The 72,089-nt window shown below is 45.2% G+C and overlaps 1 protein-coding gene across 1 annotated transcript; it reads right to left on the minus strand.

Annotated features, from left to right (window-relative positions):
- Positions 1-7,080: 7,080 nt before the first annotated feature.
- LOC147635816 (translocon at the outer membrane of chloroplasts 64-like) lies at positions 7,081-53,955 on the minus strand. The gene is made up of 13 exons (XM_086801163.1): positions 53,428-53,955; positions 52,932-53,084; positions 52,714-52,838; positions 9,768-9,893; positions 9,485-9,667; positions 9,231-9,393; positions 8,928-9,096; positions 8,602-8,733; positions 8,308-8,511; positions 8,050-8,177; positions 7,912-7,963; positions 7,751-7,820; positions 7,081-7,561 (listed from the first exon to the last, which is right to left on the minus strand). Exons 1-13 carry the CDS (start codon positions 53,802-53,804, stop codon positions 7,476-7,478), a joined length of 1,968 nt encoding a protein of 655 aa, XP_086657289.1. The 5' UTR covers positions 53,805-53,955; the 3' UTR covers positions 7,081-7,475.
- Between the last annotated feature and the right edge of the window lie 18,134 nt (positions 53,956-72,089).

Below are 72,089 nucleotides of genomic sequence, written 5' to 3' on the forward strand. Positions count from 1 at the left end.
CACCACACGTGTTTCATACTTTGAATTCCCAACTTAGAATTACCGTAATACGAGTCGTGGAAACTCCTATGGTGTACTCATGAACATATCTCACCGTTGGTCTGACAATTCTTACTCCGTGAATTAGACTTTTCTCATCGTGAAGTAGCAGGTCTCCGCCGTCGTGAACTAGCAAAGTGTGGTTCACGTCATGAACTAGATGGTGTTTCACGTCATGAACTAGAATCACGTCATGAATTGTTTTGCTCTGAATTGTTTTGCTACACTTTCAAAAGGTTTTTAGCGTTTCTTTGTGTCATACGTGTCAGGATAAGGCACCCTAACTTTAATAATGCAATCCAAAAATTTATCGCGTTGATTACGGAGAGTGTTTCATGTCATAAAGTAGCAGATTACATTTCATGTCATGAACTGTTTCTTACATGTTCATGTGTTAACAGCCGCGTCAACAGAATAATGGTTTTAGTGCGATTTATCCAAAAGATTTAGAAAGGTTATACCAAGAAATTGGAATGCAATGCAAGTCCCCAACACAGCGAATGCCTCTTTGTTTTTGTAATTTTCATGATTTTTTGGAAAAAAAATATTTTGAACAAAGCGTGATCACCAATTGCTAGCTCACGCTTACAAAATTAGTGACAAAAACAGCGAAATTGAAAGAAAAACCGAGTGTAGCTTTCCTCTAGGCAATACCAAGTACACACTTCCAAACACATAATTTTCCACAACTACTCTAATTTCTTTCCTTCCACACAAACCTTATCTACACAGTTTTTCACAATGCACCTTCAAAATGCAAAGGCAATAGTGAATCTTGCATAATGGGAGCTCTAAGAGGATGGAAGAAACAATGGTGTTTCAATAACACCAAAAATGTTATGGGCTACCTCACCTCCCAAGAGAGAACTCTACCCATTCACAATCATAAGAAGCAATAGACTACAACTATCATTGGGTACTTACCAATGCTTTGAGCTCATGTCCCTTGAGGCTATCCAAGATCACTTTTGGAAGCTCCACTTCTCCAATCTCCACCTGTTGTCACCACGGAGTCGCTTACACCACAATGTAAGGCGATCTTCCTCTCACTCTCCAATTCACATGCATAGATGAGGAACATGCACTAGAGTACTCTCTCTCTCTCTCTCTCTCTCTCTCTCTCTCTCTCTCTCTCTCTCTCTCTCACACACACACACACACACAAAAGACAAAGCAAGAGCTCTCGTAGCACAAAGGGGGATTGTGTTCTTTCATTTATGAGAAATTATATTTTATACATCTGGCCCTTATTCACACTTGGGCGCCCAAAACTTACTAACTAAGGCCTTTGGTGGCCAATATCTCAAAATGTATAACTTTAATAGTGCCTTTGCATAACACTTATTAATGTGCTCAATTTTTGGAGGAACATCTTTGTTAATCCAAAATGGGATTAACACTTGGCATAGGATAACGCTTGCACTTTTAACCGATCAAAGACCCTTCTAGCATCCTCCCTATATTATTATCCCCATGGGTGATGACATTACAAAAGCATGTATTGTTAAACCCAAAACCATAGGATAACGCTTGCACTTTTAACCGATCAAAGACCCTTCTAGCATCCTCCCTATATTGTTATCCCATGGGTGGTGTTGATATTACAAAAGCATGCTTCTTTTGCCTTACATAATTAAACTTATGATTCCTCTATAGTTCATCCACCCTTGATCTTATGGAAGACTCTCCACACTATACTATTATTTGCAATACTTTTAACATGAGTTATTAGTATCCTTATAGAGAGGTTCGTGGTGTGTGTAAGTGAATGAAACCTCACTTGATCCTACTCCATAGCCATTGTGTTTTCCTTTTCATTACTTTAACCAAACTTCAAGTCACACAACTTAAACCTTGTGACAAATGAGAAATCACATGATGATTTGAATTAAGAGGATGTGCTATCTGACCACACCAAGTGCTACTTTATTGTTGTTTCTAGGATAATTGGTAGATTATTATTTTGGAACCATTTCTGATGTAAATCATGCTACACAAATGATCTATTGTGATGTGTGTCATTTGAGATAGAAGTGGTGTGGTGTGTGCAATGTAGTTCCTGAATTATTCATTTTCAAACTAGTATTTGTAAGACGTTTTAAAATATGTGCACTGCCAATGAGCACTCTCTATATATCATCTCACTCTTCCAAAATCAGTTATATGTGCAATTATATCTTTCGAAAAATTACCTACACTAGTTTCATTGAGTTATGAAGTGATTGATGGGGAGAATCTTAGAAAAAACTCTACTCCCTAATAAATAACCTCTTGTGAATGAGTATTTTTATATTAATATCCACCACTTGTTATTAAAGCCTTCCACTCGAAACCTATTGTTGAAGGTTGGAGATTTTTCGTTTGCACACAAATAAAAAATATTTCTTTCCTAAGAACAAGCCTCACACTTTATATGTATGTAGTCCATGTTTTATGCCAAGATATCTCCTCCCTTTAGGCACAAGTTTAACTACCATACATAATGCAACCTACCAAATTTAGAGGCTTTGGTTTTGCTAGAGAGAAGAAACTTGTACACTGACTATCATCTTATATATAGAAGGACATCAATCCCCATAGATGCTTACATGCCTAATTTATGTATATCACCACTTAAAACTAAGTCAAAGAGAATACATTTTCTACATCGATATACATACATATCAAGCTTCTCAACATGGTATGGCATATGCCCTCTCATCTTATATATTGAAGGACATCAATCCCCATAGATTCTTACATGCCTAATTTTATGTATTGCATCCCTTAGAAAGCTAAGTCAAAGAGAGAATATGTTTTTTGTAGCAACACATAATCATGTCATTAATCTTCTCGACATGGTATGGCATAGGCCCTTTGATGAATTTTTATTTCAAGATACTCTACTTCGAACCTCATATACATACATCTTTGAATACACATTCATGATCACCATAATAGATAAACTTTTGTTAACTAGCAGGTTTTGCTATAGTAAACCTTAGAAGCTTTGCTAGATCTCAATCAACATTCTATATTGGTTGGTCTTGAGCTGCTATGCTAGCCTTGGCTATTCTTAAACTAACTAGCCCAGTATGCTTATATGTTGGTTCAAACTAGCCTCTTGGCTATTCTGAAATTAACCAGCCAACATGCTTATCATGAACAAGAATACTAGACAACCATGCACTTGTTCTTGAACCAACTAATTGGCATATTAGATATGAAGCTACTTTTATTGGGTGAGAGGTTCTATTTTGAAGAATCATGGTGGTAAAGCATTTTTATTCTCATTTTGGGAGCTAATTTTGAACATATTGCATTTAGAATTTTGAGAAGTGATGAATAGAAAAAGCATGGATAATTTGGAGTTTTAAAAACTGTCTTTTTAATTTGTTCATCTTGATGCCCAGATAGCATCTTGAACTGGAGGTACAAGAAAGACATTTTAAGCTATTTTTGTTACTTGGCTTTTTTGTGTTGATTGTTGTTGTCTAATTTAGGGCAAAAAATGATGGAGTTCGGCCCAAAAGCAGAGAATCATGGTGTTTGTCAAGATATTAATTGAAATTTTCCAATTCTTCATGGATTGAAAAATATGCCTCTAAAAATAGGACTACTTTGTGGACCAAAAAGAAAAACAAAAGTACGCCACCTTTAATAAGCTTCGATTCATGGCTATATTATGGGCCATTTGAGGCATGAGGAATCAAGAAGAAAACAACTTATCGTGAAGTGAGAAAGACTCTTAGAAGAAGTGTGTTCTTTTTGACATTTTTGAAGATTTCTTAAGACTTATTTAAAAACATTGTATTTTTTTGAGCCTGTAAACAAGAGGTGCAATTGAGTCTCCTTGGAGATGCTAGTGATGCTAAGAGACTGAGACTACAACTAAGGTTTCTATTAAAACTGGGATTGAGAGTGAGAGAGAGTGAGAGTGAGATAATTCCTATATGGAGACATGATAGAGTCTCTTTGGAGATGTGATTCACTATCTTCAAAGACACGAGTTAAGAGACAAAATGAGAGATAAGCTCGACATGTTGTCAAGTGATTTAAGCTCTCTCAAGAGAACTTAGAATGTTTTGTTTCTCACATTTGGGAGAAACATTATCGTATTGCTTCAAATGTGGTCTAAAGCGGTTGGTTGTGATTTAAGGCTTCATGGAATTTTTGTTATCAAAAATTCAAAGTTTGTAAATTCTATTATATTTGTGGTCTTTCGTGAGTTGGAACCTCACATAAAATGAAAATGTGACCAAGGTCATGAAAACACGTTCAAGAATGAAAGAAAAATGTGTACATGTATAACATCAAGAAAGTTTTTGATATGCCTTTTGTGAAGACTTCTTGTAGATGTCCTTATTGGTAACACTCTTGGGTTTGTATGCTAGAGTTTTTACATGACCTTGACCACAACAAAATAAGGGGAGCGTGGTGGCCGACATATTGGCATATGGTTGGTTGGGTGGTTGGGCCGGATGAGTCTTTTCTAGCTTTATGAAGATTGAAATTTTTAGTAAGAACTGTGCATAAGCATGTGGTACAAAATATAGCATACTTATATTGTTGTTTGATTTCTCCTATTTGTTTCTCTGTTGTGTGATGACAATGAATGGAATCAATGCTATTTAAGTTTTTTAATATGTGTCCATGTGAGTTCTTATGCTACGTGTTATCCCTTGGGCTCAATAACAGAATTCCATGACCCACGTGGAGGCAACCCACGCATGGCAAGTGGTCATGGACCCAAGGGTAGGTGGGTTGGAGACTCACTAGTCTACGGATGCCATCCAAAATGACTACCCTCCAAAAATTTGTGTACTCTTATAAGGAAGGTTGCATTGGAAGAATCACTCTCCCATCTCTCTCTCTCTCTCTCTCGCGCAAGACACTGAGAAACATACCCAACCTCAACAAGACACCTCTCAAAGAGCCATCACAAATCTCTTCATAGTTTAGGCATCCGCATCAAAGCCCATCCCTACAAGTGTCTCCACCCCGACAACAAAGCCCACCACCCATACCACGTTTCAACTCCACACCCAAGGGGAGTTAAGTTCTCCATGGACAAGCCCAACCTATCCTAGAGGCCAATAACGCCCAAAGCACCACAACTTCCCATCTGCTGATAGAGGCAGATCCAAGAGATTCTCTACCGTTATGACATGCACCCATCCTAGAGGCCTAACATTCCTACCACTATCATATCACTTCTACCACTTGTATCATTTCTAGCCGAGGTGGGTATCGTCATTAGATGATCATGCCCTAATTCTCTCCATTGGTTTATAACATGTGCGTTAGAAGCTTTCTCTTTGCTTTTTCTTTCAAACTTCCATGGCTCAACATATCCATGTTACCATTGCATCACTTTTGGTCTCATAGACCCTTGGGGTCTTTTTGACACTTTCTTTCTTTCTAAGCATTTGGCAACAAGGGCAAAACTGTCTTGGTAGGGTGTCTAGGAAACGTGAGGATTTTAATATTGTCTTAAAGAGCAATGGGATTGTCTCACATGGCCAATGTGGCAATAGGGCGCACAATGGAAGGAGGAAGGTTGGTGCATCCAACTTAGCAATAAAGTATGGCCGTCCCCGCACGCGGTGGGGGGATATACGAACACTTTGGAAGTAGAAAAACAGAAACCTTCTGATGATTCTTATCGTCATTAAAGTGGCACCTATGATGATTACTTCTATTTATTAAAGTGAGACCTAGTGATGGTGGGAACAAATTATAAATTTGTGAATAGGGTTTACTATCCCTCAGAAAAAATAATTGCAGAACTAGTTTTGCAGTGTGAAAAAAGAACTTAACTTACACATCCAATTCCAAGAGTAGTCATTCCACCACTCAAATCAATAAAAAAATGAAAGATCAGGATGAATGACTTTCATGAGCCTTACCATTATAACGGACTTTCTGTAAGCAAAGCATGCTTGGTAACGACCCAAATCCGTTATCATCTCTTGCTTTTATCAAACTGCATCTCCACAAAGTATACCTAATTTCAAAATAACAAGGCTTGTTTTAAAATTACTTGAGCTTTTATTCTTAATCTTCTCTTAGATAATAAGATTGTTTGTCAAGGTCTCTCTACTGTTTACAGTGTGTTTACAACTGCCACTGACTTCATCCCGTGGTGAGCAATGAAAGATGATTCCTCAGTTGCTGCACATATCCGGTTGCCCACAAATCACCTTCCCATTTGGCCCATTTGGCCTTACATCTGTAGATCTCCTTCCTGTGGGCACTCCTCCCCACTATATTGACTACGAATGTCATTTCTCATGTCTCTGACCTCTGCAATTTTTACCTTCTCTTCTTGTTGTAAACTCTGGCAGCCATACAGACCTATGCTCTGATTGTGAAGTCTGGCAACCAGATAATCAAATTCTCTGGCCTCACCTCTCCCCTCCAGAGAGACGATTAATTGTAAGCCCAATAATTGAGGTAACAGGTTCAGTACATTGGAATTAGCACACATGCATATCTTGCTAACAACATGAGATTGACAAGAGAACTCAAAAGCATTAGAATTATAGACATGCAGCCAAAAACACCCCATTCAAAAGAACAATAACATTGCTGGACAGCTACAATCCTTAGTTTTTTTAGTTAAAAAAAATCTGGCACTGTTGACTTCATCGGCTGCTGAGATCACCGGCGATCATGGCTAAAGCTACTTGCATACCCTTAATACAACGCATATCAAAGTATTCATATCCAGCTATAGAAAGTTGTTTGGACTTCCACCTTCATATGTTTCACCAATGTATATTGGTTTGGACCGTACTGTTTTATTTAATAAAAATGAGGATAGCTACTTGATATAACACCTATGGCTTCCCCAAGCCCTCCTGCACTTTCCCTCCAATAGCCAGTCAAGCCTTGATGTCACCTCGTTATAAACTCGGTTAAATAAACCATCTGCTCTCATAAGCCACACATTTTCCTAATTAATACTAGAGGTCTCAACTGGCCTTAACTACCAGACCAAAACTTCAGTGATGTAAAGCTCTTCCTAGCAACTAGATGTGACATAGCAGAATAAAAGGCTTCCAAAAAGATAAATATTTGATAATATTAATAGTGCAATACACAATTATGACAGGTACTTCACCCACTTAAAAAGCTCTAAAGGCTGATTCTCATAAAATTCCACTTTAATGGGCCACAAGGATCACCTCAATCCCTCACTACAAGTAAACAAGGCTTTTCTACCAGCACAAAAACTGAACTCGTATGAGCAGAAGGTCCATTACCCAAATCAAAGGCCACAATATAGAAAGTCAATTGAAAGCTATAGTCAGCCACCTATCTAAACTAGGCAAAACCTCTGAGAAATCGCCAGAAACACTGCTCAATTTGGGACTTCCGAATCTAACTCTCTCCAAACACACCTCTAACCTTTGGGTTCTACTGGAGTTCAGAACCTACTCAAACAGAGTGAGCTACTCAAAAAGCAGCTTCTTTAACCTTTTGACACCATCCGCAGCCGTCTTGTTTGTCGGCTCTAGAACAAGGGCTTGCCTGAAATCTGCATCCACATGATTATAGACTCAACACTCAAACAACTCGTATGGGAACAGATAAGAATGCCTCTAACTGCTGTCTTTACACGAGACCTTGAAGCTTTACTCTATTTGTTTCTGTGGCACACTGGCAGGCAAAACAAGATGCCTAAATAAATAAATACAGGAGTGAAGAGTCAATATGATAGGATCACCTTCATCAGCCTCCTTATAGTAGCCAAGAAACTCCCGAGACGTAGCCCTTCTCAAGAAAGCTTTCACATTCTACATCCCCAAAACATAGACACGAAGGACAGGTGAGGTTTATCCCGCATTCAAAAGCCATTTGAAAACATGCGCAATCATTAATACAGACCTTCTTATCAAGGTCAATGGCCTTGCAACAGTCCGCCTCTGCTTGGTGGAAACTGCACCATTAAGCAAAGATTCACTATGTAACCTTTCCTGTTAAGGTAAGAGGAGACATGCAAGAGCAGAAACCGACGAAACTTACTTGTACATAGCTAGGTATGCTGCCGCTCGATTGCTGTAATAGGTCGCATTTTCTTCATCAAATCGTATGGCTTCAGAATAGCTCTCAATAGCAGCTCTGTAATCTTTCTTTTTGAATGCCACATTTCCCTGCATGGTAGTAGTTCGCAACAAGTAAGATTCTGCTAGAGCTGCAAGAGGAAGACAACACAACAAAACCAACAACAAGCCCAAAGCCTCTATTACTTGTGGTCTTTGTTGGACACCTGAAAGCCTTTACCTTCTCTTTGGCTACCTCTGCAGCATCCGGCCTCGGAGCTACTTTAGCAGCTTCATGGTTGCTACTTATGTAAGCCTCTGCTTCCTTCTGAAGGAGTGGGAAGAGTGCACTCATAGCATCAAGCAAAAAGCAATCTGCCCCATGCTTGGCAATTAAAGAGGCAGCACTCGGACAGCCATCAAATTTTCCCATGGGTATGCTCACCTAAAGATAAAAGGGCAAGAATTTCATTCGAAGATTCCTAAATGGCAGGCTCTGTTTAACCTTCACCCCCTTCAATGTCAATAAACATACCTGGCAACAACCCGACATGCTAGCGACACTTAAAAGAGTGAAAGCCCGATCCTGAAAATCTGCTTGTACAGACTCTTTTGTCCGCAGCTTTGGAGGTGCGCCTGGTGCAGTTGGTATCACTAAAATCCCATTCTGCATGTCCAATGGCAGCATGTAAGCACTAACCATATCAAAGGACCCAGGTGCCTTATTATTTTCTAGCTATAACTAATGTGACCCAATTTCATCAAACCAAAAGCATTCACACAAACGTTTTTAAAGTCAACTCATATTTCATCAAACCAAAAACCTGCGTACAAGTTCCTATCCCAGAACTAAAATCATACCAATAAAAGCTCGCTCATGGCAATCCGAACCTCATTTCTTAACTTCAAGGACTCCGATACAAGCTCTGAATTCGTTTCAAGAGCTGCCTTCACATGTTCAGAGATTCCCGGATCGGAGGCAGACTTGATACTGCGGATCCACTCCTCATGGTTCAACTTAAATTCATGTCTGAACAATTTTAAATAAACAAATGTCACATATGTTTTTTAAAACAAATAATAGCTTGCTTAAAATCGTTAAAATCAATCAGCCACATGATGATTGCTAATCTGCAACACAATCCATAGAAGATAAATACACACCCTTGAAGCAGCTGAAATGCATCCCTCACAGCTTTCAAAGCAGAAACTCCACGTTCCACTTTCCCCCTCTCCCCATCCACCCGGAAGCACACAAAGGACATCTTAAGACTGGGAATCTTCGATGCAAAGTACTCTCCGAGCTTTACTCGTGTTACTGCTTGCTCTGATTCAATAAAACCATCATCCTTGCAACATTAGATGCATACCAACAATGGAACTGGATGCAAACTAAAACATAGAGCAAGATCACATACTTCCGAAGGCTTTTTCAATGGCACTGGTAACCATCGACAGTTGCCTACTCTCAGAAGCTGAGAGAATGTCAAAACAATCATCAGCAATAAGAACACGCATTGGTTGCTTAACTTCTGAATAAGGTTGCCGAAGTAGAATATGGCCAACTTTTTGCAAAACATTTGGATCCCTAGCAAACCAACCTGAAAGACAAAAGAGGGGACAATAAAGGATACTGAGTTTGTGGTATGAATATGTTTGCCAGTAGAAGAATTGAAATTTCGATAAAGAAAGAATACACACCAACTGTATCAAGGCTTTGCGACACGGGCACCACACCAATGCATGACACAGCTCCATGCGATGGTCGAAACCCTAGGATGCCACAGTACGCTGCTGGTATTCTCACACCACCACCAGTGTCTGTGCCTGGTCAAAGAAAAAGGCACATTAATCTGCTCTTATCTCACAAACAGCTTTGCGAAGGAGATAGAGGTCACTTGAAAGAACAAATAAAATGAAAAGTCCCCTTGTTAGCATACTTAAGCATACACTAGCAAACAAAAATAACTTGTCCTCGAAAACAAGAAAGTTCAAAATATTATAAGATGCACTCTGAACTTGGGTGCCACATGGCATACTAATCAATATTATGAGCCAATTTTGGTTTAGTGATATACATTGTGCCCTGTTGTCAGTCCTGGTCAAGCCAAACACCATCTGGTGAGTATGTCCAGGCAGTCTTCCATACATGATCCCGCACCCACTTGAAGTCAAGATGTGTACAGATGTCATGGTAGCTTATTAGGCCAAGTGCCGGGCTCCAAACATCAAGGCAAACAAGTTAAGTAGCAAATCTCTTACTGTGGAAAGGGTGGACAGCAACATGAACAGCCCATAGGGCAGTTTTGGACCTAGTTTTGGGCAGCACAAGTATGTGCACACCAGCCTGGCCAAGGGCCTAAGGTTCATGCACCTTTTGTGTTAGTTGGGCAAAACTTTGTCTATAAATAGGTCCAGCCTCCGTCATTTGAGCATCTGTTTCCCACCGCAGGGGCAGGTCCTAGGCATAAGGAGAAGCATCTAGGCCAGACAACAACACTCCACTTCATAGAAAAACGGGATTCCAAAGAATACTGAGAGTGTAAGGATCAAATACATGCGAACCCTCTTGGGTATAGATAACCCACATCAAGCCCAAGATCGATGTCCGTGATAAAACTTGGCTAGCATCTCACCTCCCAGCCATAGGCTCCCGTTCAAAACCATCCCAAAGCTTGACGACCAAATTGCTAGCTTTGCCTAGACAGCAAAGATTCCTCATAATAAGCATAAAAGCGAGCCGATAAGTACTTATTCATTGTCTAGTCTTGGCTATTATTAGCACCCAGCCCTATTATTAGTTTTTATTGTCTTTAGCCACTGGTATACTTTTAATTGACCCAAGGCCAATTCATGTTAAGAAACATATTTTCACCCCCCCTCATTTTTAACTTAGTTGGGTAACTCAGAGGCTCTTTGGCTTGGTTACTCTCTAGCTCAGAGGTTACTTTTAGAGATGGTCGGGTTGATTGCCACTCCCCCAAGATACTACTTTGGCTACTCTCTGGTGGTCAAGTGTTCAACATTTGCATATCATTTTGCCTACTCACTGGTGGCTTTCAAAATTGATTTTGGTTCCGGTAGTGGTTGGTAGCTTCTTTGTTGTTCAGTGTCGACGTTGACTCGATGCTTTTTACTAATGCACATGCACTCACATACTCATTTGGTTGTGGTGTTTTTACAAAGACTTTTCTCTTCAGTTTCAAACTTCCTCTTGCGTGCTCATATCAACCACATTTTACATCCACTTTTGACTTATGGTCACTCGCATACGACTGAAATTTGGTGGCGAAAAATTACAAGGGTTACATGAAAATAATTTGTCGATGATGATGATGTCATTGCGACCCGTGTCAGTGTCGTTGCTCTTGGTGAAGCCCAATCACATGGTAGTATTTGAAAAATATTCATTAAGGCTCCCATGTGAACTGCCTCTAATAGAGGGCTCTTTTACACCTCTTTTAATGATTAAAAGTTTAACCCTTTGTTTTTTTGTTCTTTTTTTTTTTAAGATAACCTTATCTTCTTATGTGTGCTGCACCATACTCTGGTTGCTGTTGGGGTAAAGGCGTTATGCCCACCCTTATAGTGTGTACAAGCCCATAAGTTATAGTACATAGTACACTTAGTACTTTTAATGTACTAAGTGCACTATGTGTACTAGTGCAATATACATGTGTGATAGGGGAGTCACACACTCATGCTTTTCATGAGTTGACTTATCCCCACAACTCTCTCTCTCTCTCTCTCCCTTGCTTCTCTGTGTATGTCTCCCATGAATGAACTCTAAACCCTAATTCAGGTTTCTCCCCATCAACTGGTATCAGAGCCTCTGCCCTTTTGAATCTCTCTGCTGCATAGGCTGCACTGTGGCCAGATAGTGCTGCCCCATCACCCAAGTCAAGGCCATCCTGCCAGTAGCGTGGGCTGCCCATCCACTCAGGCGCAGCCAATCAAGCGAAGAAGATAGGCGAGCGAACTGAAGCGTGGAGTTCTATCTTGGTGGCGGGCGTTGAATCAAGCCGTCAACTGGCTGCTGGGCATAGAAGGCGCTAGGCGAATACGCCAGCGCTAAGTGAAGCAAAGGACGACTTGACACAAGGCGTGTAGCGTCGGCTGGTCCAAAAGCGAGCGAAGGCAGCAGCCAAAACAGGTGGCGCTCATAAGCGTGCGAATCAGTAAGCGATAGGCGAACGTCGAGCGTGGAGCACTGGCAGCGAAGGCTAGTAGGCCCCGGCGCCCGTCAACTCGCGTAGCCAACAACCGCTGGTCACCGTAGCGCTACTAAGCGAAGCTAGTCCACATAGCGAGCGAAGGCACCAGCGCTTGGCGAAGGCAGCAGTACAAAGCCCAGCGCTTCGTCTAGCGTTTCTTCTCACGCTGAAGGAAGGGCGGGTTTCATCTCCTTACTCCTTTACCCCAGGAGTCTTGAAGCTCTTCAGCAGAGGGTAAACCAGTCCCTACCTACATAGCTGCAGGATCATCAGCATCTGCATCAAGAAAGCACCAGCATTAGAAGTGCCCCCCCCCACCTGAAAAGAAGCCTGCAAGCAGCAGCATCAACAGCAAAATCGACGCTCTCCTTTCCTGCAAGAAAAATCAGAAATTTCAGAGGTATTTTTTGCCTCTAATTTTTTGCGAATTTCTTATCAATTTAATCAATTGAGCAGGTACAGGTGCTCAATTGCTCAATTTTTGAGCAAAATTGGCAAAATTGGGTGACATTGGTCACAATCAGGATCAATTTGCAGGAAATTGGTCACAATCAGGATCAATTTGCAGGAAATTGGATGTCGAAATTTGGGGCTTTTGATGTAATTGTGCAATTAAGCACTCATACATGCTGTATGATGTGAAAAATCGCACATTTGGGCAAAGTTGCAGCAAATTGCAGTGCAAATCAAGGGGCTTTTGTGCCGATTTGGTTGATTTGCATGCAGGCAATCGCATTTGATGCTGTGAATAATGTGCTGATGCCTTACAAGCACTCAATGTGCCTGTAAATCAAGGGGCTTTCATGTATTTGATGTATATGTGGCCAGGGGGAAGCATCGTGAACACTCTGGATGCCTTCATGTGCGTCAATGTACCATGCATGATCAGAATTTGATCTCAAATCAAGGGGCTTTTCAAGTTCGTATGCTTGTTGAGCTTGGCAAAGCAGCAGGCAAGACATTTATGCCTTGAATCCTCAAAAATCAGCTTGCAGTCAAGGGGCTTTTGCCCAATTTCTGTTCGGGACTGTTGTATGCAGTGTACAGGACTGTAAAAGTCTGATTTTCACTCATTTGAACAGCCAAGAGAGCATTTATTGCTATTGTACCTGCTGGTACAGATTTGGCACAGCTTTGTGCATGTTTTGGCATGGCTGTACACTGTTTTGAGTGATCAAAAGGTTCAAATTCAGCTGCTGAAATTGCCGGTACAGGTTTGGTACATCATTGGTGAGCGCTTAGTACTGCTGTACAGTACTTTGGAAGGGCAAAAGAGCACATTTGAGATGCTGTCCAAAATCTGCAACAACCAGATTTTGGTGTTTTCATCACAAAAAGTGGGAGAAAAGTTGCATTCTTGCTTCCACAGTGGGAGATAAAGCTTGGGAGAACATTTGTGAGCACTTTGTGTGCTTTGGGTGCAGTGTTTGCACATCTTTTGGTGCAGTGTTTGCACATTTGCAGGGAGTCAAGCATTACAGGTTGCATTTTGCTATGGCAACCACAGGTGAGAGCTCTTCATTGCTTCACATCAAGAAGCTTGAAGGCTCACATAATTATGATATTTGGCAAACCCAGTGCTACAATGTGTTGCTCCAGAAAAAGCAGCACAAGCCTATCAAAGAAAGGGGTGTGATGCCCGCTTCTCTTACAGCTGAAGAGTGGGAAGATATGGATGAGCTGGCAAGATCTACTATCATGTTATCTGTGTCAGACTCATTACTTTTCAGCATTCGTGAAGAGAAGACAGCTTGGGGAATGTGGCAGAGATTGCAGGACTTGTATGCCCAACAAAGTGCCTCAAGCAAAGTGTATTGGTTGAAGAAACTCATAGGTCTTCAGATGAAGGAAGGGGCATCTATGACAGCCCATCTCAATGAGTTTAATGGTATTGTCAGCCAAGTCATTAATCAAAAGTTGGCAATGGACGATGAGTTCAAAGCCACTTTTTTGTTATGCACTTTGCCAGAGAGTTGGGACACATTCAGGACAGCCACTAGCAATTCGAATGCTATGCTGTCATATGCAGATGTTGAGGGTGCTCTTCTTCAAGAAGAGATGAACAGGAAAAACAACTCTGTTGGAAAGTCAAATGCAATGAATGCACGTGGGAGATCCCAGCAAAGGGGGAAAAGCCAAGAAAGGGGAAGGAGCAAGTCTCGCTCCAAAAAGGATTTGGAATGCCATTATTGTGGCAAGAAGGGACACATCAAAAAGCAATGCTATAAATGGAAAAATGATCAAAAGGAAAAGGGAAAAGGCAAAGACAAAAAGAAGGATGAGGCCAAAGATGTAAAGCCAAAGGGCAAAAGTGGAGTCAAGATCGAAGAAATCAATGTGTCACATGCAGGTGGCAGTGAGGATGAGGTCCTCTTTACGTCTTCACTTGATGCCCATTCACTTCTTACAGGTGGTCATGGTATGCACTCATGGATCATTGATTCAGGTGCCTCCTTTCATGTCACAGGTTGCAGAGACTTGTTTGTCAGGTATACTGCTGGCAATGAAGGAGTGGTTTATTTGGGTGATAACCATGCATGCAAAATTCTTGGCAGAGGTGATGTGAGGCTTGTATTTTCAGATGGCTCACAGCTTATGCTCCATGATGTCAGGCATGTGCCTGAGATCAAGAAGAATCTGCTTTCTACTGGACAGCTTGATGATGCTGATTATGTTACCACATTTGGTAGTGGAAAGTGGAAGATTAGTAAGGGCTCACTGGTTGTTGCCAGAGGCTCTAAGGTGGACACTCTTTACTTTATGCATGCAGGTGTTTGTCACCATGCTAATGTAAATGCAACCGAGCTGCCGGAAATCTCTATGTGGCATAGCCGGTTGGGACACATGAGTGTCAAAGGAATGGAGCAATTGTCTCGTTTGGGTTACTTGCCTTCTCTAAAGTTTTCAAGTTTTCAGTTTTGTGAGCATTGTATATATGGTAGGCAACTACAGTGCCCCCACAAGAAAGCTCTTGGACAGAAAGATGCTCAGTTAGAGCTTGTGCATACAGATGTATGTGAGATGCCTCAGCTTTCTTTGGGAGGGGCAAAATATTTTGTGTCTTTCATTGATGATGCCACACGCAAGGTGTGGGTTTATCCTCTTCGTTTGAAGAGTGATACATTCTCAGTGTTTCAGAAGTTTGTTGCTCTTGTTGAGAATCAAACTGGCAAAACACTGAAGGCTTTGCGTTCCGACAATGGTGGAGAGTATACGTCCAAACAGTTTCAGGACTTTTGTGATGCTAAAGGCATCAAGAGGGAGCTCTCTACTCCTTATGATCCTCCACAAAACGGGACAGCAGAGAGGATGAACAGGACCATACAGGAGAAGGTCCGTTCTATGTTGTCACATGCTGCATTACCTCATGGTTTTTGGGCTGAAGCTGTTATGACAGCCGTTCACCTTATAAACAGGTCACCTAACACGAGGCTTGGTGGAAAAGTGCCAGAAGAAGTATGGACAGGGAAGCCTCCGTCATACAAGCACTTGAGAGTGTTTGGTTGCGTTGCGTACGTGCACATACGCAGGGAAAAGCGCACCAAACTTGATCCTAAGTCTCACAAATGCATATTCCTAGGATATGGTGACAAAGGTGAAATGGGGTATAGACTTTGGGATCCCATGAATAGAAAGATCATACGCAGCAATGATGTCATTTTTGATGAAACATGCATGTATAAGGAGCCTGCAAGGCAACAGGAGCCTAGCAGAGTCATCTTTGATGATGATGGACATCATGGACAACAACGAAGGGCTGTAAATCAGCCATTACAGCAGGAAAACCAGCCCTTAAATGGTGCTGAAAATGGTCCAAATGGACAGCCAGATATGGCAGAAGATATCCCTATGGATATACCACAGTTAGAGGATATACCGGGCATGATTTTTCAGCCTTATGGCATGGAACAGGAGCCACCAATGGGTGATATGCAGGCTGGACAGCAACCTGCAAATGATGGTCATTGGGTACGGAGGTCCACTAGACCCTCCAGAGCCCCTGACAGGTTTGTTCCAGGGGTTGACTATTTGATGCTTACTGACTGTGGAGAGCCCTCATGTTATAAAGAGGCTTTACAGAGGGCAGACAAGGCTCTATGGGAGCATGCCATGAAGTCAGAGATGGATTCTCTGCATAAAAATGGAACATGGAAGTTGGTGCCTTTGCCTGCAGGCAAGAAGGTTTTGCCATGCAAGTGGGTATACAGGCTCAAAGTTGCATCAGATGCTAAGCCAAGATACAAAGCCAGGTTAGTGGCTAAGGGCTTCAAGCAGGAATATGGTGTGGACTTTGATGAGATCTTCTCTCCAGTGGTCAAAATGACCACACTTAGAGCTGTGTTAGCTTTGGTTGCACATGATGATCTGGACTTGATTCAGATGGATGTGAAGACTGCTTTTCTTCACGGTGATCTCCATGAGGAGATATATATGCAGCAGCCAGAGGGTTATGCAGTAAGTGGAAAGGAGAAGCTTGTATGCAAGCTGAAAAAGAGTCTTTATGGGCTCAAACAGGCACCAAGGGAATGGTATCATAAATTTGATACATTCATGAAATCTCAGAAATTCAGGAGAAGTGACATAGATCACTGCTTGTACACCAAGAAAGCTTTGGATGGCAGTCTATTGATTCTCATTTTGTATGTTGATGATATGTTGATTGCCGGGAAATCTCGTAAAGAGATGGATGCCTTGAAGAAGAGGCTGCATGAGACCTTTGATATGAAGGATCTGGGTGATGCAAATCACATCTTGGGTATGCGGATACTTCGGGACAGAAATCAGCATGTGTTGTATTTGTCTCAGAAGGAATACATTGGCAAAGTCTTGCAGAGGTTCAATATGGACGGGGGGAAGAAAGCTAGTACTCCTTTGCCTCCATATGTGAAACTCAGTGCTATGGACAGCCCACAGTCAGATAGAGACAGGGCTGATATGGCCAAAATTCCGTATGCTTCAGCTTGTGGCAGTCTCATGTATGCCATGGTTGCTACTAGGCCGGACATTGCATTTGCAGTGGGAGTGGTTTCTAGATACATGGCCAACCCTGGCAAGAAGCATTGGGAAGCAGTGAAAGGTGTCATGAGATACCTGAAAGGCACACAGGATATGTGCATATGTTTTGGCAAACAGGATGCATTGGTGCATGGTTACACGGATTCGGATTATGCCGGTCATCCAGATAACCGGAAGTCTACTACCGGTTATGTGTTTACATTCACAGGAGGTGCTGTGTCATGGATATCCAGGATGCAGAAGTGCACAGCCTTATCTACTACAGAGGCCGAGTATATTGCAGCCACAGAGGCTTGCAAGGAGGCATTATGGCTATCTCGGTTAGTGGTTGATTTGGGTTATACAGGGGATATTCCATTGTTGCATTGTGACAGTCAGAGTGCCATCCAGTTGGCAAAGAACCCTGTCTTTCATGCAAAGACGAAGCATGTGGATGTGAAGTATCACTTCATCAGAGAGGTGATAGAGAACAAGCAAATTCAGCTTGTTAAGATTCATACGAATGACAACCCGGCTGATCTGTTGACGAAGAGTTTGCCTCCGGAGCGGTTTGCTCATTGCAGACACTTGATGGGCATTGGATGAGGCCATTTTCAGCCTTGATATGGTCTTGTATATTATCATGTACATGCTGATTTTTTCTTTTCCTTTACTTAAGGGCACTTTGCCTTTAAGTGGGAGGTTGTTGGGGTAAAGGCGTTATGCCCACCCTTATAGTGTGTACAAGCCCATAAGTTATAGTACATAGTACACTTAGTACTTTTAATGTACTAAGTGCACTATGTGTACTAGTGCAATATACATGTGTGATAGGGGAGTCACACACTCATGCTTTTCATGAGTTGACTTATCCCCACAACTCTCTCTCTCTCTCTCTCCCTTGCTTCTCTGTGTATGTCTCCCATGAATGAACTCTAAACCCTAATTCAGGTTTCTCCCCATCAGTTGCGCTAGAGTTTTCTTAGAGATGTGCTCTTGTACTAGCAGTGAGACGACTGCCAGCAGCTACTACGACTGCTGTTTGACGCAGCTGCTCGTTTTGTCTGCTTACGTAAACTGCTTCTCTCTTCCTCTTCGGCGTCGACCTTGTGAGCCTAGTACAATTCTTCTCTACTCGTCTGCTGCTTCTTACACTGTTGCGCTGCACTTCTTTTCTCTCGGTGTTGATGCGATGGAGGCTGCTCCTCTCATTCAATTTTGGAAGTACAGATGCGGGTTATGAGCCCTGAAAAGTCGGCGACGATGCGGGAGCATATTAACAAGCTGCAGGCTCTTCAACAGGAAGTTCTTCAGGCTGGGAAGGAGATATCGTCAGAGGACATGGCCATCACGTTAATGTCACATTTGCCCTCTTCTTACTCAGCATTTTACTCCTCTTTGATTACCAGTGGCAGGCTCAGCACCATCACGTGGGAGGAGCTTGTGCCCATGGTCCTGGACTAGGAGGAACGATTCACGAACCCTCCTCAGGGTGGAGGTTCGGAGGCCTTAACTGGCCAACGGTCGAAAGGCCGTAACTCGGGCAAAGGGAAGGCTTCCTCGGAGAAGTCTTCTGAGAAGAAGTCCGACGCTGACCGCGAGAAACTGAAGGCAGAGAGGACCTGTAATGATTGTGGCGAGAAAGGCCACTATTGGAGGCAGTGTCCCAAGCGGAAGACTGAGAAGGGTGAAGATTCCTCAATAGCAATCATGAAGACTCCGGCTTTTGTGCACCTGGAGGTGATGGACACTGATGCTTCATTTTCTTCAGGCAAGGAGGAGATTGGAGGACTCTCTGCAATGGATACTCGGGAGTGGATTCTCGATAGTGGTGCTTCCAGGCACATGACTCCTTCCCGTTCCGGTTTACAGGATCTCTGCAAGCTTTCTGGTCATATTCTTACTGGTGATACATCCACTATCCCAGTTCACAGTGAGGGCAAGATGGAGATAGTTTCCGATGGCAGAGAGGGGAAGCATTCCTCCCAGGTGTTGTATGTTCCGGCACTTGGTTTTAATCTGTTATCAGTGCATCAGGTTTGCAAGACTGGCGTACGGGTGGAGTTTGATGAGCATTTTGTTGCTCTCCGGGACAAAGCAACAAGCCAAGTGGTTTGGGAAGGTGGAGTGGAGAATGGAGTTTACAGGCTTTCAGCACTCTCTCTCCCAGGTCCTCAGGTTTGTGATGGTCGTAGTGTTTGGGACATAGGACTTCCAGTAGTTGAGGATGTTCTTTCCACGGGGACCTTTCGGAAAGCCAGGCAAGTGGCAGGTGCTTACTTGCAGAAGGAGGTGGGGTTTCTCCAAGCTTTGTGGTTCCGGATTCAGAGGGGGTGGTTGACAGGTTTCATCAGGTTTCCAGGACTTGTTTTTGCACCGTAACAGGTGTTGATCCTTGTGAGCAGTGTGATGTCTCTGAGACTCAGACGCTGTATGGTTCATTGATCTGGTTGATGGACACCAGATTGGACGGGAGCTTCTTGATGAGGCGGTTGAGCTCATGGTTGCAAATGTCTCTTTGGGAGGCAGGATTGCGTTTCCTGTGGTTTCTGCGGCATGCGAAGGATCATGGACTCTTGTACACAAGAGGGGGATTGTTGGATGAAGTCCAACTCCACGGTCAGAGTGACTCAGTTTGGGGAGGAGATCCGGACACGAGGGGATCTACTTCAGGCCCAGGAGCAGTTTTACGGAGCAGTTGGAGACAGTTATCTTTTGCCTTGTCAAGAACAGAGGCAGAGTACCGGGTTGTTTGTGATGCTGTTTGTGAGGTGGTGATGCAGAGGTTGCATGGCAGGTTTGGGCTTCCACTGGTGGAACCCATGGTCATCCAGAAGCACTTTGTTCGTGAACAGATCGTTGCTGATGACATCTTGCTGGAGTTCTGTTCGACGGAAGACAGTACGGTGGACCTCTTCACGAAGTCGCTGTCTCAGGATTTGCTCAGGCGGCACCCCAGCTCCCAGTGGTTGGTTACACAGCCAGGAGCTGAGAGGGGGTGTTAGAAGTCATCTCCTGTCTAGTTTTATACACCAGGGCCTTTGTTGTGGGTGTGCCCGCCCTTATCATTTTTCCTCACTCCCCGCATTTTTTCCCTGTTTTTTTCCATTGGCTGGGGAGGCAGCCCTGAGGCGGCTGGAGGATCAGTAGCTGGCCGACTGCCTGGACATCAGTCGTGGACCTCTGTGATGCTGGCCGACTGGATGTATGCAGTCGTGGGCTTCATCTGCTGCTGACCGACTGCTGATGCAATCGTGGAGACCTCTTCAGCAGGCCAACTGCCTATCTGGGGGCATATAAATAGGCCCCCAGCCCCCATACCATATTTGTATCATTCCGGGATCTTCTTGTGTATATCAGAGCAGAGTTACACGCCTACTTCTCTCTCTCTTGTGCTGTTTTTCTGCCTGCGTTTTTTGCTCTTGTGTTCCCAGATCTGGTCATCATCTCCGCTGCGTATTCTGACAGCGTGATGGTGCTCCTGCTCCACGCACTCTACACTCCTGTGCTCCATTCGTCGGTGTTTGTCCAACTAGTATCCCTCCCCCCAATAAATAGGGAAGGAACGCCCAAAAAGCACACGCTATCAATAGCGGACCAAAAAGCACATGTCCGCCCACAACAGTGCACTGGCAAGAGTTTGCACGGTTGGTGAGGCCTCCTTCATAATGGTCCGCACAAGCACCGAGTGCGCCTTCAAATCACAATCCTCCCAGTCTTGTAATTCCACAAGGAATTCATCCTCCTGAACTTGGGTCCAACGCCTAAAGTTTTGAACCTTGGGCTTTTTCTCAGTGCCTTGAACAATCTCCCACAAACCCTCATGAATAAACCAGACCTCCAGATTCAACTTCCAATGAGCATAGTTGGTTCCATCCAACTTGTCCTCCTTGTTCGTACAAAGGGGAGCAACAAAGTATGTTGCAAAAACCGCAAATCTCAGCACCCCAAGACTTCTCTCGAGCACTTTCCAACGGAGCAAGGCACAAGAACCAATCAACCCCGGTATTTTGCAGCACCTAGGGAGAGTCTCCCAGGCTGCCGGTTTTTTGGCTGATTACCTGCTCGCTGAAGCTCCCCGCCTCACCCTGCTCTGCGCACCCTCGCTCCCCCCCCCTCCTCGCGCCTGTTTCCTTCCGCCCCCCGCTTGCTTCCCTCTGCTCGCCGCTGCGCCCCCCCTCTCCTTCCTCGCTGCTGCGCCGCCCCCCCCCTCCTTCCTCGCTGCTGCGCCCCCCTCTTCGCCATTTCGCCTCCCCCCCCCCCCCCCCCCCCCCCCCGCTGCCGCCTGTTCGCCATCACCCCCCCCGCTGCCGCCTGTTCCCCCCCGCTGCCGCCTGTTCGCCATCCCTCCCCCGCTACCGCCTGTTGTCATCCCCCCCCCCGCTGCCGCCTGGTCGCCCCCCCGCCTCTTCGCCTGCTATCGCCGCCTCCATTCAGCAGCGCCCCGCCTCCCTCCTCCTCGCGTTGTCGCCGCCCCCCCCCTCTGGGTCTCTCCTCTTTTCGCCGCCCCCCCCTTCCCTCCTTTGTCGTGCTGCTTTTCACCCCTTGGGGGTTTTTGTTTTTTTTCCCTCTTCGTCTTCCGTCCTTCCGCCTCTTGGTGTGCAGCCCGCTTCTTGCAGGTTTTCCGCTTTCGCCTCGCCTTCGCTTGAGCTTCAGACTCTGATGGAGACTCCTCCCGCCTCGTCTCAGAGGGACTCTTCCGCAGCCCCCTCGCCCGCCACCGAGGTCCTCCCCATCAGGCTTTCTCTTTCGCCGGAAGAGGAAGCGAGCCTCACCGCAGAGGTGGAACGCCTTCAGGCTCACTCCACCATCTGCCGTATAGTCGGCACTCGCCCCAGCAGAGGGGAGATCAGGGATCTACTTCAGGCTCGCCTTCTTGCAGATGTGGGCAAGATCCTTGATGTACAGCTCTTGGGCCGGGGACATTATCAGATCGAGTTCGAGGCCGCCCAGAGCGTTGCCAAGGTCCTTGCCATGAGTCCTCTGGATATCAGGGGTGCTCGGGCTTTCTTCAGGCCTTGGCAGCATGGATTTGACCCAGCTGCGGCGGAGCAGGGAGAGCGCCTCTTCCATATTACAGTTTGTTTCCCTGGTCTCCGCCGGGAGTATCTTCCGCTCCTCTCCAGGCTCGGAGCACTGGTGGGCTCGGTTCTTGAGACGGGCCCCTCAGCAGCTTCAGTGGTGGCCAGAGCAGCTGGGCTACCTTCGGTCAGAGTGTTAGTATCTGACATCTCCTCCCTTCCTAAGGTCATTCAGCTACCTAGGATAGGGGGGGGGTGGATTGATCAGAGAGTGGAGTTCTCGGGGCTCCCGAACCAGTGCTTCATTTGCAGGCAGGTCGGTCATTTGGCCAAGGCCTGCCCTCGCAGGAGACCTCGGCCCTCACCACCGCAGCAGGCCACGGATGGCCCGCCCACAGATTCGGCTCGGCAGGCTGCCTCAGGGACACCTGCTCAGGCCACAGAGACCTCGGAGTGGCAGCCTGGACAGGGGCGCCGTCGAGGGAGACAGCCACAGCAGCACGCCCAGGTACCGCTGCAGCAGCAGCCACAGTCTCAGCCTCACTGGGTTCCCGTGAGGAACAGATTTGCTCCCCTTCAGGAGGAGACCCCTGCAGCGACCGAGGACCAGGAGATGCCAGCTCCCCCTCCTTCACCTCCCCCACACCCATCCCCTCCCACCGCCTCGCTTCCACCATCGCCTCCTCCCGCCCCCGCTCCGGTCTCGGCAGCGGCTCCCTCTCCTCCTCCCTCGCCTCCCCCTCCTCCCCCTCCTCCCGCCTCGCCTTCCCGGGAGGTCCTGGCAGCTCCCTGGCGCTCACCTGCAGTCCGGAGGGCGCTGAGCACTGACCTCGCTCGAGCATCACAGAGGAGACCTATGCCGATTAGGGCCTCACGGATTTCATCTATTCGTAGTCGGCTGAGTCGCCTCGGCATTCGACAGCGCTCGGCGGCGTTTGATTATACCTTCACACGGCTTTTTGGAGCAGAGGGCCCCCATGAGCCAGCACCCATCCGAGTGCATGTAGTGATACCTCCGGCCCGCGGGGAGGAGGCACTAGACTCAGCAGTGGCCTTCTCGTTCCCTCTATGTGGACCTTGTGACCGGGAGTGGACTCTAGAGCTCGCTCTCAGCACGTTGAAGACTCAGGCAGTTGAGTTTTCACATCACATGAGCGATTTGGAGGTTACAGATGTGCTAGGCCGACTTTGGGAGTTGGCTCATTTTGTCTTGGATCCCGGGGGTGTGGATACATCCGGGATTCGGCATTTGGTCGTGCGCATAGTTGCAGATTTGGCGCGCGACCCAGGATATGTGAGCATTCACGAGGTTACTATGTCAGAGCAGGAGGCAGTCGCCATGGGTCACAGCCACTGGCGCTTGATCCGGGATTCTTGCAGTACACCGGGTGGGCAGACTCGCAGCCGTTCGGATGGGGACTACTCTCCATCCAAGCCGCTTGCGAAGGCCCGCCGTACGGCTGAGACAGCATCCACCTCAGTAGGACATCCATGAGGATCATCTCATGGAATGTACAGGGCCTTGGCGGAGCACACTTTATACGCTATCGAGGCTGCTTGAGGCAGGAGCTACAGAGATGTCTGGTTGGTGGCAGCATTGACATTCTGATGATGCAGGAGCACCACTTGGGTGAGAGCAGGATCCGGAGATATGGTTCGGTGATGCCTGGTAGATGGGACACTTTCTGGTCTGCAGGGTTTGGTCCGTTGGGTGGACAGGGAGGAGTATGCATGGTTATTGCAGATGCATGGCGGCAGGCCATTGTGGACCAAGGGATCATTGTGCCTGGTAGAGCACAGTATGTCATTCTGAGGATGCATGATGAGCTATTGGGTGTGCTCAACATCTATGCGCCCAATCATGCTAGTGCCAGAGCAGAGTTCTGGACTCAGGTTACAGATGCATTGCCAGAGGCCGCACATTGGTGTGTTGGGGGAGACTTCAACATGCTTGAGGACCCGGCAGATAGGGTGGGAGGCAGTCATGTTACAGTGCACGGCACGGAGCTTGCAGCTTGGGACCGGTTTTGTATGACACTGAGGATCACTGATGCATGGCAGCATGGGGCTTTCTCCCGGTCTCAGGACAGTCTTAGTTTCTCTCGGTCGGATCGCCGGCAGGGAGGGACTAATCTATCTCGGATTGATCGCTTTTATGTGGGCGATTGGTTGGGGGAGCGAGGGGGCTCCGTCGGCATTCTTGCTGGCACCTCATTTTCAGATCATGCGCCAGTTATACTGACTTTGGAGGAGGGGACACGGGAGCCCAGCTTGCAGTTGAGGATCCCAGAGAGGGTACTTGCAGACCCCAGTCTCGCTGAGGACATTGAGAGGATCTGGCATGATAGTCAGTGCTCAGACCAGGATGCAGCGGGCCATCATGTGAAGAGGCCAGTATTTTGCTGACATGGACGGGAGCCAGACTGGTGCCACCCGTGTGTTAGCAGGATGGTGTCGTATGGACGGGAGCCAGACTGGTGCCACCCGTGTATGACCTGGATTGTGTTCGACCCATGGGATTGTCACGCCATGGAAGAGCCAGTATTCGTGCCATGTTTTGCCTATGGGACTGTCACTCCATAGGGAGGCTCGTGCCTGGAACTGTGTCTTACCTATGGGACTGTCACTCCATAGGAAGACCAGGATTTATGTTTTACGTCGTGCCATTTTTGTGCCGACAGATATTTTGTACTTGTTCCATGAATGGGAGATATGTCCATGATACTATTTGCACATGCACTCATGTTCTGCATGTTTGAAACTGTTTTCGCATGACTTGTATTTTTGTGTTTGCCTGTTTGACGTGTTATTGAGCGGGGACGCCTGCCAGTGAGTCGTGAAGTTTGCTCTGTCTTCTGACAAGTTTTGGTGCATGTGAACAGGTGGTAAGTATATCGCACATGTTGGTTTAATATTTTATATTCTAGCCTTGTGTTTTATAAGGTTATATGTTCACACTCACTTAAAAGTGGGCACCCCCTTTGGGCACCCACTAGGGCCAAGGTGGGGAACCTGACTTAGCTTGTGTGTGTGTGGGAGTGGGTGCATGGTCACCTACCCACACCACCATAGAATTGGCCGCCCACATGCAAACGTGGGGAGCCAGCCAAATTACTATGGTATTACTCCACTTCAACCTTACAAAAAGAAGCCATCACCTCTAACGTAAAAGGACAATCAGGCGACCATCTTTGCGCATGTTTTCCTAGGCGGCTATTGAACTGCTGTGCATGCTCATCCAGGCGGCTATACTGAACTCGTGCGCATGCTCTCTCTCAGGCGGCTACATCTCTACAGGCTGCGCATGCTCCATCTCCAAACTGCAGGCGGCTGTTTTTCCTCCCCAACCAGGCGGCTGCCTCTGCTCCTCAGGCGGCAGCATACCTGCAGGCTGCGCTGCCCTTTTCTCTTGCAGGCAGTCGTGGGCCACCTCCAGCAGGCGCTGCGCCTCATCTGTAGCAGGCTGCGCCTGTCCTCCAGCAGGCTGCCCACTACACATTAGGCAGCTGCGCAGGCTGTAGCGAGGTGGCTGTGCACAGCAGCCAGGCGTCTCCTAGGCGGCTGTTTCCCTGTCCTCTCAGGGGGCTGTGCCCTCAGCAGGTGGCTACGCTTGTCCACAGTGGGCGACTACGCATGCCTCTCCTCCCGCTTTTGTGTTCTTCACCAGGCGGCTGCATCACTAGGTGGCTGTAGCAAGACAAGTTACGCCTCCTCTTCCACACGAAGGCGGCTGTGTCCTGCACAGCAAGTGGTTATACCTCCTTTCCATAGGCGGTGTTTTCTTTCTTCAAGTGGCTACATCTTGGTGTCCCATTCAAGTAGCTACACAGAGATACCTCGGGACTTCCATCTGCCATCTTCAAGTAAGTGAATTTTCAGATTTAAGTAAAGTATTTTGTGATAAATCTGCTAAGGGACTCTCTCCACGACAACACCCGTTCGGTGCCGGGTAGTCCAAGCTCTTGGAGAACCACGGTCCAAAGGTGCTGAGATCGGGAGAGCCTGGCGTTAGTACGAGAGCGCCTGATTGTGCATGGTCTTGGAACACTAGTGGGGCGCTCTCCGTGGAGTACAGTGAAAGCACAGGACTGTAGAGACTGGACCACGCTAGTGGTCGTTCTACTTCGAATATCTACTTAAAGCTTTTTGTTTGGTACTGTATTCATTTGTACATGGACATCATTTGGTTCTTGGAACCCGTGGAGCATTGTATTTGTTAAATACTACCAATAAATATATCATATATTGAGGGGGAGTCGGCCCGTTCCGGCCCTAGTGCTGGTGTCCATTTATCTCATCTCATTACATTTCAATTTCAAGTTGTAATTAACTTGTTCATTTCAAATTGTGGTATTAAGTTGTGCTATTACGCGTGTGGGTGTCCAACGGAGTCTTTCCCACTTGACGGGATCGGTTTCATTGGTATCAGAGCACGGTTGTTTCCCTCTTCTTAGTGGGGAAACAAACCTGTGTACTGGACACCTCGCTTCTAGCACACTTAACACAATGGATAGCCAAGGCAACCCTTTGGAAGTGCCAAATTCGAGGGGTCCATCTAGTGCCTCTCGTGGTTCTGATGCTCTGCGAGGAAGGCACAAGCCCCTTGAAAGGGTTAATGATAGTGAATCAACTGTCTCGAGGAAAGACAGTCATGCTTGAACAAGAGCCTGATGCAATGAGGGCTGAAATGGAACATATGAGAAAACTTTTGCAGGCACAAGAGCAAGAGTTAAAATTTTTGCATGAAGATCCCCATGTGCAAAGTGCCATTGAAGCTAGGAAAGCTGATGCAATGGTAGATGTAACTTTTGAGTCCATGGCACGGGAAGTGGGCAAGAAGCCAAGGGAGTTGGCACTTGCCTACCTCCTCCGCAAAGGTGATATCAAAGAGGGGGACAACGGAGAGTTGAAATTCAGAAATCCACCTCGCTTGAAGCATGGAGATCCCGCATCTCAAAGGCTGAAGTCTTTTATGCAAAAGAAAGAGGTGACAGTCACCTCTTGTCATGCGTCTTCTCCACAAGACACAAAGCCTGACAGGTATATGTATGCTAGTGCTCATGGAGGGCATGAAAGTCACATGCATTCAAGACATGTATCCCATGGTAAGGGTGATAGGTCTCCCACTAGAAGAATTTTGCCTTCTGAGTTGTCTCATGGAGAGACAATGTCTTATGCAGGAAAGTCACTTGCATTTGAGTTTTAAGTTCGTGGAGCACATGCCACCGTGCCTCATGAAACTTCTATGATGACCCATGGAGCCCATGTAGATAGGGCTGCCCCGTTGGATAAGGGGAAAAGAAAAAGAGAAGACCATGAGCCTCATGCTAGAAAGCTCAAGGAATTTAAAGCAAGTGACAAATCTATTAAGTTTGATGTTTTTCATGGAGAGCATGATGCTTCTAAAGTGTTAGCATTTGTGGCACAGTTCGACATTGCTTTTAGTGATGAGGACTTCACAGAGAAGTCTAAAGTACGCCATGCTAGCATGTTTTTGAAAGGGACCGTTGCTCATTGGTGGATCATTGAAAAGATCACCAAGGCCTACAGCAATACGATCCATGCCTCCACGGGAAAGGCTCCGTTTGAGATTATCTATGGCAAAGTGGTATTGCCACCCATCCTTAGTACAAAGGATGAGATATTTGCAGCTGATGAATATGTTCGTGACTTGGATGTAGCCTTTGGTCAGGTGCGGACAGCCATTGCAAGGTCACAAGATAAGCATAAAATGGCTGCTGACAAGCATAGAAGGGACATGGAAGTCAAAGAAGGTGATTGGGTTTTGCTGAAATTTGAGAAGGCTAGGCTTCGGAAGAGGCCAGGATGAGAAGGATTATATCCTAAGCTTTCTCCTCGCTATTATGGACCCTTCAAGGTGATTCAGAAGATCAATGAAGTGTCTTACAGGCTTGCTTTGCCTAGTCACTGGAAGATTCACAATGCTTTTCATGTGAGTCTATTTCGGAAATATGTGGGGTCAGATCCTGACGAGCCTGTCATTCACAAAAGATCCGCTAGAGATTGATGAGCTTGAGGAGATCCTCCAGCCAGAACAGATTGTTTTTCACAAGGAGAGAAAGCTACCCGCAAGAAAGCTATCCGGGAGATACCTTGTGAAGTTTAAAAATTATTTGCCTATTGATGCAAAGTGGGTAAATGAGGATTATTTTGTTGATTACCCACAGTTGTTGCAGGCATATCTTGAGGCTTTTCAGTTGAGGACAACTCTTTAGAAGCCCGGGGGGATGTCACCAATTGGCCGACCATTTTGTGCATCTCCAGTTTTTGCGTCTCGTTCACTTGAGGCGAGGCCAGTGTCTCATGTGAATAGGCCAGTATTTTGCTGACATGGACGGGAGCTAGACTGGTGCCACCCGTGTGTTAGCAGGATGGTGTCGTATAGACGGGAGCCAGACTGGTGCCACCGGTGTATGACCTGGACTGTGTTCGACCCATGGGATTGTCATGCCATGGAAGAGCCAGTATTCGTGCCATGTTTTGCCTATGGGACTGTCACTCCATAGGGAGGCTCGTGCCTGGAACTGTGTCTTACCTATGGGACTGCCACTCCATAGGAAGACCAGGATTTATGTTTTATGTCGTGCCATTTTTGTGCTAACAGATATTTTGTACTTGTTCCATGAACGAGAGATATGTCCATGATACTATTTGCACATGCACTCATGTTCTGCATGTTTGAAACTGTTTTTGCATGACTTGTATTTTTGTGTTTGCTTGTTTGACGTGTCACTTACTGAGCGGGGACGCCTGCCAGTGAGTCGTGAAGTTTGCTCTGTCTTCTGACAAGTTTTGGTGCATGTGAACAGGTGGTAAGTATATCGCACATGTTGGTTTAATATTTTATATTCTAGCCTTTTGTTTTATAAGGTTATATGTTCACACTCACTTAAAAGTGGGCACCCCCTTTGGGCACCCACTCAGGGGCCAAGGTGGGGAACCTGACTTAGCTTGTGTGTGTGTGGGAGTGGGTGCATGGTCACCTACCCACACCACCATAGAACTGGCCGCCCACATGCAAACGTGGGGAGCCAGCCAAATTACTATGGTATTACTCCACTTCAACCTTACAAAAAGAAGCCATTACCTCTTAACGTAAAAGGACAATTAGGCGACCATCTCTGCGCATGTTTTCCCAGGCGGCTATTGAACTGCTGTGCATGCTCATCCAAGCGGCTACTGAACTGCTGCGCATGCTTTCTCTCAGGCGGCTGCATCTCTACAGGCTGCGCATGCTCCATCTCCAAACTGCAGGCGGCTGTTTTTCCTCCCCAACCAGGCGGCTGCCTCTGCTCCTTAGGCGGCAGCATACCTGCAGGCTGCGCTGCCCTTTTCTCTTGCAGGCAGTCGTGGGCCACCTCCAGCAAGCGTTGCGCCTCATCTGCAGCAGGCTGCGCCTGTCCTCCAGCAGGCTGCCCACTACACATTAGGCAGTTGCGCAGGCTGCGGGCGAGGTGGCTGTGCACAGCAGCCAGGTGCCTCCTAGGCGGCTGTTTCCCCATCCTCTCAGGGGGCTGTGCCCTCAGCAAGTGGCTACGCCTGTCCACAGTGGGCGACTACGCATGCCTCTCCTCCCGCTTTTGTGTTCTTCACCAAGCGGCTGCATCACTAGGTGGCTGTAGCAACACAAGTTATGCCTCCTCTTCCACACGAAGGCAGCTGTGTCCTGGTTATACCTAGATGGGAGCCCAGTAGAGGGATGCTGCAGTGCCCGTTGGGGTGTTCGTGGTGCTCATGGTGATACGTCTCCTACGTGCGTTAGTCTTTCGCTGCGCATTCTGACGGATGATGGCAGCTGGGACCTAGACATCTGATACCATGTTGGAGTATGCACCGGCGGAAGCATATGAGAGAGAGAGAGAGAGAGAGAGAGAGAGAGAGAGAGAGAGAGAGCGATTGTTGGCAAGATCACCTTTATTGATAAGCAAGAGGTTTACAATGGTGATAGCCAGCAACTGGGCATTACAATGTGCTTGAGGATGTGATGAATAACAAGTGATGAGTGGAGGCCTTTATATAAGGAGGCCAAAAGCTGGCCGATTGCACATGAACTGGCTGATAGGCACAAATCAGCCCCGTGACTCGTAAAATATGAGAAAATACATGTTTGCCAAATAAAAGGTCTAGTTCCCAGACCACAGAGATGCACAAAATTCTAACAGTCGGGGTATGTTTTTGTGTGAGTTATATTTTGGCAAGGTCAGGTGCTCACATGTAATGGGGAAAGTCATAGAAAAGCCCATGACAGAAAAGTGACTTAAGTTATGTTGTGGAGTTATGTGCCATGATTGACGTAGAATGCTCAGTTGCAACATTGGAAATCCTATGCAAGCAATGTGCATCTCTAGTTTCAGTTTGGTAATTGTGAGTTCATTTAGCAAATGAGATCTAGGTTGGCTGTCTCGAGTGTTGTTGGTGTAAGTATGGACGTAGCTTGAAAGCCCGTGCATATCTTGATAGACAGCATGGGCAAGAACATTCAAGGGGCCATATTTTGTTTAGAAGAATGCAAGGATAATCACGAGGAAGATAAGAGAAAGATGTATGTGGAGTTCCAGTCTAGTCAAGGTAAGGGCTAGGAAACTTATGTGCATTCTACGGTGGAGTGTAATAATTTGTGATATGCAGCGGAAGTCTTTGTATTGGTTGATCCTGTCACACAAATGCTCACACCGTCTTCTGTATCCTGAGTTTCGTGAGTTTAGCAATCCATTTCATTACTTCAAACTTTAAAGAGTTGAGAGAGAGAGATATGAGAACTGTACACGAGATTGGGTCCCGAATTGAAGGGCCCCCTATCCCGATAACGAGATAGTATTTGCTTTATTACTTTAGAGAGAATGACTTTGGACTGTAGATAAGCCAAACGCAAGATCTCGGAGGATCGGAGAGTGGCTGATCTGTACACTGCTGTAGAAACACCTCAATGACTTGATCTCGAGCCTATGCACTCTTCCCAAGGGCATGAGGAAGGGCTGCACACCTGAGGCTGAGGAAAGAAGAAGGTGGACTGTTCTACACTATGTTAGAATGCTGAAAACACTTATGAATGCTGTGTTACCTTCACCAGATGACTGCTGCATGTATGGATGATGCACAGAAGGCTGGACACTGATGCAAACTGCAGATTCAGGGCTGGAAACTGCTGTAGACTGTTGATTCAGGGCTGGAAACTGCTGTGGACAGAAACGCAGACCTGTAGGAAGTTGCTGAACTGAAAAACGCAGGTGTTCTGAGGCTGCTGGACAGAAACGCAGAGGATCTGATGCTGCTGGACAGAACCGCAGGTGATCTGATGCTGGACAGATGCAGAAAACACTGGCTGAAACCTGGCGTTGAACTGGGGCTGATCTATATGCTGAATCAAGGCCTGAAGTGATGCTGAATGCAGGCTGATTGGATGCTGATGATAGGCGCCTAGGGCTAACTGAAGCAAGGGTTCTCAAGGGGCTGGAGAAACAAGCTTATGAGCTCCAAGGGCTGGATTAGTCTAGGGCTGAAGGCAAGAATGCTCCTAGGTGTCATGTGCACAGTGAGTATCTACCGTGTGCTATACGCATGCAAGACTAGTTTCGAGGCTTGGGAAGCTTGGAACTAGGCAGGCTGATTGACGAGCTGAGTTAGGGATATACTAAAGGGCGGGCACCCAAGTATGGATGGGCGGGCGGCCAAGTGTGGACGCCCGATGACCGGCCAAGAGCCTATAAAAGGGTGGCCAAGGTTAGTTATTGTATTATAGAGAGTCTCGCGAGTTTGTGAGAGCTCTATGGTCTTGGAGCCTGGAACTAGTGCAGACGTGCACCTGCTTTATGCAGCCGAGGCCGGCAGCAATCTCGAGGCCCGCGAGGGCAGCTTCGCGGCGGTATGGGACGTCGCGAGGAGGAGATTGGTCGGTACGTCAACCTAGTTAGCTCAGCTCGTGGCTCGGTGGGGACAGCCAAGACTGTGGGCTTGCCCACCGCTGTCATGGTTGGGAGGTGAGTCAGGCCTGACCCCCTTGCTTGTTTGTTGTTGTTCGTTTGTTTGCATATTCGAGTTTCGAACCAAGATCGATCACGAGGGGATCCATGGGGATTTGACAGTGGTATCAGAGCATACCTCGTGAACAGAGGTTGAAGAACGGAAGGTGTTAAAAAACTTGCTGTTTTTCCTGTGCATACTGCAGTTTTTAGATTTTGTATGTGTTTTTTCTTCATCAAAGAACCCCATGTTGATGGGAGATGGTAGGTTGAATAGGGTTGATTGCTTTTGCAAAGAAGAGGCATGTTTGTTGTGCAGTCGTTTAACCTGCACGGAGAGAAACAGAAAAATGAAAAAGCAAGTTTGCTTTTCGTTGTTGAACGAGAGAGAGAGAGAGAGAGAGAGAGCGAGAGACGTGCTGTCACGCTGGCAGGTTGGTGCGCTGGCGCTGGCGAGTACTGCAGGCAGTGGTTATAGGCAGGCTGAAGGCGTCTAGGCCAAGCATGGCGGGTACACAGGCCACGTGGCCTTGTGGCCAGGCTAAGGTAGCCAGCCCAGGCGGCACCTAGGCCAAGCAGGCAGCGCCCAAGCCTGCTCAGGCCTACGCCAGGCGGCCAGGCAGCCAAGCCACATAGGCGCCTAGGCTACGCCAGGCGGGCTGGTACCCATACCAGGCGGGCAGCGCCCAGGCCTACGCAGGCGCCCAGCCAGGCCCTGTAGGCGGCCCAGCGCAAGAATCACATCCGGCTGGCGTAGGCGCACATGCAGGCTGGTGCGATGATTCTGGCGCCGGCAGCAGCGACGGCCAGTACTCCACGTCAGAAGCATGCGCCGGTAGCTCACCGACGGGCGAATCCAGGGGGAGAAAGAAAAAAAAACACTAAGGAAAGCTTTCGTTTTTTTTAGCTTTCAGTTTTTTGGAGCTTAAATTTTTTTAAAAAAAGTTTTAAAAGAATCTCCCCTCTCAAAGGTTTCAAGATGTTTATTTTTTTTAAAAGACAAGAGAATATATATATATATATATATATATATATATATATATATATATATATATTAAAATATATATATATATATATATATTCCCCAAAAAAAAACACAAAAGCTAAAGCAAAAGCTAAGCCTAGCTTTTGCAAATTTTTGGCTTTTGGGAACCCTTTATAAACCCCTCTAGTGGGCTTCTTGCCACACATCTCTCGAGTTCTCAAGTTCTCAAGTTTTCAAGCTCTCAAGCTCTCGAGTTCGCTCGCACTTTCATTGTGCAAAGATCGAATTTTCTCTCCACGTACCCTCTTCACGATGTCGACCCAAGAATCAGAGTTGGAGCCCCTTGTGGAACGCGAAGGCTTGCCGGCTACGGAAGGTACCGATGCCGATCTTTTTGACGAGTTTGTGTCAAAATCAGATTTCCAAGAGTTCAAAGTAGCTCTCGAAGCTTCTTCGACGGAGCGTCAGGCACAAATCGCAGCCCAGATGCAGGCTTTGCAGAACTCCATCGCTCTCTTGACCACTACCCTCTCTACTTTCTTGGGAATGGATACCTTGGCTTTTGCTTTAGGCCCCAATATTACTCCGGAACCATTCGGGGGCGAGCAAAAGCAGAGAACCAAGGAGATCGTGGACACTTGGCTACACAAGTGGCAAGTTCACTTTCAGTTTCATCCATACGATGATGAAAAGAAGATCCAGTTAGCAGCAGGTTTCGTGTCCGGCAAAGCTTTGCTTTGGTGGAAGGAACTGAACCCAAAGCCAATGACTTGGGCACAATTTGAAGACATTTTCAAGAAAGAATTCCTCAAGAAAGAGGATGATTATGATGTTGTAGCCCGATTTTCAGCTTTGACCATGACCTCACTTATGAGGTCTACCTCTAGAAATTTCGTGACTTGTAGATGAAGGCTACAAAGATGGATCCCACTACTCTTTTGGGGTTTTTCGTAGCTGGTTTACCCGACTCGTACCGATTACAGGTTAAAAATAACAAATGTAAAACATTGGACGAGGCCATTCATTCAGCTCGTATCTATGATGATACGATGGTCTCTTCCAAGTCGAAACCCGTTACCAAGCAGAGGAACAAGCATAAAAGAAAGTTCTCCGCACCTCTGGCTAACACGACTGAAGGCAAGTCTTCGGACCAACCTTCGAAGAATACAAGTTCGACACCAGCCAAGAAGAAACGACTTCTTAGGGCTTTAAAGCTCAAGAAGGAAGGACGTTGTTTTATCTGCGAAGAAAAAGGACACATGCGTAATGAGTGCTCGAAGAAAAAGGGTACCAAGTCAAACGCAAGACCCAAGCCAAAGGCAGCTAACCAGTTGTCTTTGACAGGTACGTCAATTACTGTACTTTCTCGCCCTAGTACTTGTTCTGATTGTCTGTTCAATTCTAAGGTATTTGGCATGCATGATCTTCTCTGAGTTTATGGAGAAGTGAATGGCCATAAAATTCACATTCTTTTAGACCCTGGCAGTTCGCATAACTTTGTTAACTACAAACTTGTGCAGAAATTGAGTCTTGATACGACACTCAGCGACCATACCTATGAGGTACGTCTACCTGCGGGCAGACAAGTTTGGGATCGCAAGGTGGAGATGTTTCCAATCCAGATTCAGGACTACAAAGATACTCTGGAATGCTATGTTATGCACCTGGAAAATGTAGACTTGTTATTAGGGATTGAGTGGTTTAAGACTCTTAACGTCCAGATAGATTGGTCTAGTCATATTTTTTCTTTTCAGCATAGGGACACCAAATATAGTATTGTATCCATCCCTCTCAGGGACCTCTTGTAAATACAATTGATTTTGGAAATATAATGGATTCTTCTTTGTATACTGCTTTCCATTGTGTATTGATTCCACTTTTTTCTTTTCTCATCCCTTCCATGGATGTGAATGAATTAAGTGTGTTTGAAAGCAAAGAATTACAGAAGATACTTGATTCGTTTCAAGATGTATTTCCTAAGGAACTACCATCGGGTTTACCACCTGAACGGGCAGTAGATCATCGTATTGACTTGATCCCTGGTGCTCATCCTGTGAGTATTCCACCTTATAGGATGAGCCAAGCTGAGGAAGATGAGTTGGCTAAACAACTCGAAGATTATTTGAGGATGGGCCAGATCCGTCCCAGTAAATCACCTTGGGGTGCACCTGTGTTGCTTAGGAGCAAGAAGGACAATACTTGGAGAATGTGTATAGATTACAAAAGATTGAACAAGCTGACAATTAAGAACCGTTATCCTCTCCCTAGATCAGATGACCTAATTGACCGGTTAGCAGGAGCGAAATATTTCACAAAGATAGATTTACGTACTGGCTATCACCAGATACGTATTCATGAAAGGCATGTCGAAAGAACCGCCTTTCGGACTAGGTATGGTCATTACGAGTTTCTCGTATTACCTTTTGGGTTAACCAATGCTCCAGCCACTTTCCAGCAAATGATGAACGATATTTTTCGTGAACATTTGGGAAAATTTGTGGTGGTGTTCCTGGACGATATTTTGATTTATAGCCGTACTCTTGAGGATCATGTCAGACACCTCACGATTGTCTTATCTATTTTAAGACAGAATCGACTATATGCTAAATTGAGTAAATGTGAGTTCTTTATGACCGACATCATTTACTTGGGACACAAGATCACTAGAGATGGATTGAGCATTGACTATGACCGAGTTCAGAAGGTTTTGGACTGGCCTATACCACGAACAGTGAAACAACTTCGTTCTTTTCTCGGTTTTGTTGTTTTTCTTCGGAAATCTGTACGGGAGTACTCTCAACTCACACTACCGATGACCGACTTATTGAAAGGTCGTGGACGTAAGTCCAATCAGCCTATCACTTGGAATAACGATTTGGATATGGCCTTCAGACTTTTGAAAGATAAAGTCAAGGAAGCACCTATCTTAGCATTACCTGATCCTAGTCGGCCTTATGTTCTTGAAACTGATGCCAGTGACTATGCTATCGGGGCTGCTTTATTTCAAGATGGTAGACCGGTTGCTTTTGAAAGTAAAAAGCTAGACGACACTCAATCTCGTTGGCCAACCCTTGAGAAGGAGCTTTATGCTGTGATTCATGCTCTCAAGGTTTGGAGACATTATTTATATGGTTCCAAGTTTGTGGTATTGACTGATCATCAGTCAATCAAGTATGTGTGTGATGCGGATGATTTGAGAGCAAGGAAAGCTCGTTGGGCAGAGTTAATGCAAGATTTTGATTTTGAGATCCGTTATCGGAAAGGGTCCATGAATAATATTGCAGATGCGCTTAGTCGGATTAGAGAGGTGAATTCTTTGTCGTTCACCGAGATTTCTACTGACTTATTTCAGTCATTGAGAGGGCTTTGCAGGACTGATAGTTATTTTGGTCCATTTTGGCAGAAGATCCAGGACGGGAGCTCATTTATTGACCAAGACTCGGTGACTGAGCAGTCTACCATTCAGGCTGCAGAAGGTCAGTGGATGATTCGGAATGGTTTGCTATTCCGTAATGACAAAATTTGTGTACCACAGATCCCGGACATTAGGTCCAAGATTCTTAAGGAGTGTCACGACGCCCCTTCTGCTGGACACCCTGGGGTACACAGGACACTATCTTTAGTGACCCACACTTTTTATTGGCCGAAGATGAAAGGGTATGTAGAAGATTATGTTCTCAAGTGTCAGATTTGTCAGGCAAATAAAGCTGAACGCTTTAGACAGGCTGGGTTGTTGCATCCCTTGCAAATCCCAAGTAATAAATGGGAAAGTATTTCCATGGATTTTATTACCGGATTGCCAAGAACACATCAAGGCCACGATTCTATTTGGGTTGTGGTAGATCGCTTGACAAAAATGGCTAGATTTTTACCGACCCGGAAGACTATTACAGCTACGCAATTCGCTCGGCAGTTTATCGAGCAATTGTTTAGACTGTACGAGTTACCGCAGGACATAGTCAGTGATAGAGACTCTAAGTTTACGAGTGATTTTTGGAAACTTGTTTTTGAGAAGTTGGAAACAACTTTGAATTTGAGTTCCTCAGATCATCCTCAATCTGATGGCCAGACTGAAAGAGTGAATCAGATTTTGGAGGATATGCTTCGAGCATATGTATTCAAAAGACAGAGTTCATGGGAGGATTATCTTCCTATGTTAGAATTTGCATATAACAGTACTAAGCATACGAGTACAGGGTTTAGTCCTTTCATGCTTATGTACGGTTTTCAACCAAGATCACCTGTTACAGTAGGAAGGAATCTATTAGAATGCTCAAGACCGAGACAGGTTTTATTCCAATAGACATCGTTCACCTAGAGAGTTCTCTGAAGGAACGATGGTGTATTTGCGAGTTCCGAAAGATTCCGAGACTTTACGGACAGGTAGATCTCCGAAATTATCCCCTAGATACTGTGGACCATTTCGTGTTACATGACGGATTGGTTCAGTTGCATATGAATTGGATTTGCCTTCTCATGTGAAAGTTCATCCTGTATTTCATGTCAGTAGACTTAAGGAAGTACTGGGTGGAGCAGATCAGTTAGTTACTCCTCAAGAAATTATAGATGTCCAGGACATGACATTTGTTCCGCACGAACCTGAAAAGATTCTTGGATTTCGTGAACGAAGATTGCGTCATACGCTTATCACGGAGTACAAGATCAAGTGGAAGGATCGTGTTGAGGAGGACGCTACATGGGAGAGATTGACTTCTCTTCAAAGAGATTACCCTGGCTTTTTAGTGAGCTCAGGAGTGAGCTCTTAGAGGAAGGGGAGTATGTCATGTGCACAGTGAGTATCTACCGTGTGCTATACGCATGCAAGACTAGTTTCGAGGCTTGGGAAAGCTTGGAACTAGGCAGGCTGATTGACGAGCTGAGTTAGGGATATACTAACGGGCGGGCACCCAAGTATGGACAGGCGGGCGGCCAAGTGTGGACGCCCGATGACCGGCCAAGAGCCTATAAAAGGGTGGCCAAGGTTAGTTATTGTATTATAGAGAGTCTCGCGAGTTTGTGAGAGCTCTATGGTCTTGGAGCCTGGATCTAGTGCAGACGTGCACCTGCTTTATGCAGCTGAGGTCGGCAGCAATCTCGAGGCCCGCGAGGGCAGCTTCGCGGCGGTATGGGACGTCGCGAGGAGAAGATTGGTCGGTACGTCAACCTAGTTAGCTCAGCTCGTGGCTCGGTGGGGACAGCCAAGACTGTGGGCTTGCCCACCGCTGTCATGGTTGGGTGAGTCAGACCTGCACCCCCTTGCTTGTTTGTTGTTGTTCGTTTGTTTGCATGATTCGAGTTTCGAACCAAGATCGATCACGAGGGGATCCGTGGGGATTTGACACTAGGACTGAGGAGAAGAGCTCTTAGCACAATGAAGACTGAATGAGAGAATAGGCTCTAGGCAAGCCTATTTATACTAACTGGAGGTTGGTCATTTTAAAAGTTTATATTTATAAATGCCCAATAATGCAAATAATGCTAAATAAATACTAATAAATATGGAAAAAATACCAGATAAATCCCAGTAAATTCCCTAAGGCTTCGGGGATGTTGTAAATGATGCACAGGCATATGCATGCATATTATGCAAGATGCAGAGTGCTTTCTGATGCAAACTCTAAGGCTTCTACTGACTCTACATGCATGAATGATTCTCTCCAAGTGGGTTAAGGGACTTGACTGACTGACTGACCCGCTAAGGCTGAGGAATGACCTACGTAGCTCGTGCTTGACTTATCCTGGACTGAGGATGTACAATGGGGTCACGGCGTACGACAATTATCATCCTACTGGGTTCTAAAACTGTACAACTGTTGCACTTCTAATGATGAGCCATCTTGTCACCATGCACTGAGTGCAGAGTGCATGTGACATTCCCTCCTGATTAGCTTGGCGGCAGGTTCATGGCTTCCAAGTAGTCTGCCAATAATTGGGGGTACTCCTGGAAGAACTCCTCGTCGAGCCATACGGCTTTGTGGGTACCTCGATCTCGGAACTTCGTATAGAACTGACGAATCCGTCGACCGGAACCATACTTCCATCGATGAAGAAGGATCTGCTCAGGCTCAATAACTTTTGCCTCGTCTACCACGTCTGGCTGCTGTTCATCTGAAACATCAAACACTTCTGGACCAACATATGGTTTTAGCCAAGAAACATGGAAAACATCATGCATTGTCCAACTGGCAGGCAACTTTAACTTCATTGAGACATCACTTATCTTCTTAACTATTGGAAAAGGGCCAAAACTACGGAAAGAAAGCTTGGGACAACGTTTGTCCACTTGTTTCAATCTCTGCTTCATGATACACAAATAGACCCAATCCCCTTCCTTGAAGTGGACATCTCGTCTAGACTTATTTGCCTGTCTGCTATATGCTTCCTGAGCTTTGGTCAAGCGGTCTTTGACTGACTCAATGATCTCGGAAAATGCTTCCGTGGTTTTATTAGCCTCTAAAGATGGAGACACCATTCTCGTCAAAAGAGAAGAAAAACGGCGACCAAAGGTTGCTTCATATGGAGTCCGTCCGACACTAGATGAATGAGTGTCGTTCAAGATAGCTTGGACCAATGGAAGATAGTGCTCCCATTTGGACTGCTGGTCATGACAGTATGACTTGAGGACATCAAAGGCCAATTGATTATAAATTTTTGTCTGCCCATCTGTCTGGGGATGGAATGCACTAGACAACTGCAACTTAGTTCCAAAGTTTTCAAATAATGCCCTCCAGAAGTGCGAGGTAAACTTGGAATCTCTGTCTGATGTTATGGTGCTAGGCAAACCACAAATTGGATACCAATGCTTGAGAAACAGACGGGCTATGTCCTCGGCTGTGACCGTATGCTTGCATGGGATGAGCATGCAGAACTTACTAAAGCGATCCACAATGGTAAAACACTGAGTGTTACGGGATCCAGTGGATGCTGGTAGAGGCCCTACAAAGTCCATAGATATGTCGATGAAAGGTCCGTCGGGGATAGGCAAAGGTTGAAGTAAACCTGTCTTCTTTGTATGGGGAACCTTGACTTTTTGACAAATCTTACAGGCTTGTACATGTGCATAGACATCACGCCTCATCTTTGGCCAATAAAAGGACCGTTCTAATTTCTCGAGGGTACTGTTGATACCCCTATGTCCTCCAACTAAGGAGTCATGGGCATCGTGGAGAAGAGCGGAACGCTTTTCCCGAGTAACACAGAGACGGTTCTTGTAGAACAACCAACCGTTCTGTACTGAATAGTGGCCAGGCTCAGAAGTGAGGGCCAAACTATACTGAGTACCAAACTCAGGGGAGTCGACATATTGGTCTTTCATACTATCCAAGTCCTTCCCCGTGATTTCGAGAATGGTAGCTTCTTGGACTGCCTAGATGCTGGACTTTCGACTGAGAGCATCTACTACTGGGTTATGCTTACCAGGGATGTATTCAATCATACCTCCAAACTGTTGGAAGATTTGACTCCACCTGGCCTGTTGATCACTCCACTAAGCTCTTGGCATAGTCTGAAGCCACTTAAGTGCTTGGTGGTCTGTTTTCACTGTGAAAGCCTGTCCATAAAGAAAAGGCTTCCAATGTTTGAGCGTTGTGATTAGACCCAAAAGCTCTTTGTCATATACCGAATAATTCTTTTCAGCGACATCCAACTTTCTGCTGTAATATGCCATGGGTCTATTGTCCTGCTGGAGGACTACACCTATGGCTACATTGCTGGCATCTGTGATTACCTCGAAAGGTTCGTCCCGTGATGCTAATTTTAATACAGGTGCTTCTGAGGCAGCTTTCTGGAGTGCACGGAATGCATCAAGTGCCTTACCTGTAAACTGAGGCTTTCTGCTTGCGAGTCTTCACCCCCTTGAGCAAGTCAGTAAGAGGTGCTGCAAGGTTGGAAAATTGATGGACATGTGTGCTATAGGCCTGACAAAGACCTACGAATGAACGGATTTCTTGGGCGGTCTTAGGAATATCCCAATCTAAGATCTCTTGAACCTTTGAGGGGTCCAGTCTAATCCCATCGGAACCGATGATGTAGCCCAAATACTGAACTTCCTTAACACCAAAGATAGACTTTTTGGCGTTTATGTAGAGCTGATTATCTCGCAAAAGTTGCAAGACTTTCTCCACATCTTTCTCATGCTGCTCCGCAGTGGCTGAGAAGACTAGTATGTCATCAAGGAATATGAAAACACACTTCCCAATGTGGATTGCGAAAATCCTAGACATCATCTTATTGAACGTTGCAGGTGCATTTGTAAGCCCAAAAGGCATGACTACGAACTCGTAGTGACCACGCTCTGTCCTGAAAGCTGTTTTTGGAATGTCAGCTTCAAAAATGCGAACCTGATGGTAACCACTCTTGAGGTCGATCTTAGTGAAAAACTTAGCACCGTCTAAACGCTCCAAAATGTACTCTATCCTGGGCATAGGAAACTTATTCTTGATAGTGAGTTTGTTTAATGCTTTGTTGTCGACACAAAGGCGTGCAGACTTATCCTTCTTTTGGACAAATAGGATAGGTGCAACAAATGGGGAGGAAGAAGGCCGAATGAATCCGGCTCGGAGAAGCTAAGATAACTGCTTTTCCAACTCGCCCTCTAAAGTCTTGGAAAGACGATAGGGAAACCTGCTAGGAGGATCTGATCCAGGGACCAAATCAATGTGATGGTCCTCAAGGCGAGAGGGTGGGAGACTGGGTGGGAGATCGTCCCTAAGCATAATGTCCTGGTGTCTGGATAGGAGGTCTGCTAACTGAGGGACTGAAGATGTAATGGATGCTACTAATGAGGGAGGGGCTGTTTGAGCACGAACATAAAGGAGTGCTCCTTCTGCTCCCTTGTTTGCGGATAGCTCGTCTGGCTTGGAGATGTGAAATCAATGGGATGCCAAGAATGCTTCTATCCCCACGAATCATGACAGGCTCAGGAAAACCTTTACAAATAGTAAAAGTGTCCTGCCCCCAATTGGGAATAGGCTCATACTGACGGAACCACTGAATTCCTAAGATCATGTCACACCCCAACAAAGGTGAGACGATGAAATCTCCTTGAAAAGAGGCCTTCTGAACTTCAAAGGCAAACTGCTGTGCCTTCTGGGAAATGTGGGTGCGAAGACCAGGTGTAAACCCGTCCACATCCAGATGATATGATTAGCCAACTGGGGAGAGATGGCGTCTTCAGAACTGCCCATATCGAAAAGGACTACAAACTGTCGGCCTTGGGCAGAGCCATAAGCTCGGATGAGGCTCTTTTGAGCAGCATCGCTCTCACCCTCCTGCTTAGCATCAAATACCACGGATGGCATAGGATGCATGGAAGGTAAAAGTTGAACTGCATTTGAGGTAGTAGGCGGGGCTGGAGGAGCTGGGGAGGCTGTGGCAACTGTGGCAGAAGGAGCTTTGGCAGCTTGTGCCGCTTGCCATTTGTGGCAATCCTTCTTACCATGCCCTATAATATGACAGAAAAAACATCTATTTTCTGACTGGTACTTCCTTTGCTCCTCTGGAGGAAGATAACCTCCAGTAATGCTTGCTTTAGCCTTTTCATCAGGGGTTTCTTAGGTTCTTTTTCCTTCTTACCCCTTGAACTGGAGCTATTACTGCTGTCCTTCTTAGCATCTTTAGAAGATGCGTTACCTTTCCCTGTCTGTGCAGCCGATTTGCTGCTGCTGGGGTTTGGTACTGGACTGAGATGCCTGCTTGGGCTTGCCCCCGTTAAGCTTCATTTCTTCATTCTGAGCAAGAGTCAGAGCCCGGTCATATGTACTTGGTTCAAAGTTACGAACTGTGAACCGAATGTTGGAGTCCAATCCATGAATGAATTGCTTCATCTTGGCCTGCTCAGATAGCCCTAACTGCTGTGCTAAATTAATAACCTTACCGGAAAACTGAAGCACTGGGGATCCGTTCTGTCTGAGTCCATAGAACTCGTCTTTCAGACCGGTCATGTACTGGGGCGGGAGAAATCTGGTCTTCAGTTCATGGACAAAGATGTCCCAGTCAAAGGCTGTGACACCTGTGGCCTGGTCAGTATGAATACTAGACCAATGTTGCCACCAAGTGACTGCCTCACCAGTGAGATGGGGAGTCGCTAAGTGGACTTTGTCTTGTGGGTCTGTGATCTTAGCTAAAGGAAAATGAGCATTAAACTGATGAATAAATTGATTAACTGAAGAATGATCACACTTACCATCATACTTACTGAAATTTGGTTGACTGCGAATGATGGTGGTTGATGCTGCTGTGGGCTGCTGGCTGGTGACACCTATGAATAGGGAGACTGAGGAGAGCTGCTGATACCTCAAGTGTATGGCCTCGTTTTCCCGTTGGTGTTCGAGTAACATACGTTCTCGATCAAGCTCACGTTGGTGTTCCCGAGCGGCGAGTTCAGCCTGACGCCGGTCTTCGTCGATCCTGCGTTGGGCTTCCTCATAGTCCCGTCTTTCTTCTTTTTCTCTTCTCCTTCGGGCCTCGTCCTCTCTCCTTTGTTGTTCCATCTGAAAGAAGAGGGAGATGTAGTTGGGTGCTGCTGGAGGTGTAGAAGGACGTGCTGTTGCTGCCTCCAAGAGTTGGAGACGCTCCATGAGTAGCTGGTTCTGAGCTCTAAGAAGAGCTATGGTGTCTGCTGTAGGCGGAAGAACGAGGTCTCCTTCGGGGGAGACGTCTTCCGGCTGATGAGTACTCTCTCCTGTAGACATGATGCTGAAGTCGGTGGTCGTGCCGGAACGCAATCTAACCATCCAAGGATGCCCCCACGCTAGGATACGGTGTGTGTGGACTATCTGAATCTGATACCAATGTGATATGCAGCGGAAGTCTTTGTATTGGTTGATCCTGTCACACAAATGCTCACACCGTCTTCTGTATCCTGAGTTTCGTGAGTTTAGCAATCCATTTCATTACTTCAAACTTTAAAGAGTTGAGAGAGAGAGATATGAGAACTGTACACCAGATTGGGTCCCGAATTACCCACTGAAGGGCCCCCTATCCCGATAACGAGATAGTATTTGCTTTATTACTTTAGAGAGAATGACTTTGGACTGTAGATAAGCCAAACGCAAGATCTCGGAGGATCGGAGAGTGGCTGATCTGTACACTGCTGTAGAAACACCTCAATGACTTGATCTCGAGCCTATGCACTCTTCCCAAGGGCATGAGGAAGGGCTGCACACTTGAGGCTGAGAAAAGAAGAAGGTGGACTGTTCTACACTATGTTAGAATGCTGAAAACACTTATGAATGCTGTGTTACCTTCACCAGATGACTCTGCATGTATGGATGATGCACAGAAGGCTGGACACTGATGCAAACTGCAGATTCAGGGCTGGAAACTGCTGTAGACTGTTGATTCAGGGCTGGAAACTGCTGTGGACAGAAACGCAGACCTGTAGGAAGCTGCTGAACTGAAAAACGCAGGTGTTCTGAGGCTGCTGGACAGAAACGCAGAGGATCTGATGCTGCTGGACAGAACCGCAGGTGATCTGATGCTGGACAGATGCAGAAAACACTGGCTGAAACCTGGCGTTGCTGAATCAAGGCCTGAAGTGATGCTGAATGCAGGCTGATTGGATGCTGATGATAGGCGCCTAGGGCTGACTGAAGCAAGGGTTCTCAAGGGGCTGGAGAAACAAGCTTATGAGCTCCAAGGGCTGGATTAGTCTAGGGCTGAAGGCAAGAATGCTCCTAGGCTGAGAAGAAGAGGTCTTAGCACAATGAAGACTGAATGAGAGAATAGGCTCTAGGCAAGCCTATTTATACTAACTGGAGGTTGGTCATTTAATAAAGTTTATATTTATAAATGCCCAATAATGCAAATAATGCTAAATAAATACTAATAAATATGGAAAAAATACTAGATAAATCCCAATAAATTCCCTAAGGCTTCGGGGATGTTCTAAATGATGCACAGGCATATGCATGCATATTATGCAGGATGCAGAGTGCTTTCTGATGCAAACCCTAAGGCATCTACTGACTCTACATGCATGAATGATTCTCTCCAAGTGGGTTAAGGGACTTGATTGACTGACTGACCCGCTAAGGCTGAGGAATGACCTACGTAGCTCGTGCCTGACTTATCCTAGACTGAGGATGTACAATGGGGTCACAGCGTACGACAATTATCATCCTATTGGGTTCTAAAACTATACAACTGTTGCACTTCTGATGATGAGCCATCTTGTCACCATGCACTGAGTGCAGAGTGCATGTGACATAATTCAAGGCTAATACTGAGATTCACGAAGATGTGAATCTACTTAAGGGGGAAATAATGTTAGTAGTTACACTTTGAACTGCCTGAGAGTGTTATTAACTAGGGGTCGATGACCTAAGGATAAGGTGATGGACTAACCTAAGATGAGTATAGGTGTCACCATTTGGCTGCCCAAGTGGGCTTTACCTATTTCATGCCAAGGTACGGGAGGCTAGGGAGCTTTGTGTCACGTGTACTGAGGCCATGATTCGTGTCACCTATAGGAGTCCAAGCCTTCTGTTGCTTGTAGTGTGGCGAGGACGTGGAACCACTGTTAGGGATCCCAGTTTAGGCTTCCCATTGAGCTAGTTTCGTGCTCGGGAAGACTTGCTATTTACAGGTTCTAGGTGAAACTGGCCTCTGGTAGAAACCAAAGTGCGGTAGACTAGCAGTCACCTATCCAAATGTAGTCCAGACAATTAAACAAATAAACCAGAGCTAGAGTGCTCCAAAACAAAAAGGAGAACGACACCTGTTGGTCCCAAAGCTTGGCGCCCCTTTCGGTATTTCTTTATTCAATTCAATGGAAAAGCTTAACTGAGTACAACAAAGCCAGTCAAGGAAAAGAAACCTGCATGTCCAATCTGGCAACCCTCAAGACCTCTTAGCATAGAGGATACACATACAGATTTGTGTCCCACAAAAGCAACACAATGCTGTCTCCTCTAATCAACCAAGACAATGCAACAGGGAAGCCTTGAGCACGCATCTGGCTGTTCCATGATCGTAGCCTCAAACTCAGCCAAAGAACAAATCCACCATCTAACTTTGTTTCCACCCTTCAAACTGCCACACCCCTCCTCTCACAAAGGGCCAGAAGAAACAACTTTGAAGCAATCGTAAGCCAGTGGAAAGAGAGAGAAAGATATTTAGCAGGTACACTACTGTCTCTCAGTCAAATCCTCCTCAAAAACACCAGCCCTGAGAGTATAGAGTATGCTGTCTTGAATTGCAGCCACCCGTCTTTGCCCTCCAGAGGTCACACGAGAGAGAGAGAGAGAGAGAGAGAGAGAGAGAGAGAGAGAGAGAAATGAAATGATATATTAACGTCTTCAGAAGGCCAAAATGACCTATGAGACCAAAAAGGTTACAACAATTGGTGGATCTGATACAATGTCTGTGTAAGAAAAGCTAAAAACAACTAACTGAAACTGAAATAACTATGAGGAAAAGTACGGTACTAGGAGCTCCTAATGGATAACATGTGGGAGGAAAACTCCAGCAACAAAGGTAAGCATCATACACATCACTATCCAAAGATGTCTCTCATCGGTCGATGGCGGATATCCTCAATGTCCTCCATGGTGAGTACTCTGACTGGACGTCTCCCATGCCGTGCTAGTATGGTCCTGATCCTCTGTTGTTGTCTCCGCCGGTGTCGAGATGGGCCTCTCATCTTGGGGCGCCTGGACCGCCCCAGCTCTATAGCCCGATCAATTAGTGTACCTCTAGTGCGGCTATACTCTGGGGCTAGCTGCAATGCCTGCTGGCCTGACTGCTCAATCTCTGGTCGAAAGAAGTCTGTAATCTGCCTCTGTAGGTGTCTCTCCCTCTCTGATCCCCTCCCTCTCAAGAGACCCTCTCTATGTCTACGAAGCTCCAGCAGGTATAATCCGAGGCATCTCTGATCCTGGTATCTCATGACTCTAGAAAGTGGTCCGAAACCCTCTCTAAACAGGCAGTGAAAACGGCCTCGTATCTCATAATATACTGGACAGTGACATATGTAATGTAACTCTGTCTCTGGCTCCATCTGGCACAGTCGACAAATCCTGGCCTCAGCTGGTACTCCTCTGAATCTGCCAGTCTCAATCTCTAGCTGGTGTGAGGATGTGCGCATCTGACCAATAGCACACCGTACCCCAATAGACGAGAGAGATTTAGGCTGCGCCTGCTGTCCTGTCAACCGCCTCTCTCGTCTTTGTACCCGCTGGCCTGCAGCCGCTTGTACCAGTTGCCCTGCACCAGCTGTACCAGTTGCCCTCAACAGCTGTCCTGCACAGACATGCACCAGCGGACTTGCGAGAGAGAGGGAGAGAGAGAGAGAGAGAGAGGGAGGGAGGGAGGGAGGGAGGGAGGTCCTGTCAACCGCCTCTCTCGTCTTTGCTGTCCTGCAGCCGCTTGTACCAGTTGCCCTGCACCAGCTGTACCAGTTGCCCTCAACAGCTGTCCTGCACAGACCTGCACCAGCGGACTTGCGCCAGCTGTCCTGTATAGACCCGCACCAGCCGACGTGTGCCAATTGCCTGTACAGACGTGCACCAACCGACCTGCGCCAGCTGCCCTGTAGCCGACCTGTACCAGTTGCCCTGCAGTCGCTTGTGCCAGATGACCTGCAGCAGCAGTCGCCTGCATGAATCGCCGCCTGTACCAGCCTGCACCGACGTGCACCAGCCAACCTACACCAGCCTGTACCTGCCGACCTGCACCAACTGTCTTGTACCAATCCCTTCAGGCGACCTCACACTTCCTCTCCACGCAGCCAGCCGCCTCCCCTTTCCTAAAAGTAAGAGAGAGAGAAGGGGAGAGAGGTGTGTACCTCCAAAAATGGAGAAGACTCTCCCCAAACTTATACATAAGAAATTTTTAAGGCCCTAAGGTCCTTTTAAGTTTATTAAAACTTGTCCCTAGGGGCCACTTATGCCTAGGGACCACCCAAGGTTAAAACATTATAAATATTAAATCCCTTGGTTCCCCTTCACACTTGGGGATGTCCACACATGTTACCATTTGTCCGGGCACCCAAGTATGAATCGTGAAATATTTATCTTGCTCACCGACCACCATGCCCACACTTGTGCTGTACCAATTTCACAGGGTCATGACATAACCCCCTCTTGAAAAATGGCAAGCGTCCTCGATTGCAATCTGGTGATACAACAAGACATCCAAAGTGAAAAGTACAATATGGCAAGATCAGCGTCCCAATCGCTCTAAGCCATGCATATGTAGCAACATTCACTGTAAACCCATGGTGGAGTAATAGTCCAAGTTGTATACCACTGTGAACCATACACAACCACAACAGCCAATGTGACTAGTACACATATATCATAGAAGTCCCATAAACAGATGTACTGTTAGCCATCAGTTCCTTTGGGTGAGACAACAGCTGCACCAAGCGACCTCTAGATGTCATCCGAGCCTGTCTCTATCAAGGGAGCGGAGGTGCTACCCCCCTCTTGAGCATCAGGCAATGCTCCAGACCCATGCTCTGCTGAACTTGAATGAGCCGTAACAAGAGTCGGCTCCAACTCAAAGGCATCGAGATAAAGCTGCAAAACCTGAGGTGAAACTGCTAAGTCACCTTCCTCCATTCACTTCGCATCCATCGGTGAATAGTTCTTGAACTTCACAAGATAGCGACGGGAAACTTTATCTCGTACCTTTCTTTCCTTATGTGCTAGTATCTGCTCTGGAATAAGAACCTCATCAAGTTCCTCAACTTCCGGCTGAGCCTCATTTGATACATCCTTAGGCACATCCCCACGGAAAGGTCTAAGTAGACTCACATGAAATGCATTGTGAATCCTCCAGTGATCTGGTAGCTTCAAATGATAGGCCACCTCACCAATCTTTTCCAATACCTGAAAAGGTCCATAATAGCGCATGCTCAACTTAGGGAATAAGCGCTCTTTACCCTTCATCTTTTTGAGCCTAGCTTTCTCAAATCGCAAAAGAACCCAATCACCCAATGCAAATTCTAATGCACGTCTGTGACGGTCTGCTGCTTTCTTTTGCTTTTGTTGAGTTTTCCGGAGTGCCAACTTAACTCTCCGATAAGCTTCATCCATGTTCTCCACATACTGGTCAGCCTCAAAGAGCTTATCCTTTGTGTGCAAAATAGGTGGTACCTTCTTCCCTCCTTCCACAATCTCAAAAGGCGCCTTGCCTGTCGAGGTATGGACGGTGTTGTTATAAGCAAACTCCACCAAAGGAAGATACTTTTCCCATTGTGGCTTGTGCTCTGACACATAACACTTAAGAAGGTCTAACACTGTGGAATTAGCCTCTTCCGATTGACCATCTGTTTGTGGATGAAACGATGATGAAAACTTGAGAGTTGTACCCATGTTGTCAAACAACTCTCTCCAAAATAAACTCGTCATCCATGGATCACGGTCACTAATGATAGACGAAGGCATCTTGAAGATGTTCGCCATGAACAACTTCACCATGTGATCAACTTTGATCGTCTTACGCACGGGAATGAAATGAGCCTGCTTACTGAACCTGTATATGATAGTCCAAATCACATGCATCGCACTGGACAACAAAAGTCTTTTGGAGATCTGGTAATACTAATACGGGATCCGAAGTAAGCTTTTCTTTAAGCTTTTTAAAGGCTGCAATTTCCCGATTAGCCCATGGAAACGGAGTTCCCTTCTTAGTTAAAGCATGAAGGGGCGAAGCAATCTCAGCAAAATACCGTATGTACCGCCTGTAATAGGAACACAATCCAAAAAGTTGCGTACATCATGCACGGTCCTCAAATCTGGCCAATTGAGAATTGTTTCCACTTTCGAAGGATCCATACGGACTCCATCTTTAGACACGATATGTCCCAAGAAGTCTCTCTCTTCCAAGAAGAACTCACTCTTCTTGCCATTAATGACCAACCTATGCTTCCGGAGTTCTTCAAACACAATGGCCAAATGCTTCCTATGCTCCTCCTCTGTGCGTGAATGCACAATCATATCATTAAAGAATGTGTCCACAAACGCTCTATGAGGCCGGAAAATCCTGTCCATCATCCTGTTAAATGTGGCAGGAGCATTTGTCAAACCAAAGGGCATGACCAAGAACTCATATAGCCCAAAAGTGGTCCGAAATGCTGTCTTATGCACATCCTCGGGTCTAATGCGTATCTGATGATACCTGCTTTCCAATATGTCATCGATCCTTGGAATAGGGAATCGATTCCTGATGGTGTTCTTGTTTAGCGCCCTGTAATCTATACACATGCGCCAAGAATCATCTTTCTTTTGCACTAAGAGCACAAGTGAGCAAAAGGGTGATAAGCTAGGCTGAATCAACCCCTTTTTTAACAACTCTTGTACCTGGCTCATAATTTCTTCTTGTTGGGCTGCACTAATACGATACGGCGGTCTATTTGGTGGGGTACTCCCCGGAATTAGATCAATAGCATGATCTTCTGGCCTTTCCGGAGGAAGTTCTCCGTGTACTTCTCTAGTACACATGCAGTTACCCCCCATGTGCTTCCAACCAGAGGAGGCTTGTAGGCAGGAGAGGGGACTAAGTACAGCTCCACTTATTGGTGCACGGGGACCGTGATTTGGAGTTCCAAGCATTAGACATCTGGCAAGACATGGTTATCTTTTTGTATAGCAGAGATTATAAACTGGATCTCTTCCGAGTTCATTGTTCAAAGCTTTTAGGACGTGATGTGTTCCGTCCACTGTTGGGGATTATGGACGCGGTGTGTCTAGCAGCTCATCATCTATTCATGGAGTTCACTACACAATTGTGTGGGAATTCGTGGCCAACCAAAGTTCCTTGCTATTCGTGGTGGCATTTTGTTTGGAGAAAATAGGTTGGTGGGTGCTCTCTTCGAGGTGATTCCGGTATTCGCGGAGCTGGAGGGTCCATGGTTGCATCTTCATCAGCTTATCTTCTTCCAACTCTTGCACACTATGAGCTACAGAGGGGGTGTTAGAATTTATGCATATCAATGTTTTGGGAGTATTTTATATATTTTTCTCCTATTTATTTGTCATGTGCCAGTTGGCCAGCCCTAGAGGCAATCGGGCAACTCTCACATGGACTATATAAGGAGTTCCCCCATTATTCACTAACCCATCTATTGCCTTGCACAAGTTCAACATTCTGTTGCTAGCGTATTGCCATTGCCTGTGCATTCTCAATCAGAAAGGACATTTGTCTAAGGACTACTTGTCCAAGAAGAAGGACAAGGGTAAGAGAAAGTCTTCATCCCAGAAGAAGGGCAAAGGAAAGACACATGATAGTGACTTAGATACTTCCAGTGAATCATCTATGACTTCCAGGGCACTTCCGGACCGAAAGGACCGGGATGGTGTTGTTCTCTAGTTAAACAGATAGTTTCTCCCCATGTGCTTCCAACCAGAGGAGGCTTGTGGGCGGGAGAGGGAGCTATTAGCAACTCCATTTCTAGTGCATGGGAACTGTGAGTTAGAGTTCCAAGCATTAAAAATCTGGCAGGACAAGGTCAGCATTGGGAGCTATGAACTAGATGTGTTCCAAGTTCATTGCTTGGTGTGGCAGAGATTATGGATAGGACGTGTTCCAAGTTCATTGTTCAAGGTTTTTTGGGGACGTGATGTGTTCATAGTCCACTATTGGGGGATTATGGGCGTGGTTTGTCCGGCATCTCATGGAGTTCACTGCACATTGGTGTGGGAATTCGGAGCCAAGCATATTTCTTTGCTGTTCAAGGTGGCATTTTGTCTTGAGGAGCCAAGTTGGCAGGTGCTCGCAATACTGCGAAATGCTAGAGTGTCCACAGTTGCATCTTCATCACCTTATCTTCTTCAAACTTTTGCACACTATGAGCTGCAAAGGGGGTGTTAGAATTTTCTTCATCTCTGTGGCGTGGGAAATGGACCTTTAATTTGGCACACGTCTTTTATGAGTCATCGAGCTGATTTATGCCAGTCGACCAGTTCATGTTTAGTCGGCCAGCATCTGGCCTCCTTATATAAAGGCCTCCACTCATCACCTGTTATTCAACACATCCTCAAGCACATAGTAATGCCGAGTTGCTGGCTACACCATTGTAAACCTCTTGCTTATCAATAAAAGTGATCTTCTCTCTCTCTCTCTCTCTCTCTCTCTCTCTCTCTCTCCTCTTTTGTATATGCGTCCACCGGGTATACTCCAACACCGACTACATGCACACAGCTAGATGCCTACTTAAGCAGCGGGCTGTTAATGGCTTGAAGGGACACTTGAGCATCCCACCAAAGACTATTGATTCAGCATGAAAGTATCATGCGTTCAACCTCAAACTATAGAAGAAAGTATAAACTGGCAGCAAGAAAAAGAAAAGTAACAGCATTGCAAAAGATCAGAACTGCTCGATAAGTAGAAACTAAAAAACTAAAAAAACACAACACGATTCAGCATATCTCCACTATGAGATGACACAATTAACAAAACACAAACTCTCCTTGACAAAATGTTAACACAGCCCCTAAAATTACATACCAAGAGCGAAATCAACTAGCTCTGCAGCAACTGCAACTGCTGAGCCACTGGATGAGCCTCCAGGCACACGGGAGGTTGCAGCTGGATTAACAAGAGTTCCATAATGCTTGTTTTGACCATTAATGCTGTCAAAGACGAAGAATAGAACAGCATTTGATGTCATGACAATTCAAAAAACCAACTGAAAATGTCAACTTGAAAGGAAAACCACAATTCACCTGTACGCCATCTCATCCATGTGTGTTTTGCCAATGCAGGTAGCTCCTGCTTGAACAAGGGTTGCCACAGCAGACGCAGTGCGCAAAGCAGGCTCATGTGTGTTCTCCCAATCAGGGCACCCAAATCCAGTAACAAAGCCTTCCACATCAAATCTGCTTTGCAAGAAGTGGCGAGAATCATCAAAACATGCCATGAAAACCTCCGAACCTGGGATGATCGATCAGAGCCTTAGGCACTAAGCTAACAAGTTATGAGTGATGATACTTGGTGCCCTTACAATGTTCTCAACTAAAACCACTTTCTGAAATCTAATGGAAACACAATATGTTGACCCTAACCATAACTAAACCCTGGAGATGCCAGAATCCACTGAAGCTAGTAAAACCTACCCTTACAATGTTCCTACCGTAGCAGAAACCATTAAACCCTGGCCAAGCCATTGGTACCCTTAGCATGTTGTAGACTGTGGCATATTCGAAGATTTGGTAGACTCACATGTCTTTGACGGCGAAGGTGAGGCCGGTGAGGGGGTGGGGGGCGATCGGTGGGGCGGGCTGCGGGGGCGGGAGCAGCTCCAAGTGCCTGATGAAGGCCCCGAAGTCTTTACTTATTTGTTTCCGGCGCGATCGCGTGAGCAGGAGGATGCCCGCGATGCTCAGCCCCAGCAGCACCCACAGACTGTTGGGCGACGACATGACGGCGGAGTACCACGCCCTCGCCGAGATGCCGCTGCTGCTACTGATACTACTAGGACTAGTGGTTGTGGCGTCGCCGCTGCTGCTGTTGCTGCCGCTAACGCTGGCGCCGCCACCGGCACCCCGAGAGGAGCTGCTGGTGCCGCCGCCTCTGATGGTTGCCTCCTTCGTGAACATGGAGGCTCACGCCACATTAACACAACAACAAAGCAAGCCTCTTCCCGTCCCCTCCTCTCCTCCGACTTTGCAGGGGTGCCGCGTTCTCGTACTCCCGATTCCCGAAGAAAACATAAACCCTTGTATACAACGCAACTGCGCGTAAAATATCGTTATGCCTAGTTAGGGCATTCATTTAATAAATTATTATTGGATTGATTGAAGGATCAAATTACATACTGTGTTTGCCAATATCTTTTGTTTGATCTCCTTCTTGATCTTCATTAAACAAAAAAAAAATTGATCGTTGAATTCATAATGCCAAAATCTTTTGTTTAAACTCCTTCTTAACGAAATTACCAAACCCACAAGTGTCTCCTAAAAGAACAATCCCACGGACATCATGTGTGAAATTTATTATCCAATCACCAATTCGATGCAATTTTGTTGCTACCTCAATGTTTTTTAAAAAACCTCCACCTCCACCAACCCAAAATTGCAATCGTGTTTAATAAGTGAAAGGTGTGTGATTCACGTGATTGTGTAAGATATGTGATTTGTAAGAATAGTATCCTTCCATAAAAAATCAATGTGTTTTAATAGGGACAAAGACAAAGATTGTATGTAGCTTGTAAGAGCTTGGACATACTTGTTGTAAGAATAGTATCCTTCCATAAAAAATCAATGTGTTTTAATAGGGACAAAGACAAAGATTGTATGTAGCTTGTAAGAGCTTGGACATACTTGTTGCTAAAGCTAAAGATTGTATGTAGCTTGTAAAAGTTTTGATATACTTGTTGCTAAAGCTATTACACTATGAACAAGAGGTATGGTGACACATGCTAGCATAATACCTTGTTTAAATAAAATATATAGTAGCATAAGTGAGTTGAAGTATCAGGTTGTATTGGGTGTTGGGCATTGGTGGTAAGTAGATTTCACTGCTCGGCGAAAAAGGGTCTTCATGTCTTCCTCCGTGAAGTGTGTAGAATTCATGAATAGGTGACACCAAGTGGCGAGGTTAGACACAACTAAATGGGATTCAATGGAGTATAAGAGTGTGGTGTGTCTAAGAAGGAATAGCTTGGTCAAAGAAGAAAAGGGTGGCGAAGGTGGGTTGCCATGATTTGTTGATGTGGGCTAAAATGATGTGGAAGGTGGGTTGATGAGTTAGGGTCCGATAAAAAGATATTGAGTTGAAGCAAGTAAAGGGCCATGGTCCAGTTGATACGGGTAGGGGTATCCATGGAAAGCTGGCTCATGGTTGGCAATGTGTCGAGGTCAGTGGTGGCCGAAGAGGGAAGAAAAGGGTGGCGAGGGTGGGTTGCCGTGCTTTGTTGATGTAGGCTAAAATGGTGGGAAGGTGGGTTGAGTTGAGGTTGAGTTAAGGTCCGATAAAAAGATATTGATGTAGGCTAAAATGGTGTGGAAGGTGGGTTAAGTTGAGGTTGAGTTAAGGTCCGATAAAAAGATATTAAGTTGAAGCAAGTAAAGGGCCATGGTTCAGATGATACATGTTGGAGTATCCATGGGAAGCTATCTCATGGTTGGCAATATGTCGAGGTCAATGGCCCAAGAGAGAAGCATGTCTAACTTCCTTTGATTGTGTCCCTCCAATGAGGTATCATTAGAGACAAGGGTTTCGAACTTATGGATTTTGGCATGCGCCTAGGTGATGAGAGCTTCTTTGTAGTGGAGGAGGTCTTGGTAGATTGCTTCTTGAGTGGCTCCTTTGGTTATGGCTTGATTGTGCTCCTCATGGAAGTCAGCCTTGGTTTCCTCATCGGTTTGTGAACCACTTGGCTTTAACTTACTTGAGCTCATCCATTAGGAGTTGGTCTCTTTAGGCTTCATCTACATGAGTCGTTACAATCTTGGCGGTCTCTAGTGCTTGGTATTGAAGCCAAAGGGCATCCATTGTCCTACTTGTTGTGAGTGTGGACTAGTGTTATATGTACATTATGTGTGCTATGTTGTATGCACATTATGTGTGCATATACTAGGAGGCTAACCCACGTTAGGCTTATGAGCATGGGAGCATGGGAACAAGCTCTAGTGGAGCATGGGTTAGGACTAACCTTAAGGGTTAAGGTTAGGGTCAGGCATCCAAGGGTCACACATGGGAAATGGAGAGTCAAGAGTCACTTGAGGGCCCTCCTATATAATAGGGGCATGGGGCACACTCAAGGGAGGCTTGGAGGCTTGGGGGCTTGGAGGCTTATGCTATGGTCTCTTGTGTAGATGTCCATATCTACTCATCTACCATTTCACACTTTAGCTACATGCTATTGGATTGGAGTTATACCTCTTGATGGTATGGGACATCAAGGTAGAGGTATGATAGAGGTATGATGTATTTCATTATTATTCATGTGTGCATCCCTTGGGCTAGAGGGTGGTTGGGTGGTTGAGTTTATGCCTGATTTATGTATGTTTATGCATAACAATTATCTAGAGAGATCTTAGGGTTTTAACAACTAGCTCCTCCTAGGTGGCTTCAGTGGCTATGAACTCATTTTAAACTCGATGGATTTCACATTTTGATCTCTTAAGCCGGCTTCAAGCCTAGAATTCTTCTCACATGTGCTGCTTGAAGCAATCGTTTGGGAGTGGCTAAGCTTCCAATGCTCAAGGTGGGAATGATGTAGGAGTGGGTGGTGGATTTGGGGGCCAGTTGGCTCTGTTGATGGGTAACTTTGGTTTGGGCTAAGGTAAATCGTTTATGCAAAACTAGAGCCACATATCTTCTATTAGTTAACTTTACATAAAGTTTATGCATGTTAGTCTATAGTTACGTTTAGTTTCCTATTTCTATGGTAAATGGTTTATGCAAAACTAGAGGTGCATATCTTCTATTAGTTAACTTTAGATAAAGTGCATGCATGCTAACAGTAAACAAAAACATGACATTTAGTATAATGCATTAAACATGTATATACATGAGATGTAGATTTGGGGCCCTTGCATTATTATTTAGGGATTCAGTTTATGCAACGCAGTGATGGCATTGTTATGTTGCAGTCTAAATATATACAGAAGCTATTGAAGAGGTTTAATCTTGAAGACTGTAAACCTGTGGCTACACCTATGGAGATAGGTACTCAACTTAGTCTTCAAGATGCAGGAGACTCTTTTGATGCTAGTTTATATCAGCAGGCCGTTGGATCTCTTCTTTATGTATGCAACACGAGGCTAGATATACAGTATGCGATCTCACAATTGAGCAGATTTATGCATAGCCTAGGTACGAAGCATTTGCAGGCTGTTACGCAGGTTTTTCGCTATTTGCTGGGCACATTATTTTGGATTATTTTATCCAAAGGGGGTTGAGTCACAGTTGCATGCTTTTAGTGATTCAGATTGGGCTGGATGTTATGACACACGAGTGTCCACTAGTGGGTTTTGCTTTCGCCTTGGTGATTCATGCATATCATGGCTCAACAAAGAAGCAACCTACAGTGGCCACTTCCAGCTATGAAGCTGAGTACAAGAGGCTTTTACAGCTATAGTTGAGTGTGTGTGGCTCAAACGTCTTATGGCTGATTTAGGTGTTGGACAGTCGTCTAGCACTACCATTTTCACTCATAGCAGCCAGAGCGCATTAGCGAGGAACCCAGTGTTTCATGCTTGCACAATTGGATTTTTCTGCTCCCGAGCGGGAACTCGAACCCAGAGCACATCCCGAGATTATTGGTCCGTGACACTTGGTATCAGAGCAGGAAACACCGCACCGCGGTGAGTTTGATCAATACATATGCCAAAGGGGAAAACCACGGAAGGTGGCCACCTAAACGCGGAAGAAGCCGCGAGCATTGAGAAAGAAGCCAGGCAAGAAAGGGAGATAGAAATTGACGTCGAGGTAACAGCGTGGATTCAGCAAGAAGGCATAACAGACGTCTTGAGTCAAGAGCACGTGATATTCAACAACACCAAATGGATGATCCAAGGGATCCACCAGTGCCAAGTTGGCAGGATTACCAAGATGATAGATTGAACCGGAAGGCATGTTGGCCTCCTTAGTTGAACAATTGCATAAGAAGGATGGCAGCCGATCTTCGTCGCGCCAAGGCATACGAGGTCGAGGTCTCCTCCCAAGTGTCACCAAGGCATACGAGGTCTCCTCCCAAGTGTCACCACCACAGAAGACGGGACAAAAGGGGGGAACTCAGATTCATCAGATGAGGGATATAAGAAGTACAAATCATTGTCCCCGGAGAAGTACACTGGGCAAAGGGATTCACTTATGGTGATGAGGTGGATTCGAGAGATGGAGGATTACCTTACCATGAATAAAGTGGCTCGCAAACACTGGATCCGTGTGGCATCTCGCCTGTTATTAGGGGATGCATACATGTGGTTTTTGGGAGGTGATGCAAAAAGGTCATGGACAAGATGGGGTGACTTCACTAAGGACATATCAGATTATTTTGTGCCACGGAATGAAGTATTCAGGGTACACGATGAGCGGCATAACCTCAAACACGCAAATGGAAAACTACGTGAATACATCAATAAATATAGGTAACTTATGCTGCATATCATAGATATGCATGAATACAGACAGACTGCACGGGTTCCTGTTCGGATTGCGTGACTGGACCCGCAGAGAGATTGAGAAGCAGGAGCCTGAAAATTATGAGGCGACACTCACAATAGTAGAACGGTTATCCGACACTGAGAGAAGGAAGTGGCAAAACAAAACCAATGTTGCAGGAACAGGTGGATGGAATGGTGCCAAGCCTCAAAACAGGAATGATAACTCTTCTAATGAAACCCGGGGGAGAAACTCTTGGGACAAGTTCAAGTGCGGCAAGGTCAAGTGGACCTCTCGTGCCCTGGACCTATGGAAGTAATTCAGTGAGAACGAAAACTTTGTGCCAGGGAGGGGGACATCCCAATCGACTAATACAGTAGGATTTTCCAATGCTGCATGGCGCCCTCTTTCGCCCCCCCTACACGACCATGCAGACATTGCACATGTAATCATTATGACAGCGAATGCCCTCGTCAACCCACACAAAGTCGGGTTACCATCGTTCAAGCCCAAGGGCAAGATGATAACTATGAATGGATGGACCGACTAAGGATCACCGAGATTGAGGATGCAAAAACCTCATCTCGTCGAGGCGATAGCCCACCAAGGGTGGGAGCCGTGCAGGCAATACCAAAATGCATGGCAGCTCAATTATTGGGAGTACAAAATGTGTATTTTTTGAAGCTAGTGTGAATGGTCATGAACAGAACATCATGCTAGATACGGGAGCCACACATAACTTCATCACTCTAGACTGTGCTAAGAAAAACTGTGCTAAGAAACTGGAAGTGAGGGTATGTGAGTCCAACAAACTGTCAGTGTCTTTTACACAAGGGCAGGATGATAATGTAAAAATGGCATATAATGTACTGGTGCAAGCGGGCGCATGGAAAGCTCGATTGGATTTCATGGTTGTTCCCATGGATGCCTCTTCGAAGTGATTGTAGGGCTTACCTGGGTAGACAAATATCTCATTGCCTTTATGGGAAAAAGGCGTGAATACAATGATACTGGATATGCAGGGAGAAGGAGTTAGTGTGCCATGCATCCGTCCTCAAACGGGAGGCAAACCAATGAAGAATAACAATGGAATCAAAATCCAAAGCACCCCGATGTACACAACAGGGTCTAGTAAGGCTCAGGGAGGAGTGACATATAGTCGCGAGACGAGATGCTAGAATGGTGCAATGCCAAACAAGCAGAAAGGGCAGCCAAGTAGGGTTGTCAAATACATTTATGTGTGATAAAGGTCAAGGATGCACAGTAGACAAAGTGCAACATTGGTGAAGTAGAGGTGCATGAAGTTCTAGATGAGTTCTAGGATGTATTGCCTGAGAAATTGCCATCCGGGTTACCGCACCAAAACGGTCGGTGGACCATAAGATCGAACTCTTTCCAGGGCATAGCCCTCCGGCTAAAGCCCCCTATAGGATGGATGCTACAAAGCTCAAGGAGATCAAGGTGCAGTTGAGTGAATTGGCCGAAAATGGAATGGTGCGATCCCAGCAAGTCGCCCTATGGTGCACCCATGTTGTTTGTCACAAAGAAGGATGGGTCAGCCACCCCACCACCACCAATAGGTTATGCATCGATTATAGGGCCCTCAACAAAATCACTATCAAGAATCGCTACCCAGTACCAATATAATGGAAGAACTATTGGACCAGCTGGCGGGAGCAAAATACTTCAGTCTGATCGACTTACGATCTGGATATCATCAAATACAAATCACCGAAGAAGACATTGAGAAAACGGCTTTTCACACGAGGTATAGAAGCTACAAATGGCTGGTGTTGCCGTTTGGGTTAACCAATGCCCCGACCACCTTTTGCACTATGAGGAATGATATATTCAAAGATTATTTAGATGAATTTTTGATCATATACATTGATGATCTGCTCATATATAGCAAGACCTTGAGTGAACATAAAGAGCACTTAAGAAAGGTACCCCAGTTGTTAACGGCAGCACAAACTATATGCCAAACCAGAGAAGTGTGAGTTTGCAGTCACCGAAGTGGACTTCTTGGGATTTGTGGTCAATCAGAAAGGGGTACAGGTAGACTCTAAGAAGATCAAAGTAGTGGTGAAATGGAGTGCACCCCGAACTATGCATGAAGTTCGTGAGTTCGTGGGCTTCACACAATTCTGCCACAAATTTATCAAGGATTTTAGTGAAATCGTCACCCCGCTTACTAATATAACGAAAGGCATCAGGCCTTTCAGGTGGACAGATATAGAAAGAAGCGCATTCGAAAAGATGAAAGTGGCAATGTGATGTACCCCGGTGCTTAAGCTCTCGGAGTTCAACAAAAGGAGTCTGAAATTCACAGGGATGCATCGGACGGGGCCCTTGGAGGAGTATTATTACAAGACAGGCACCTCGTCGCGTACGAGTCACGCAAATTCAGCGATGTAGAATGCTGATGGAACACATATGAAAAGGAAATGCAAGCGGTGGTTCAATGCCTTTTAGGAAGTGGCGTCATTATGTGCAAGACAAGCACACGAAAGTTTTCACAAATAACATATCTCTAAAGTACTTTCAGACGCAACCTAAACTGTCACCAAAGCAGAGCAAATGGTAGGACTTCATCCGCAGAATTTGATATTGACATTATTCGCAAACCAAGGAAGCAGAATTCGATGCCACATGCCTTAAGCTGTATGCCACAACTAAATGCAGTGAGTATTGCAAATGGTGTACTTTTGGACAAGATTAGAGATGCTAAAAAATTAGATGCAGTAGTCATTTGAATGGCCACAGAGTTGCAAAATGGTACTTCAGCCATGGGTCTGTTTGATTTCAAAGATGGATTATTTTATGCCCACCAAAAAAGTGTATGTGCCCAATGACCCCATCTCAAAGCCATGCTACTTTGGGAAACCCACGACTGCAAGGCTGGCTAGGCATGGTGGGCAAAAGCGCTCTCTTGAGCAACTTCGATGGCATTTGTTTTGGCCGTGTATGTAAGAAGATGTAATGGAATATGTCCACACATGTCCAACATGTCAACTCGTGAAGGCACAACGAGTAAAGCCAGTCGGTTTACTGCAAACCATGCCCGTTCCGTCTAGGTTGTGGGACATTGTCAGTATGGACTTTATTGTGGATCTCCCGGAGTCCCATGCGTACAACACTATATTTGTGGTGGTGGATTACTTCTCTCTAAGCAGGCACACTTCATTCCATCTAAACCACTTCTCACGGCGTACCAAACTACAAAGCTCTACTTTAGTCAGGTTTTCAAATATCATGGATTACCAACAGCCATTGTGTCAGATAGAGACAACAGATTCATGATGTGGAGAGAATTGTTCAAGCTAATGGATACTCAGTTGCGCATGTTCTTGGCATATCACCCGCAAACTGATGGTCAGATTGAGAGAATTAATCAGGGAATAGAAGACTACATTCGCAATTATGTTTGTGCTGATCAGAAGGATTGGGTGAATTATTTGGAAATCTCGGAATTTCATAACAATTCAGTACACAATGCTACCGGGTATATGCCTTTTGAATTGGCCATCAGTAAAGAGGTCATTATGCCTCTAGCAATTGCCACTGGAGATGCTCATGCCGAAGATGCAAATGTAGAGGATTTCTTACAGAAGTGGAAGAAGAGAATGCGAGTTGCATAGCAAAATCTGGAAAAGAGAAAAGTCAGATACGTACAGCATGTAAACACAAAGAGGTGTCACGATGAGTTTCATGAGGGGGACTTGGTCCAAGTTAGTACCCAAACCATTGCATTACCCGCAAAACTCACGCCAAAGTTCAACCATCGCTTTTATGGCCCGTACAGAGTACTCAAATCTTACAATGGAGTTACCTACAAGATAGATCTGCCTGCACAAGTGTGCACATACACAATGCCTTTCATATCAGTCTACTCAAGAGGTTTTACCCCGATGCCCATTTTGGCTGCCATATGCCGATGCTTGCCGATGGCGCTACCCTCGCCGCTATGCCTTTCAAACCAGAGCTCATATTGAAATCGCGGTTTAGGCAGGGCACACTAGAATTCTATGTTAAGTGAAAACACCGCCCCATGATAGATTGCACATGGGTGCCGGAGGGTAAAATGATTCAAATGGCACGTCCATTGGTTCTGTAATTTTACAACATCGAGCCCGTGGGGATGATATGCAACTAGAATAATGGCTTGAAAGGGCCTTCAAGCTCTTTAAAAGGGGGGTGTATGTGAGGCATGGGATTCTTGGGATTTATATCTGGCCTCACATGGTGCCCTCAAGGTATGCTTAGGTGTCCCGAATTCTTTGCCTCTATATGGGAGCACCTTGAGGTGGAGTAATGTGGCCTAGCCCGACCTCTCCTACCTACGTTTAGATACAAGCGGCTTGTGGGCAAGGGATCCCATGCCTCGGATACCCATAAGTCTCTTCTCTCATCACTCTTGTGATCCCCATTGTAATTTCGTCACTTGTTGGCATTGAATCAATATAATCTTTTGGGTTGGAAGCCCGCATTTGGCTTGATAGAGTTTTCTACTACAGCTTGTATGTTTTTGGTTATAATCTCCCTTCATCCGATGTCTGTTTTCAAAGTTCTAGTACTCAAAACGACCGGCTTGTCACCCTATGGTTTCGGGGTCTATGGCGCGATTCGGGCGCGTTTTGGGCATTGCAAGGTTTTTGCAGACGTTCTGGAGAGACATCATTTTGGATTGGTTCTGCTTGATTTTGGGTGTTTGGGCTATGTAGCGGCAAAGATTTGGTGTGCAGTAGCATCTATAGTGTCTTTGACAACATCGGCCATCATACTTTTGCTAGTAACACTCTATTCTCTACTTTGTGTTATTTTTCATACACTTTGCAGGCAATTCAGTCAGTTGGCTAGCCATCCAGGGTTGCATTCTGTGAATATTGAGTACTTGCAGTGTGTTGAAAGATTTTGCATTTGGTAGAAAGTCATGGCTGGCAGTAGTGATGTATTCAACATGTTGTCTGCTGAAGACAGACTTGATGGGACTAACTATCCATTATGGTCCTATATGATGAGGCATGTACTGGTTGCTAAAGGCCTTTGGAATGTGGTCAGTGGTAGTGAAACTCATCCTGTTTCACAACTACTAGTGCAACCAGGTGCTACAAGTATATCTGAAGTAGAATGTGATATAGATGTGGCTCCTCCACATGCGCCACGAGTACCTCCCACTGCTGCTCAAACGAGATGGGATGGAAGAGATGGACATGCACATGCATTGCTTGCACTTTATATGAAGCGAAGCATTATTCCTCATATTCGGTCATGTAAGACTTCAAAACAGGCATGGGATGCACTTGCTGCATTATACCAGGTGCGCAATGAAGCACGTGTTGCATATCTGCGCAAACAATTGGAGTCTGAGCACATGAATAAGGGAGACTCGACGGATAGCTTCTTGACCAAGATCAAAGATTTTAAGGAGTAGCTTGCTAGTGTGGATGAGATATATCCTGATAGTACATTGGTGCCCACGTTTCTCAATGCATTATCGGATTCTTATCAGAGTTTTGCCTCTACCCTTAGACTCATAATGAAGGGAAATCCAAACGCCCTTACATTTGATGAGCTAGTTTCAGTACTCTTGCAAGAAGAGCAGTCTAGGCAAAATAGATCTAATATGCGAGTTGGTGACCAAGCCTTTGTTGCCATCAGAAAGGCAAAGGTAAAGCTTCTTCGCATCATGGTGGCTATAAGCCAAAATCAGAATCCTCACGTAAGGATGCAGAGAAAGAAGGTGATAAGCCTAAAAAGAAGAGTAAGTGTCACTATTGCAGGAAACCAGGGCACTATATACATGAGTGCAAGAAAAGGCTAAAGAAGGAGAAAAAGAAAGAATCAGGCATGGCGCGCGACTGATGCATCTGTACCAAGTGCAGAGAAGAAGGAATCTGCAAGTTTTTCTCAAGATGATTGGGCATGGATTGTACATTGCAGTTATGACCCTTCTGTTCATGATGTATGCATGTCAATGGTAGAATCGGATGCTTAGTACTTTGACAGTGGTGCTAGTAAGCACATTACTTCACAAAAAGGTTTGTTCTCATCTCTGGAACTCGTCCCAAGTGCACGAACCGTTACATGTGCAAATGATTCCTCGTATCATGTCAAAGGAGTTGGTAGAGTTGTGCTCACTGCTGCAAATGGGGGCACATTTACTCTTTCGAAAGTTTTATATGTGCCAGGTATTAAGAAGAACTTGCTGTCAGTTTCAACCTTAGCCTTGTCAGGCTTGACGGCAGTGAAATTTGTGGATGACAGATGTACAGTTTAAGATAGAAATGATGGTTATTCTATCATTGCCTCAGGTACCTTGTTTCATGGCCTATATAAGATGGATGTATTTGAGAAGTTGCAGCATGATGCTTGCTCAATCTCTACAACTAGTGCTATGAGTGATGTAGAATTATGGCATGCACGATTTGGCCAACTGAATTATGGCACTTTGTTATGCCTTCAAAGGCATGATATGGTGTCTGAGTTGCCAACTCTTGAGACCCCTACTAGACATGTATGTGAGGGGTGTATTCTTGGTAAAATGCATCGGGCATCATTTCCAAAGGATGGATCTTTGAGAGCTGTTAAGAAATTACAGCTTATACATAGTGATGTATGTGGTCCTATGAGGACACCGTCTATTGGGGGATATCTCTACTTCGTCACTTTTATTTTGATGATTACTCCAGATATAGCTAGGTGTATCCATTAAAGCAAAAGTAAGAGGTTTTTATGTTTAAGCACCTCATATCCATGGCTGAAAATGCAAGAGAATGTAAAGTTGGCACCTTCATGATCGAGGGGGGAGTATATGTCCAAGGAATTTCATGCATATATGGCTGAAAAAGGCATAAGGCATCAATGTATAGTGCCATACACACCTCAGCAAAATGGTGTGGCTAAGAGAGAAAGAACATGTCTCTCATGGAGATGGCACAATGTATGGTGAAAGCCCAAGATTTACCTCATGGTTTTTGGTTAGAGGCAACTATGTGCACAAACTATGTGTTGAATAAATTCCCTACCAAAGGCCTTGGAGTCTAAAACTCCTTATAAAGCTTGGCATGGCAGGAAGCCTTCTGTGGTTCATTTGCATGTTTTTGGTTATCTTGCTTATGCTCTTGTGCCTAAGCAACAACACAGTAAGCTTGATGATAGGCAGTTAAATGCATATTTGTGGGATACAGTTCAGAAAGTAAGGGATATAGACTCTACGATCCGGCCTCAAAGCGGATTTTAGTATAAGTAGAGATGTTGTTTTTGTCAACAGTTCAGCCCATGCTTTCATGCCAAAAAGAGCAGAATGTATGCTCACAGGACATGTTTGATTCTCTCCTACCTTTGTTTAATGGAGGGTAGCCATATGTAGAGCAATTGAATGTTCAGCCAAGTGCTGAAATTCAGCCTTTGCAAGTGCAAAATCAGCCTACAAATCAATCTTTTGATGAGGGAATTATTGAGGATGTAGTGGATGAGGAGAGAGCAGCCATAGAAGAATCTAGGCGTATGCCAAAATGGCTTGTGCAAACATTGAGGGATAGCAAGTTGGCAGCTCCTTTACCTAGCAGAACTCGTGCAAGTTCTCATCATATGCAGATTATTCTCATGTGGATTATGTTCTTATTTCTACTTTATGTAATGAGGAGGAACATGTTTCCTTTGAGGAAGCACAGGATGATGATAATTGGATGCTATGCAGGATGAGTATAACTCTATACTCAAGAATGACACCTGGTATTTGATAGATCTACCTCATTGGTACTAAGTGTGGGTTTACAATTTAAAATGCAAAGCAGATGGTAGCATTGATTGCTACAAGGCTAGACTTGTTGCAAAGGGGTATGCCAGCAAAAGGGCATTGATTATGATGAGACCTTTGCGCCATCTTGTATGACTACCATTAGGTGTCTCATTGCTTTGGCAGCACATCATGGGTGGAATGTACATCAGTTGGACATTAAGATTGCATTCTTGAATGGTGACTTACATGAGGAGGTGTATGTATCACAGCCTCCTAGTTTTGATGTGAAAGGGGAAGAGTCTAAAGTATGCAGGTTGAAAAAGGCTCTTTATGGCCTTAAGCAGGCTCCTAGAGCATGGTATCAGAGCCCAGGTTATGATGTTGGAAGATAAGACCTCAACCAAAGTGTGGCTTGAGGGGGGGTGTTGGAGATGCAATGCACACTTCTAGAGAGCACCAGCTCACATGGTGAGACTGGGTTTGAATCTTGGCAAGTTGAGGTTTCTACAAATTGGATTACCGAGCACCTTAAGGTTTTGGGGTCTGGATGACCAATTTGTGGAACACCTGAGTTAAGCGCGCTTGTGCATGAACACAACATGATGGGTGACCTCCTGAGAAGTGGGAGGATCCATGTTTCCAACACCAATGCCCATAATACACCTCCCAATACCATTTGCCATGCCTAGAACAAGTGTGTCATTGGGTTTTACACCCCCTATCACATTAATCCCACCGAGATTTGGTCCCTTGCCTAGCACTATCATAAGTCCTAAGCATTAAGACATGCTAGGTACAACTCTTTGCAACCCCTAAATTCCCACACCTTGGATATACTGACTAGTATAGGAAGGGAGGTTGCTCAAGGACTAAGTGAGTCCCTACCCACATCAACACTCACACGCGGCCTTAGTGACTCATTCAAAAACACGGCTATACAGATTTCCAAAATCATGGGCAAATATGATGGAGCATCTGATCTTGTGCAATTTATACAAATGTTTGAACAGCGATGCGAAGCCGTTGGAAATCCCAACTGCCCCACCAAGGTACATGCGTTGAACCTATGCTTAGTGGGAAAGGCTAGTCAATGGTTCATCACATTGATACCGGTGATCAAGACGAACATTAGGACCTTGAAAATAGTCTTTATCCACGGCTTCTCAAGACAAGGTGATTAGTGGAGTGCAATAAAATAACTCTATTCAATTGAGCGATGAAACCATTAGAGACTTTATCCTTCGGATAAAACTCTTGGACTCACGATGTGAGTCATGGAAAAAATTAAATGATGCTCAATTAAAGAGATATTTCATGATGGGCTTAAAGAATAATAGCTTACACAACTTGATCATTGTATCCAATCCGGAAATATTTGATCAATGTTGTAAAGAAACAATACGTTTAGATGACAATACGATGGAACATGATCACGCTACAAGATGTTCCTCATTTAAACAAAGTGAAGCCATGGCTAAAGAAAAATTGATCTGGGAATTGTCATTCCCCGAACTCTATGTAGCTTTACTTAAAAGCTTAAAACCGACATCTCTAAGAGAGAATGAGATCCTTCAAAACCAAACATCCTTAATGTCTTTCCAAGTGATGAGCACAATGCCTTGTGTTTAATGCAATTAGTATGACCATCCCAATTCCCATCGCACGTACAAGGTACCGATTTTTCAGTACTACATATATTGCAGAACCTTTGGTCATGACACTACCCAATGTCCCAATTTATCTACAAATAACTTAAAGCCTCCATATCCCGTGCACCAAACAAAAACAGTCCAAAAGGGTAGAAACTGCTCAAGAAGCAGTTAAGCAAACACTTCAATTTTTCTATTGTCATGGACTGCACAAGGTGGCAAACTGCACAGTTTGGAATACTTTCATGCCCACGGTCATTGACACTTTGCAACCCATATGTGAACGATGCGGCATCAATCACCTATTCTAAGATTTCCCAAGGTGAGTTGCTTTACAAAATACAACTCTTAACATCTTAAGTATATAAAACATGCAATTGTCCATGGTACCCTTGAATGTGCTTACACGCTTTACAAGCCAAATCATGAGAAACAATAAAAAAGAATGCAAAAGGCAATACTTCGAAATGGGTAAAGGAACATGCCTTAAAGCAGAAACCAAAAGAGAAAGCAAAACCTTATAAACCCAAGAAAAACAATGGGTAACAAACTGTCGACACCAAGGTTGAATTAAAGGACAGGGAAGAAGAGCTCGTGGAGGACATAAACACAAAAGAGCCAAAAGCTACACATGATGTAGAGGCATCCACCTTAATGGCTACCACACAAACCACAAAACCCACATGTGTGACAAAGGATACAGAAGCTCGAAAGAAAGTTCGTTCTCTCGTTGCATGGGAAAACATGATGAAAACGTGATACGATCCGAAGAAAGTCAGAAGATGAAACAAGTTCTAGTACGTCGCTTAGTGAGGATGAAACAAGTTTTGACTCTTCACTCAGTGCACTTCCCAGACCAATCTGCCCAACCACCCCAAATTGAAAATCATGATCACATGACATATGTGGAACGTAAAAAGCAAGCTCAGGAGAGCATGCTTAGCATGGTTGAGTGTCATATAGGATCACCGGTTGTGATTGATCCTCATAATGCCAATCTTAAAAAAGCAACCAAACTATAAGAACTTGAGGAGTATCGCTTCCCCTTTCAAGAGGAAGACGTACTCTCTATGGAAGAGTCATTAGAGGCAGATTGCATGAATTATGCAGTTGAAAAAGCACGTGAGGAATTCGATGAATTCCTTACAAAATTAAAGCAATCTCTCAATTCTTTATTTGGAAGAGTACTCTTCTCTCATGGTGAAGCCAACATAGCATCAGCACTTGCACCTTTAAAGGCTAAACATGAGTTATACCAAGACATTAAGAGCTACATAGTACACGACTGAAAGAATTCGCAAGTTTCCAAATAGACCTCTATTACAATTGTCAGAGGATGGAGTGTGCCATTGTACACATTGGGTACTCTTGAAAAAGTTGAAAGCCAAGAAGAGAATGAAAGTGAATGGGAATATGAAACCAACAGGATCTGAAACTGAAACAAAAACTAAAACATCCATGGTTCCTCTTGAAGATTTTATCATGATATGGTTGGATTTCCCCCTACGTGTTGAAATATACAAGTGAATAGGGTGTGTGTGGGAACAAGCCCTTAGCAAGAGGCTGTAAAAGAGAATCTATAAATGAGTAAGAAGCTGTGAAAAGGTGAGAAGTATCTACTGGGAGAGAATAAAGGGTAGCATGAGAAGATTTAGGAGGTGTGGAGATATTATGGGAAGAGGTGGAGAGAATCAAGCAAAAGAGGTGGAGTGAATCAAGGAGAGATCAGTGGGATTAAATGCTTTGATGTAAACTCTATAAATTGAGGCATTGGCCTAATGAAAATTTGCTAGTTTTTGATTATCCATGCCTACATTAAGCTATCAGTTAATTGCTCTAATCATGTCTTAATTATCATCTAATCTCTTTTCTACTAATGATGTTGATTCTAGCATTTGATCCACCATAGCTCATCACATTGTTGCAAATCTAATATGGTATCAGAGCCTAGCTTAGAATCCATCAAATTTATGAGCCCATTATCTTGCTAATCACCTAGCTAATTAAGATTAGTAAATAATCAAGTTCTTCAAAGAGCTTCTGTACCCCCAGCTGGTGGAGGGGCTTAAACTCCCTCCAAGCTTAACAATAGGCTTAGGGCCTTTAGCCACACATAGCCACAAGCCCTATGCTCTAGCCCATCTATTCAATATGTCAAATCGCCGTGTAGAGCTGCAGATTTCTGCGTTTTTTCAGGCGTCTTTTTTTTTGAAGGAAAATGGAGATCTTGTCTGCACCATATACAATGGGTCTAATTCCTCTTGGCTCTAGGGGTTTTCAAGGGTGCTCTACAAGCTAGCGAAGACAGTTTTTGATTTCATCAAGTCTACAGTGAGATCTAAGCTCTCCATCAAATCTGCACGTGACTTTGGTAAAATAGAGATTAAGCATTCAATGTTTGGTCAAATCTTGTGTTTCTTGGCTTAATCCTCTACTAGACTAATTGCTATTGATGGCATTGAAAGGGGTTGAGCTCATTTGAACTCTAAGGCCCTAGATATGGACTCCTCGCATACTCTATTTTTTGCACACAAAACAAAAGATTATTTTGCTAATCAGTGATGATTAATCAGCACTAGCCACTATATTTTGCTAATCAGCACTAGTCACTATATTTTGCTCGTTCAATTTAACCATTGGGTATCTGATACAGATCCCTATAACTTCAGATTACAATTCGGAGATGGTTTGATACTCCAACCATTCAGTACAGATTTGTTACCTTGGTTTAATGTAATTTCTGGTGGATTTATGCTGAATCATCACCTAAACACTAGGTTGATTGTAAAAGGGTAAACACTGCCCTTGAATCTTGAAATTGGATCAAGAGGTAAGACTCCCTTCACATCATCATGGGCACGGCACAAGAGATAGCCAAATTTATTGGGGAGCAATTTTATACATGGCAAATAAAAACCATGTATATTCTCATGAGGAAAAATCTGTGGGGGCTAGTTGAGGAAAGAGATGAATGCCTAGAGGTGAGTGGGGAAAATGAGTGGAAGAGCAAGAATGAGAAAGCATTAAGACTTATCGCACTCAATTTAAATGATGAAATCATTCATCACATCACAGGGATACAATGGGCAAAAGATGCATGGGATGAACTCAATAAATTATTTGGCACTCAAGGAAAAAATTCAAAGATAAATCTGTTAATGCAATTCTACAAATTGGATATGAAGGAAAGTGAACCTTTAATCACACACTTGAACAAATATAAAAGCATTAAGCAACACAGCCACCACCATTGGCACGAGAAGGTAGAAGATGATGAGGCACTAGCAGTGCTTCTGAAGAGTGTGGACAAAGGTGAATATGAAAACATTGTAGCAACCTTAAAGAATGTACCTGAATTGAAGCTGCACAAGATAGAAGGAGCTCTACTAGAGCAAGAGACCAGGGTCAAAGAGAAGAAATGGCTGGACTCAATAGAGCTGGAGAAGAAAAAGCATTCTTCACCTAAGGAGGATTCTCTCGAGGACAAGGACGAGGAAGAGGCAGAGTAGGAGGAAGGACCTTCACTTGCCACACTGTGGAAAGCCATGACACATAGCAAGAGACTGCTACAGCAAACCCAGTGGAGAAGGAACAACATCGGCAAACTTCATGGAGGCTCCTAAGGAAGTGGAGTCAGATCATCTTTTCTGAGAGAGAGAGAGAGAGAGAGAGAGAGAGAGAGAGAGAGAGAGAGAGAGAGAGAGAGAGAGAGAGAGAGAGAAACCCCACAACCCAATGTAACCTTCCCCAACAAAGTAAAACCACCTCTGAGCCACCGATGATGTAGGCCATGTGGTAGATGTATGTGTGAGCACTTTAGTCAAGGTCACGGGCACTTGTAGTAGCCTTGGACAAATAGAGAGAGAGTGTGTGTCAAAAGGACTATGAGTTTAGGGACTTGAGGCACTAGTCGCGGACTACCAAGTAAGAGGGAAACTTGGTATAGGATCCAGGTGTGCTAGGATTATTCACTTGAGGGGAGGTGTTGAAATATACAAGTGAATAGGGTGTGTGCGGGAACAAGCCCTTAGCAAGAGGCTATAAAAGAGAATCTGTAAATGAGTAAGAAGCTGTGAAAAGGTGAGAAGTATCTACTGGGAGAGAATAAAGGGTAGCATGAGAAGATTTAGGAGGTGTGGAGATATTCTAGGAAGAGGTGGAGAGAATCAAGCAAAAGAGGTGGAGTGAATCAAGGAGAGAGGGTATGGGTCTCACAGTTGGTATTAGAGGTAAGCCAAGTTTAATGTGGGATTACGATGTTTAGATGTATTTTTGTCGTATATGATGCACTTCTTGAAATTAAAATTTACAGTATTTTTATAGGTTTCCCTTTGAAGATGGAGTAACACCTTGCAAGATCTTGTTTATTTGGAGTTTCG

This window comes from Cibotium barometz, chromosome 8, assembly GCF_041138505.1.
Source record: "Cibotium barometz isolate CiBa-2024 chromosome 8, ASM4113850v1, whole genome shotgun sequence".
In the NCBI taxonomy this organism is placed as follows: domain Eukaryota; kingdom Viridiplantae; phylum Streptophyta; class Polypodiopsida; order Cyatheales; family Cibotiaceae; genus Cibotium; species Cibotium barometz.

What these genes read in the sequence shown, in the direction of transcription:
- LOC147635816 (XM_086801163.1), bottom strand. Translation starts at nt 53,804, where the DNA reads ATGTTCACGAAGGAGGCAACCATCAGAGGCGGCGGCACCAGCAGCTCC. An exon ending in GCTAGTTGATTTCGCTCTTG is followed by an intron (nt 9,894 to 52,713) that starts GTATGTAATTTT and finishes TTCTTTGACCAG; the next exon opens with GCACAGACACTGGTGGTGGT. An exon ending in CCATTGACCTTGATAAGAAG is followed by an intron (nt 7,821 to 7,911) that starts GTCTGTATTAAT and finishes TTGGGGATGTAG; the next exon opens with AATGTGAAAGCTTTCTTGAG.